General features: G+C 38.5%; 2 protein-coding genes across 2 annotated transcripts in view; one reads left to right on the top strand and one right to left on the bottom strand.

Annotated features, from left to right (window-relative positions):
• LOC139730795 (endoplasmic reticulum junction formation protein lunapark-B-like) overlaps nt 1-16,715 on the bottom strand; it is a 20,712-nt gene extending 3,997 nt beyond the window's left edge. The window contains exons 1-5 of the mRNA XM_071641663.1: nt 16,600-16,715; nt 4,693-4,922; nt 3,720-3,778; nt 3,166-3,206; nt 1,860-1,998 (exon numbers count right to left, since the gene is read on the bottom strand). Of these exons, the coding sequence (XP_071497764.1) occupies nt 1,860-1,998; nt 3,166-3,206; nt 3,720-3,778; nt 4,693-4,922; nt 16,600-16,626 (496 nt within the window). The 5' untranslated portion in view covers nt 16,627-16,715. The remainder of the gene's footprint in view (nt 1-1,859; nt 1,999-3,165; nt 3,207-3,719; nt 3,779-4,692; nt 4,923-16,599) is intronic.
• A 7,715-nt stretch (nt 16,716-24,430) lies between these two features.
• LOC139730838 (synaptic vesicle glycoprotein 2C-like) lies at nt 24,431-56,148 on the top strand. The gene is made up of 10 exons (XM_071641710.1): nt 24,431-24,524; nt 35,284-35,334; nt 36,553-36,714; nt 38,548-38,710; nt 41,119-41,404; nt 43,060-43,143; nt 46,974-47,152; nt 49,773-49,981; nt 55,350-55,509; nt 55,955-56,148. Exons 1-10 carry the CDS (start codon nt 24,431-24,433, stop codon nt 56,136-56,138), a joined length of 1,572 nt encoding a protein of 523 aa, XP_071497811.1. The 3' UTR covers nt 56,139-56,148.
• Nucleotides 56,149-72,089: the final 15,941 nt, after the last annotated feature.

Raw genomic sequence — 72,089 nt, 5'->3', positions numbered from 1 at the left:
ATGTCCCACAAAAATTACAATCAGATTTTCGCATTGATAACATCCAATATGATTATTTTTTTTTCAATGCTACTTCAGGGTCTTAAAATATAACATCTTAGCTCTATTTTGCAGAAATCCCCATTTGATTTGGTTAAGCGGTCACAGAGAAATGGGGATTGTAGTAAAGCATGTCATGAGTCTGATTCTTCCAAGTTTAGCACTTCGATGATTTTGTGTGTGAACAATAGACAGAACTTGGACAAAAGAGATTCCCGACATCCTCTACAAAATTCCTCATTTCTCTTTAACCACTGAAGCAAATCGAATGGGGTTTTCTGTAAGATGTGGGCAATGAGTTATAGTTTCATACCCTGAATTTGCATTTAGATTGATGCAATATTTTTAAAGATATCATTGCGTAGGGCCCCGTTGTAATTTTTTTTGGGACATACGGTACAGTATGTAATGCTATACTATGAGTATCTGGCTTTGCTATTTGTCTGACTCAATCAATGCCGTGCACAAATGAGAACAAATGTTGCTGTTTTTACATTGTTATTTTGTATTTCACACCAAAATATGTGCCAGTGGCATGTGGGGATGGCATCACAGTTAACAGGCTAATTTCACAGATTTCATCTACCATGACTGTATGCAAACAGTAAAACACTGATGCAGACTTCAGACACATTTTCTTTCTATGTGGTACACATCGGAATGGCACACGACACATTGACAGATGTACAACATGTTTTCACACTGATTCATTTCTGTTGATAGATTTACAGTCCCAGGTGTGCATATATTTATTGATTACATACCACCTGTTTGTTTCTACTCTTTTGTCATTTCCTTTCTTTCTTTCTATCTCTTTCTCTCTGATACCATTGCACAATCGACGATGAGAATGTTTTGTAATGATCCCTATTTCATGGCATCATAAGGGATAGAAATCCGACTCGGGTCATGTTTATAGGGTTTTTAATCTATACTTAAATTTTCATTAATTTAAACATGCTCATCAATCATAGACTGTATGTTTTCAAGACTCAGTGTTGTAAGAGCATTTAAAGTAAAACTGTTTGTCTAGGTAATGATTTCAATTTAGAAGGTTACAAGCTGGCTCCAGTATTGCATCATATTGATGTTATTTGCATTCTGCACATTCAGAACAGAAGGAAGTAAATCACTGTTAACAAATCAAATACAAATCTTGACCAATGAGTCCATGAATTGACCGTAAAAGCAATTTCATAATTGGTTAGAAATTGCATGTTGTGACTGATGCAGGTAATCATAGTTTACAGTTATGCTATAAGGGGTGGTCATGTCCCCTGTGTTGCTGGTGTCACGTCAGTCAAATATTAGGTGGGTTTGAGATCTCTTGCATGGGTGTGAGAGGAGGTATAAATGGTACTTTGAATCGAGTGTTACGGTGTTAATGCTTGTCCCATGAACAAAGTAGGGTGTAATGTGCCTGGTGTATATGATGTCAAACACATCTCTCTTGATGGAGACAGCTGACCTACGCCCAAGCCTACAAATTTTTTGTAGGACATGTCAGATTGGTTTATGTTGGGGTGTTAAGGGCACTGGGTGGTCAAAATTACGATGTATGTTTAACAGCCTATGACTTATGCAACATAGAGTGCTAATGTCCTTGGTGTGTATGATATTACCAAGGAGCTTCTTGATATTACACACCATTCATCTAGTGTAGGCAACTGCCTTATGCCTAGATTTGGAATCTTACAGACAGGTATGTGAGTGGTTTTGGTGTCATCAAAGTTGGTTGCTATGTGTAGAGTAAATGTCCATTATTTACACAAAACAGGGTGGTAATGTTCCTGGTGTAGATGAAATAACACATTTCTCACCTGGTGTAGGTAACTGCCTCAGAGTAGGGCTAGGTGTACGTTGGATTGGTGTCGGTGGGGGCATGACAGCGCTGGGGTCAAACTTCTCCAGGATCTCTTTTGCCTTCTTGTAGCTCTCATTTTCTTTGACATCTTCAAGCTGTATTAAGAAAGAAGAGGAAGAGGTAGGAGATTACAAGATGACCTACAATCCACCTCAGTTGTAGTTCAAATTGAAAACACTCATTCTCTCTCAGTTTTGGGACCTTTTCTTATTGTTTGTTGGGGAAGGAGGCATTAAAACACTCACAGTAATCAATCTATCTGACAGTATATTATCATAGTTTGAATGAGAAAACATAACACATTCTTAAAATCAGATTTCTTCAATCTGCATGTAGGTGAGAATCAATACATACTCATAATCACTAACTACTACAGCAATCAAGGTGAGATATATTTGTTGCAGATCTGTAGAAAATTGAGAAGCCACTCTTTCTTTCTCTCAAAACTTCACATGCTTCTAATGCCATCCATTTTTCTAGATTTTTGATTGAAAATGCATTTTTTTTCTATGAAAATTTATTTCTAAAGTGCTCTTTTTTTTTGGGGGGGGGGGGGCAGCAAATGGATGATGTTCAAGTGTAACTTCAACAATCATAATAATAACGTAATTTAGAATTACTTCTGTGCTTTTTTAAACATCAGTATTCCATTCTATGGCATCAAAATATGATTGATGGTTTTATTTTCTAGACAAAGCAAATAGACATCAAAGGTTAATTTCAAGTGCTGTATTCAAGCAGACAGGCATATATATGAAAAGACAGGGGTATGGGTATGGGGGGCATAGTTGTAATTCCCACAACAAATATGCAATAATGGCATTGCCATACAGATAGGAACAACTTTCTGCACTGTGAACCCACACAGCACTTCTCCTGTTTTGTTACCTAGACATGTAGGATGGCCCTCATAACTCATACTGTATGCTGAGAAAAATAGCACACTGTTGTGGACTAGTGATTTCATATTTCATCTCAAAGTATCTTGTGACTTACATTTATAAATCACTGTAATCAGTCAAAGACATAACATCAAACAAAATACAGGATTTTCAGCACAGTTGCTATGGCATTACCTGTTTACCTTTTTTTATATGTATAAGGGGATATAAAAAGTCAGACATTTCATAGGCAAGGAAAAAGCAACAATTCAATTTTTTTTTAAATTAATTGACTGTTTCATGAGGGAAAGGCCATAGAAAGAGGAGCTACTGTCAAATTATATGGGGGAAAGCTTTCGGAAATCAGAATCATCAACTCACCACATTCTTTTTCTGATTTCTTAACTCTTCAAGGGCAAGATCTTGAAAAGAAACAAAAGAACACACATCAAACAAACAGACATACATACTTGCATATACATACAATTGTTGTTGCAGCATCTTTTCACTGATCATATCACAGCAGTGCTGTCATGCCTTTCTCTCAGTTCTTGTTTACTTGCCTTGACAATATGGACAATGTGTTACTACACTTATCAATTAATTTCTAGGTTATACATCAACTAGCACACAGACTGTACATAGCTGTTTAGCATTTGTTATTTTCATATCATGCAAGGTTACACTGTTAAAATTTTCTCTTTTCATTCAAGGAAGAAACAAGGGGTAAATCAGCCGATATTTGGTCAAACAACTTACTCTACCGACCTATCCAAGACCCAGAAATCTAAGAAACCCTCAGAAGAGCAATATGGTCATTCACAACAAAATGTTTTTCAAAGACATTAAAACTTTTAGTATACTCGTAAGAAGAAAGAGTGGAACCAATAGTACTTCATGTAATTCATTGATTTCGCGTTGAATAACTTTCTCACCATTTCTGGCAATCCTCTTCACAAAGTACCAGTGTAGTGCTTTCCTCACAAACCAGATTCTGTGTAGGTGAGAAAATTCCATTAAACTCACACATTAATTAAAAAAACAACAACAACAGCAATGGAAGACTAATTTTGAACAGTGTTATGCATGATTCATGCTCTTTGCCACAGGCAAACCAATGGGGAAAATGACAAAAAATGCATTAGCCATGTCAACACAATTGCCTGACACTTCTATCACAATTGCACATGACAGTCTTGCCTTTGAGTACAATAGGGTTAAAAAAGTCTACTTGCATCAAAATAATGTTGTGGAGTAATTTCCTTCCATTACTTGTACATGAGCATAATCTCATCACTATGCATGTAGCACAAAATGATTCATCTTTGCTGATGAGCTGAATGTTAACATAACGTGATGTCCAGTGTCAAATGCCACAACACTGCAATTCATGCACAACACCAAACATAAATGTTAGTGTGAATACTAAATGATGCACAGCTATAGCTATGTTATAATACAAAACACTAGGTTATGCACGTGTCAACCTTGTGAATCTTGCATCACGAATACGATCATGTGCCATTTCAATATCAGTGGAAAAGTGGTTGTCGATGTTTTCTGCTTTGCACTTGTTTGATAATATGTAAACATCCCAAACATCCCAGGTTATATTCAATTCAATTCAGTTCAATTCAATTCAATTCAATTCAATTCAATCCAATTCACTTATTTTTTTAAATGTATTTCAATAAACTCATACAAGTAATATCCCATAAGTGTCTTTTTCTGTGATCGAAACCTGGAAATTGCAATGAGGATATGCCAAACTGGAGCATCTTTATCATATTCTGATCTATTCAACCAGTCTCGATGCATAACTACTTAGATTTCAATCTGTGTCAGAATTAGATTAGAAAGTCAATCTTTGGTCACTTGTCGACTGACTGCACTGTCTCGCAAACTTACAGGAAAGGAGAAAAAAGGAGTGGCAGAATCTGGACCAGTCTTTGCTGCCATGATGTAGCCTCATAGAGAAAGTAGAAGAAGAGCGCCATCACAAAGTAGCCAATGACCGAGTAGAGCATCAGTCGCCCCATGTAGTGTTTCTCCAGCTCGACATCCCGGCGTTTTAGTCTGACCAACCTCTCAATGTCCTTATCGATTCCCTCAAGGATCTCTACCGTGGTCTTGCGTTTCTGTGAGCAATGGAAAGATGCTTTGAGATTCACTGGTGGAATAATGCACTCAAAAAGTAGGTACAAACAGCACAGTTTATTACCTGCTGCAATCATCAAAATAGTCCAAGATTTTCTATATACTGTAAAACATGATGTATGCACAGCATGAAATTTTCGTGAATTGGAGCCGATGGCCTCCTTTGTGGCATGAAATTTTCACGAATTACCACTGGCATTCAATGCATATAGTGTAGACAAGAACTTTGGTATGCATTTTGATTTCGTGAATCCTGGCTCTCAGGAAATTCGCAAAATTAAAATGCTCGCAGACATTCCTTTTTTTACAGTACATACCTTCTCTTACTCTCTTTATGTCACTGTCTACCTGTCTGTCTGTCTGTCTGTCTACCTGTGTGTGTGAGTGTGTCACTCTCTCTCGCTCTCTAGTCAGTTAGAATAGCTATCAGTGTACAGAGTTCTCATGATGAAATCCCATCATCCCTCCCCACACTCACACACACACACACACACACACACACACACCATATTTACCATAGTTGCATCATGAAACATGAGATGTGAATAGTGGGCACTTATTCTGCAATTTCTGCATATCAAAATGTTATGATGTTGAGAAGTTGACCAAAGCACAGGACTATGTACATTGTACTGTATGCACAGACAGGAGTTCAACAACTTGGTGAAGTAGGTGTCCAGGTTTAGAAATAAGGAGAAAAAAAAATCAAGAGATTTCAAAGAAAATTGATGAGATACAGTCTGTCCTGACTACCACTACCATGTCATATGAAGTCCACAATTAAAACAACAACAGCCACTACACTGAGAAATGACTGTACCTGTGATAAACTATGCCATGTGTACCATTCCAGCTTGGCATCATCACACATGAACTGCTTTTCAGATTTGAGCAAGCAAGATAATATGAGTTATTCTTGTGCCTATCTGTATGGGGTGAAGTCAAAAGACACTTTGTTTAAAGGCATAAACTCTAGGTCTCTAGTCAAGATTTTTCTTTCTTTGTCTTCTCATTTCTCTTGATTGACCTCCTTTGCAAAGTAAATTGATTAAGTAAATACAATAAGCAACATTATTGTTATATTCAAACGAAGTAACATAGTGTACTGTGATACTAAGGCCAAGTAAAAAAAGAAGGTAGTTTCTTGTCTGGGTTTTTTGAGCAAGGCGATGAGGGAGGTCTTTACTATTTGATATCTTGCTATTTTTTTGAGGATTGTCAAAATGAAAGTAATATGTGTTTCTCATCCGGTAATTCTGAGAAAGGTAACGAGAGAGGGCTTTACTATTTTCTATATCCAATTTGGGAAATGAAATATCACTCTGGTAGCTGTGTTATGAGAGACCAGGTCCCAAGTGTATGTCTTGCCTGCACTCGGTGCATTTTCAAACAAATAGATATATGTACCATACTTGAAATGAAACTTCATGCATGCAGAAATACATTTGCTTTTTCTTTCCACTACAGATGTCGAAGGGAAAATGGCCATCTTAATACTGGTATTTAGTGTTGTAATGGCATTTCTGATACCAGTGTATTTGCAATTCTGATGTATTGTGCTATTAATGGAAACAGGTATAAAACATGTCTTTCAACAAATGTACGACTGAAATAAATTCCATGATATTCAAAACACTGCTTTATTTATCATTTGTGTTTGTGACTTTTTGTGTCCACACAGCTGGTATGTATCTGCATTTCTTCACAGTACAATTGTAGCACGTTCAACTGGAAACTGGCTTGTACAATAATTGCAGATGGATGTCAAAATGATACTAATATGGCATTATAGCATTAAACATTTAAAGATGTGTCTTCATGTTCTATCATCATTTGGATGACGAATGATTGTATACCAAAACTACATATGTTGTAAAACATGTACCTGTGAAGGTAAGTCACATTCTCCCTTCATTTCTTCCATGGCCATCATTACAGTTACAGTTACATTACACTTTTTTTTAACATAAAATATACACATTTATGCATCACTTGTTGAATCCAACCATCATCTCTGGAAATGCATAGCATTATTTTTGCCTTTCAACACAACACAAACTTACTGAGTTTGATCTTTTCTCATATGAAAACTTATTTGCTCAAGGATTTAAAATGCTGCAGACAGTACTGCCAATTGTCAACCCTGTGAAACGACCTCCTGATTTTCTTTTTACTGAAAGACAGAATACGAACCAGTTGAATACTATATTCACTATTTAAAATCGTTCGCTGTGCACACGTGCGCTTGAGATCGGTTTTCTCCATCACTCCACGATTTTTTTTTCCAGCTCCACAACGATGCTATATATGCTGGCTGGCTGGTCTCCTCTACTACAGTGAAACCCCGTTATAACAAGTTTGGTTATAACGAGGAACCGCTTATAGCGAGGTGATCGCGTCGGTCCCGTTTTCCTTTGCGTGTAATGGCAGAACGAATCTGTTATAACGTGTTCGGTTATAACGAGATTCCAGTTATAACGAGGACAATTTCGGTAAATCATGATAAAGAAAAACATAAGCAATTTGATCGGATATAATGAGGTTCCATTTCTTGACCAAATTGCCGCTTTCACACACGCGACAAATGAAACATTGGAAACCGCAATCTCGCTATCCACGTCTTTTCCCGTTTTGCAGAGAACCGTTCCTTCCATGTTTTCTTCTTAATCACGCGATAAGACATACGAACACCTTCCGATGTTCCTACTAAATTATTAAACATGATCATTCGATTTTCTTTTTCGCGAGAAACGCGTGCGTGATATGAGGTCAGACCACAGCGCAACGAGAAAAAAAATAGATAACGCATTCAAAAACATTTCATGTAGCGACAATAAAATTGTGACCAAAAATGGACAATTGGAATGCGTGTGCAACTCATCATTATATCCTTTCCAATTTTAGTTCCGACTTCCAGTTCTTTTGCTGGTTTTGAGCAAGTATGAGTTTGGATGATTAAAGCCGAAATAATAAAATCATCGCCCCGATCCCGCCGGGTGACAGTAGCGTTAAAATAGTTGAGTAACGCATGTTAACCTATACTTAATCGGTGTTCAGAAAAAGAAGCAAACACATTTACTAGTTTGAATAGATCTGGATTTGTTCATTATCATTTAACAAATGATAATTTGAATATGAGTGTGTATGATCAAAGCAGAAATAACAAGGAAAAGTAGAAATTACGCAGTGCGTAATATATGTCCCCGCCGGAAGTAGCATTTAGTAGCAAAATGTACAATATAGGTAAAAAATCAAGGTCAAAGGTCAAAGAAGTCAAAGGTCAAAATTCTGTGTAGAAGTTTTGAAGCCCTCACCTAGTGCCATCACATAAAGGAAACAGAATTGAAATCGGGTTAGAAATGGCGAAGGAGTAGCATTTTGTAGCCAATGTACAATATAGGTCAAAAATCAAGGTCAGAGGTCAAAGAAGTCAAAGGTCAAAATTCTGTGTACAAATTTTGAAGCCCTCACCTAGTGCCATCACATAAAGCAAACGGAAGTGAAATCGGGTTAGAAATGGCGAAGGAGTAGCATTTTGTAGCGAAATGAACAATACAGGTCAAAAATCAAGGTCAAAGGTCAAAGAAGTCAAAGTTCAAAATTCTGTGTAGAAGTTTTGAAGCCCTCACCTAGTGCCATCACATAAAGCAAACGGAATCGAAATCGGGTTAGAAATGGCGAAGGAGTAGCATTTTGTAGCAAAATGTACAATATAAGTAAAAAAATCAAGGTCAAAGGTCAAAGAAGTCAAAGGTCAAAATTCTGTGTAGAAGTTTTGAAGCCCTCACCTAGTGCCATCACATAAAGCAAACGGAATCGAAATCGGGTTAGAAATGGCGAAGGAGTAGCATTTTGTAGCAAAATGTACAATACAGGTCAAAAATCAAGGTCAAAGGTCAAAGAAGTCAAAGGTCAAAATTCTGTGTAGCAGTTTTGAAGCCCTCACCTAGTGCCATCACATAAAGCAAACGGAATCGAAATCGGGTTAGAAATGGCGAAGGAGTAGCATTTTGTAGCAAAATGTACAATATAGGTCAAAGGTCAAGGTCAAAGGTCACGACTGAAATTCTGTGTAGAAGTTTCAAAGCTCCCATGTAGTGCTATCATATAAAGCAAACAGAATCAAAATTGGCTCATAAATGACAGAGAAGTAGCAAATTGAAGATTTTGATCACACACGGACGCACACACGGACACACGGACGGACGGACGGATGGACACACGGACACACACACGTACGGAGCCCGTTTCATAGTCCCCTGCTCGAACTCGTTCGGCAGGGACAATTAGTGAAATCATCGCGATCCTGCCAGGTGACAGTAGAGTAAAAATAGTTGAATAACGCATGTTAACCTACTTAATCGGTGCTCGGAAAAAGAAACAAACGCATGTATAGTTTGAGATCTGGATTTGTTCATTATCATTTAACGAATGATAATTTAAATATATATGAGTGTGTATGATTAAAGCCGAAATAATCAATGAAATCACAGCGATCTCGCCGGGTGACAGTAGCATAAAAATTGTTGAATAACGCATGTTAACCTACTTAATCGGTGCTCGGAAATAGAAACAAACGCATTCAACAGTTCAAGAACGGATGTACAAAATGCGAAGAGATTTTCGGAAGAAAATAAAGATCGCATTTTTAATCCCTTCGAGCACAACGATCATACATTGTATAAAATTACAGCCAAATGATTCATGAAATTATCGAATTCCCGCTGGGCACCAACAGCGTAAAATACCTTGCGCCAGTGTGTTATACTGCCCTCTTACGGGCAGTGTTTGAGATGTATGTTATATTGTTGTTGTACAACCTTCGCCCCTTTCGGCCGGCAGTTTGTGTTGCGTGAGCATAATAAAGTTTGCTTAAACCTTAACTATTGTGACTGGTTATCCATCCCCGAACGATGTTCATTTAATGGCGTGGTGGCAGCTACATGGGATAAAGTACCCTGCTCTTCCCTCATTACCGATGGATTTTATGCATGATATGGCAGCCAGTTGGTCGGCAAAAGCGTGTCGTGATAGGTAGTTATGGTTTGCTCGCATCTGCTGTAGTCCCATACGTAGCCCTTGAATGGCTGTTCCCTGTCCCCTTTTGAGGCAACGACCTCGCACCCAGGCCCGAGAGAGAGGCCGCCCCTACCAGTATTGTAACCAGACGTACAATGTACCAGGTACCTTACCGTGTTCATGATTCTGAGCCAATTCAAATCAAAAGAAATGAAAGCAGAAATGAATGGATGACCGAAGATGATTATGTCGGTCTTGATTATGATGATTTCTGTGATGATTATGATTATGAAAGTTGTGACAGTTGTGATGAGCCCTTCGGGGACCCAAACCAACCTCGTTCCCATGATGATAGAGTATTGCATGCTACTCGGTATGATGCAGTCGGTCCCAGTACATGTAGCAGCACTAGTCATCCTGTTTCTATGTGTATGAGTAGTTTTAGTGTTAGTGAGTCCAGTCGTTCTACCGTTAGACATAAAGTTCACAGTTGCCCAATATGTCTCGTTGCCAATCGCCCGAACCAGCATCACATCAGTGATTGCTCATTCCTACCAGAGCATGAAAGAGATATCATTACATGTGCTCGCCAAGCGGCGTCCATCCTTGGCTACTCTGATTCCCTATGTCCATATGACAACTATCTGGATGATTATGATGAGCTAGAGTCAGAATGTGATTTCTCGGAAGTTGATGAATGTTTTGATGATCTTCATGACAGTGCTTTGGCTACAGATATCGTCTGCTTGTCTGCTAGGGTATGTGTTGCTGATTCAGACAGTACTAGTCTTGGAGATGCAAAGGATATGTCAGATTTAGACAGGTCAATAGGGTTTCAAGACAATTCTTACTGCTATGATCGTGGCTCATCGGAGTCGGATGAGCTCCACTTCCGGGTTGATCAGTCGCCACAGTCTCCAGTAGCTAGTCCCTCAGTGTTGCCTGAAAAGGCCTGTATGTCTCCCTACATTGATCTTGACCATGGCCAACAGAGTGTCCGGGTTACTCTTGTCAGCGGTTCTCCACAGAACTTGATTGGCTACTCAGTGTTTAAGAGTCTTGGAGGTGTTTTAACGGACTCTTCTGAGGCATATTCAGTTGACCATTCTTCACCGTATGCAATCATTGGAGGGACGTGCCTTACACTCACAAGAGATGGAAGGGCATTTCTCTTTGAAGGGTTAGTTGTTGACTCTCCGGATGTTATAATTGAGGCAGGCATTCCGTTCATAGTGTTGCACGACATTTCCATCCGTCCCGCAAAGCGCAGTATCACAATCGGTGATGGACCTTCGTACACCTATGGTCCTGATCCTACACCAGAGGTAGATATTCGTCTTTCCCGCACACCTCCGATGTCTCTCAGCCTTCCCCGATACAACCCGCCTTCCTCTATCTCTGATGATGTGACCGCACCTTCACCAGCCAGCAACGGTCACCACCAAGGCATCGGCCTACACCCTCATTCCCAGGATGCTGAGGCTGCACGTCAGTGTCTAGCTCAGTCGGAGCTAGCCATCATTCCCACCCCTGAGATGAATCGCACCATCCCTGATGTCACCGATGATTCCTCTGGTGCCCTAACCACACCTCGTCATCGCTCTGGCTTGCCAGCATGCCAGCCATCTTCAGATGTCAACCAGTGCCCCTCACCCACTGATGAGCTTCCTGTGGATGTTCTCAATATCAGTGTTAGTAGCATCAGCACTCCTCATCGACGCAGTGGCCCCCCAGACCATCCTCGCACTATCGAGATCAACGACCCTCCTGGGCGCCCCCCAGATGCATCCAGAGGACCCCGTGCCTTCACCAGTACCTCCACTCCTGGAGATACATCTCACGTTCCACGGCGTGAGAAGAGTACTGCTCCTCGTGTTCAGCTCTGCACATTTGTGATGTCTCCAACCTCAGACATTGCTCCTATTCCTCGACCAGGTCACTCCACGGGCTTGCATGTAGGACCCCCTCCTGGCCGTCCTCCAGACATTGACTGTATGTTCAGAAGCTCCCTGATAACTGATAACCCCCATTTTTGACCTCAGCTACCGGATGTTCCTGGACTCTGACTTGTGAATTGAATTGTGTGCCACATGCCTGCTTCATTTTTATGAGTTTGTTAAGCCAATATATTTGTGTATACATGTAATAGGATACATGGATGTCGTTGATTAACTAATGCAGGATCTTTAAGGTTATTGGTTATTTTTTTTAATTATGTATAATGTATATGTGAAATTAGTGCTTAGAAGTGAGACACAAAAAGTGCGATGTATAAGTTTGTGATCTGTTATGTTTTATTTGCAAGGTAATATTGTAAACTTTAGTTGTTAATTATGTTAGTTATATTGAAATGTTTTCTTATAATGGGTGAAGTTTGTGTGAATTGTGTATAATTCTGCCACTTTTGATATTTTGGCACTCTGAGATTTAAAACTCGGGTTCATTTTTTGTTTGTTTGTTTTTGTGATTGTATGAAATCTATGCACGGCATGCATTTTTTTTTTCTTTGAGCATACTATATTACAAAGTTGCTAATATTTTTGTTCTGGTCTAAAGTGTTTTGCATTTATTCTGATTCATGTAATGTACGGAGACAGTGCATGTGTATTGTTATTGGATGCAAGTACATGTTGTAGTATACATCATATAAGCAGCCAGTTGACTTGCACATAGCAAGTTGTGCAAATCTGAATAACATGTTTACCGTTTTATGTATGTAGCATACACATGATGGTTTTTGCCAGCAACTCAAGTATAAGTCAGCATTTTTATGTTTGTGTTTTTGCCTTTCAGTTTGCCCAGTGTGTATGATTCTTTGAGTCATTTCCTCTGTCTTATGTCAAATACATATTGCACACATTTAGGAGAGGTGAAATTTTTACATACGTATGTATGATGCTCGTTTGATTTTTTTTGTTGTTGCGTATGCAAGGGTAGAATATCAGTAACAGGTTTACTGCTAAAGAAAAGATAAATGTACGTATGATGATAATTTGTCATTATATGAAGTTTATATGATATGTATGGTAACACATTGTACATGGCATATACAATGTAGTTTTGATGGACCTCATGTAGTTCACTCTTCCCCTTTTTGATATGTAAGAATCATGTGTCAGGTCATATTGTATGGAGTGACGTCAATGTCGGAGTCCGTTTTTGATACACTTGAAGGACAAAATATGTTTCCGAAGTTTGAGTATGTTTTTAAAAGTATAATACACCGTACAGGTGTATTTGATCTCTGCGTTTTTCTGATACAAATGTATATTGTAATTTGTTTTTATATACAGTACATCTTTTATTGGATGTATCATTGTCGGTTGTTTCGTTTGGTATTATATGCCGAAGGGTTGTAGTTATAACTCACATGATCAGTTAATGATGACATTAAGGTTTTGATATTGCTACATCAGATGGGTGGCTATTCTCAGCGGCTTTCATTCACATGCGTGTCTTACTCATACCGATTTGAATACATGTATCAGGCATTATTATGAACACACCACATTGTTGTTTTCAATGCCATGTTGCTTTCATTTGATTTATCTAGGGATTTTTGTCTCTGCGCTTTTCGAGCCTATGTTGATGTCTATTTGGTTCTAATGTAACAACATTGTGTGTGGTGTGTATGTGCTTTAAGACTGTAGAGGAAAGACAGCTATAGTGTAGTGTTTATGTACACTCGTCCCAAATCCCAGCATATGTAGAAGAAAAGGGATTACAGCTGTATGTGCTGTGTTTAACAGTGTTGTAACAAAAGAGTGAATGCGAGTGGGGAGACCATGGTACTTACGTAGGCCTACAGTAGTAGTGTTTCATATTGTGAGAAAAGGTAGAAAGTGAGGTAGCTACACGTGTTTGTATGATATTTGATAGTTGACATTGTGAAATATTTTCTGTTTCATTTACACCGTAAAGTAGTTTGTTTTATTAAGTGTTTTATGATTGGTAGAAGACGTTGTACAGGGTATGTATGAGGTTATACATGTATAGCATAGGTTATTGGTATTTTTGTATGAGCATGATTCTGATTGGTGATCCATTGAGTAAGTACTGTATGATAGCAGTGCTTATCATAGTGTAATGTTGGTGTGTCATATTAGTTGGTTGTCAGTCCATACAAGTTTCTAGAGACTGTGTCTATATGGGGATAATGTTTGTATTAATGTTATCAAATCATTGAGTGTTCGTAATGTGGTCTAGCTATCCACATCATTAGTCAGAAGTTTGATTGGTTTAATTCCACACACATTCTTGGCATATTGAATGTGCATGATTATTCCATAGCCAAGGGTTTTCCATTGTGTTGTGTAGAAGAAGACAGAAAGAAGAAAGTGATCGCGCCAGTGTGTTATACTGCCCTCTTACGGGCAGTGTTTGAGATGTATGTTATATTGTTGTTGTACAACCTTCGCCCCTTTCGGCCGGCAGTTTGTGTTGCGTGAGCATAATAAAGTTTGCTTAAACCTTAACTATTGTGACTGGTTATCCATCCCCGAACGATGTTCATTTAATGGCGTTGCAAGTTAGCGGTAAACAACGCACGTATGTTTCTCTGAAATCATCGCGATCTCGACAGGTGACAGTAGTGTTAAAAAAAAGTTGAATGACGCATGTTAACCTAAATCAGAAAAAGAAACAAACCCATTTATTAGTTTGAATAGATCCTGTACAGATTTGCGTAAACAGGATGACAACCTCCCACATTCAATTCTGTCACATATTTTCAAGAACGGTCGTACAAAACGCGAAGAGATTTTCAGAAGAAAATAAAGAACGCATTTTTAATCCATTTGAGCAAACGATCATACATTGTACCGAAGTGTGTACAAGATTACAGCCGAAATGATTTATGAAATCATCGCATTCCCGCTGGGCACCAACAGCGTAAAAATACCTAGCAAGTTACGGCAAACAAGGCCTGTATGTTACTCTATATATTTGCCCCCATATTTGCGCTGGTGTTTAGAAAAAGCTTAACAAACAAGAATAGCAATAAAGAATTAACTTATCATTTCAGCCTCTATTTCTTCGTCTAACTCACAAATAATCTCTCTTTATTCTCTCAATAATAACGCTCAATTCTTGTGCAACAACAATGCAAAGGATATGTTTAAGTTTCATTGATGGGTATATGACGTCATGCTTATGTTTTTCTTTGTTTTTGATGAGTATGGTTATAACGAGGTAATATCGCCGGTCCAACGGACCTCGTTATCACGGGGTTTGTGGTTACATTGCGCAATCAATCTAGCAGCACATGAAGCGGGCAACAGCACGAGAGAAATGTACAGAAGGTGCTCAACGTCCTGTCTGCATCACGACGTACCGAGTGCGCTGTACATCACAGCCCAGGCCCGCCCATCCAACTACAGTTCAACTGCTTTGTTGGTCATTCCTTCTTGCCGAGCTCCCAGTGTGAAATGCATGCGTTATTACATACGCACTATGTCACAGATGAAGCTACAGTAACTTACTGCTGTACTACAGCTATAAGTAGAGGATGCAAGGCGTAATTAGAAATATTTTAGACATCACGATTGGTAGGTGAATTGTCGATTTTTTTTTTCGGCGGCCGAAAAAATAGTAAATATCAAAAAAGTCGATGAGGCAACTGAAAATCGATGCGGGCGGGGAGCGGGCTGGGACGAGAATTATGAATTTCTTGGTATTTTCAGTGCCATTTTGAAAATAGTAAATAGTAAAAAAATCGATGCAGCGGCCAAAATCGATGCGCGCGAGGACGAGAAACTGGCCTGGTTTCTTTTTATACTTGGCCTAATAGAGGGAAAATTAGATAAAAATATAAATGTTCAGGATCAAGGGTGAGTGGATGCCCTGTCCCATGATCTGGTGATGTAGGGCAATATCTGATATTTGTGGCAAGAGGTCAGGATTTCTTTCTCTGGTTTACAAAGGGGATGAAATCACTTTGATATCACCTCATCTACATTTGACTTTTTTGGAGAATTGTACATAATTTTTTTTTTTGGTCAAATCGATGAAATTGTTAGTCATTAATAGACAAATCAATTAAATTTACTACAAGAAATCTTTCCGTTCTAATCTAGACTAGACCTAGAGAGGTTAAATATTACAGCATCTACATCTGCAGCCATCTGCAGCCATTTTTAAAGTTTCTCTTGATTTTCTGAGGTCAGACTCATAACCAGAGTCATAAATTTGACTCCGAGATTTTTGTTACATTAATTAGATGATCTAAACGTCAATAAATTTAATTAGAGTCTAAATTACCGATCAAGAAGGAAAACTATGAAGCATGAGACAATGATAAGATTTTTAGAACCTAGTAAAATATGTTAGAGTACTTTAGCACGCCATAGGCCCTATACTTACGCCCATGACGGTATATTAATATTATTTAGTGTCTCTGTAGCCCGATCAGATGCCGTGTACGTACAGCGACGACAGGGCTGAATGTGTACAGGTGTATACTGGAGTAGTTTAATAGTGTCTCTGCAGCTACCTGCACACAATATTATCAGCATTTAACTAACACGTAAGTGAGTGTATGGGACTTGATACAGACGAAATTGCACCAAATTATTTTCGAACAATGAGCAAAAAATGGAGAAAAATAACTGTCACTTAAAGTAAAACTATGCAGCAACTTACGCGAAACTTGTTTAGTATAGCACCCATTGTTGCAAAGCTTGAGTCTCAACTTGTACGACCATCAGAAAATGTGATGTTTACGTGCAGCCTCGACTCAATCTGACAACTTCCTGTACGTGTACAAGCGCAAGATTCGCTTCATCGATCATACATGCAAGATTTTTATCCGCGCGGTCTATTGATTTGTACTGTACTGTGTGTACCGTACCGCGGCATTTGAAGTTTAACCCAACAATACCATGAACCCGCTGGTACCGAAGTCTATCGAGTGAAAATTAATTCACAAAATGCACATTATAACTTTACTTATGGAATCTATTGTTTTCATGTGAAGCATTTGATTTGATCAGCATCAAGGAGCAAATATTCAAACTTAATTGACGGACCTCTACCAAACTCCAATCTAAGTTGATTTTGATTAACAAATTCCTCAGAAACATAAAAACAGTTGCATCAAAAATCAGACAAACTCGGGCAAAAAAAACTTCTAGAATATATAAGTTTCACACGTTTTCTCGGAACTGCTGATGACGGCCTCACGGTCCTGATTATAAGCAACGTGGATGAGAGGAAGAGGTGATGACATTGAGTCGCCTATTTGCTTCACAAATCTTTATTAATTACCTTTACTACGTACATTCAAGAAGAAGAAATCATATTCCCTTAACACTGATTTACACAATATAGAGTTTGCTTGTTTGTTTGTTTGTTTGTTCGTTCGTTCGTTCGTTCCTTTGTTTATCCATTTATTTTGTTTCATTTTCCATCTGAGAAGATGGCTGGATAGTCAATATTCAGCTGGACAGAGTTGATCTTCCATGGGACCCAGTTGTAACGATCTTATAGCAATAGTGATTTATGTATAAAGGGGAGAAGGTTTATGATTGGTCAGTTGTTGACAAGAAGAGATATTTTCCTGTCTGTAAGGACCATCGGGAAAATTATAGGTCGGTGGCATCTTTGCCGGTATCAAGGCCCTATGTGTATCCAGGACCAAGCACTGATTCACAAAAACACATTTTACATGCAAAATTTTAAAATTCCGTAGCTGTTTAGAATGTGTTCTCCAAGTTTGGATGAAACTTTTACTGTTCTGTTTTATTGGACTTTACCTTTCTCTTTCTCTTTCTTCTTTAAAACAACAACAACAACAACAACAACAACAACTTTACCTTGACTTATTTTAAAGTCATCATAAAAACAGGGTGGATTCGAGTTTCTTCGATCACAACAATAGGATAAACATGACAATGAAGTAGAAACTTATCAGCTGGTACAAAAGATTGAATACTTCATTGTGTGTATAAAAATTTAGTGATTCTGTATCACAATATTACATCGGTAAATACGTCAATTGCAGGAGTCATATACGTGCAGGTTATACACCAAGGTCATGACAACCATTTCCCTACAGACTTTCACGATCTTATCAGTTGTCAGTTCATTTTTTTTTTCGTTGCTGACTTCATCAAGGTTTGACTCATTCACTTTCCTGACAAAGCGTAAAATGGATACATTTACTATTTGCGTATTTATAGATAAATATACACTGCGCACTATAGACGGAAGAGGGCACTGTTCTGTCAGCACTCTGTAATCTATTTAGTTTCAGGGAGCCATTATAAACTCGTTACATCAATAACCTCTTTGAAGGGAGTGTATACTGTACGTATATGGAAGATATCGACATTATGAGATGTGCGACATGTGAAGAGTTGAATCACAAAATGACTTAACTGCATTCTTGTTGATGTTAAAAATTTGCGATTAAAGTTGCTAAAAAGACAATGAAAATTATAAGAAAATATTGGACATTCTTAATTATAAGTTTAAGAATATTCTTGTTATATAACGAGTGAGGTATCACAAAGGTTTTATTTTGCTCAGCTGATAATGGACATACTTTTAATGTGTAAATATGGCTCTTAACCTATTTTGCAACCAAATTCTTCATATTGACAATATTCACCCCCTCCCCCTCTCGAATATACTGTTTTTATGTATAATTATATATAATTATGATAACATAATTATAAACTGTATTTGTATAGCGCATATCACCAAAAAAAAATAGATTAATGTCTCTATGTACATTGAGGGAACTAATAGAAATTGGGAAATTGGACATAAGAGAGAGAGAGAGAGAGAGAGGGAGGGGGGGGGGGGGGGGGGGGGAGGAGACAAAACAATCCGAAATGTGACAGAGCTGCGAAAGCAGTGTTAAGCCTAGTCCACGGATATGTTAAAAAGATGTGTTTTTGAATAACGCTTGAAATCATCTACCCGTTGTCAGTTTGCTTGAGATACATGGGTATTTTGTTCCATATACTCTGCTGCCAGTTGAAAAGATCTTGCACCGTAAAACCATGTTGATATTGGGGTGTTCAACAGAAGTATTTGGACTGAGAGCGAAGATTTCTTGCTGGACGATATTTTGTTATCAGCTGTTGCAGGCAAGTAGGACCTCGTTTTTGCAAACACATAAATGCCATCTTGAAATCAGTCCGTTGCTTTACTGGTAGCCAATGTATAGTTGTCTTAAGATTGGACTTGTATACATGTTCATGGAGTCGAACACGAGTAACCAATCTAGCGGCAGAGTTTTGTATTCTCTGCAACTTTTGTATAGTTATATCTGATATCAATAGGGACTCCTAAATGAAAGTTTCTAAGAAGCTAAATCAAATAGGTGGTCTTGTGCATTTGCAGAATCGAATAGATTAACATGCTACAACCGTGGTACTTTCATACGGCGAATTTTGTACTTTCTTTCAGTGAATATTGGAGAGCAATGCTTGTAATTTTAACCGAGTATAATATTACATCACTTAGGCCTATCTCACGCCTCGGTGAGAGTAATGCACTTGAGAATACTTCACGACGCAAAAGATTTTTTTTTTTTTTTTTTTTTTTGCATGCTGTGGAATGATCTTGCAAATACCACTCCAGAAGATGCGCTATTATAACAGCGAGAATGTTATTTCACTTTCACTCAGTGGGGAGACCAATGGAACATTCGACTATATAAGGGAACTCGATCTGTATACATCATCATCCGATAGAATACGTTGATGATGAGGGGTGCAACCTTTAAAGGGATGGTATATAAAGTATTGGTGGAGATGAGAATTTGGCTTTTAACTTTTTGCGAGATACCAAGAAAACATTTATGATGTAGTACAGAGCATGCCATTTTAAGAGGAATTTGAGTCAAAGCCGATTACATTGTATTTGATGAAAATAGGGTTTGGAATGACTGAAACATCCAAAAACAAAGTAAAACAAAGCGATCGTATGAATGAAGTGTGGGTCCCACACTTTATTAGAATGGCTCTTTTTTTTGGGGGGGGGGGATATCTCAGCCATTTCAATTCCAATTTTCATCAAATAAACGTTGAATTCCCCATAGAATTTCATGCTCTTTCATATTTCGTAAGAGGTTTCTCATTATTTCACCAAAAAATGTTAGAAAACCTGAAATTAGGTCCCATAACCAAAACTGTACGATCCCTTTAACAGAGGCATGTGCCGAAACGTGCAAAAGAGCAAATTTCCCTTTCATCTCATCATGATTTCCCCCTGACACCCCGTCCTTTTCCCCCTCACCCCCGTCTCGTTTATTCTCTTGTCTTCAGGAAGAAAAGTGCTTTGGGGGTTTCGATGCTGTTTGTTTTTGGTTTGTTTGCTTCCACATTCCAGGAGGGACTCTATTTATGCATTCTCAGTAAAAAATGATAAGTGATGTTTTACAAAATTTTGCAGCATTTAAAGTTTATGAGACAACTTTAATGTACAGGTACAGAAATGACAAACAATAACTCATAACAAATATAGACTTGAACTGATTTTGCATTATGAGAGGAAAATAGGTCGATTGGTTGGGTTCACTTTTTTGTTTATTTGTTTGGGCTTTTTTTCCCCCCTATAATTATACATTACAGGGAGCCGATCCCGCATGCATCAAGATCATGCCCAACGAAAAATGACATGATATTGTGAACTATGCTATGCATGCCTTTTGCTACATCATGATAAGATATATTGTACTGTCAATATAGGCCTAAATCTACAATCATTTCAAACATACTACACATACTATTATGATATCATGAAATGCAAAGACTGCTTCGAGGTGCACGGTTAACTAATTCAGTGCTCATTTTCTCAATTGTGCTGTAAATGCTAGACAAAGTCGAGGGGCATGTTAGGCCTAGCTCGTGTTGGTATGTTGAGAAATTTATCAAGAAATCTGTTGAGATCTTGGATCTCGTATATATATATTCCCTCTCCTTTGAATATGAGTCGAATTTTATTGTCTTCTATACCTCGATCGCTGGTATCAGCGCTTGCTTGCAAGCTTCCTTAAAAAGCTGACGTGTAATCTATGCGTGCATATTTTTGGCAATTAGTCTGAAAATTATGTCCGTTTATATTTATATATATAATTAGGTTCGTTTATATACCGCAGATAATCGTGACCTGTGTGCCTCGCGCATTGTGCACTCGCTGAATCATGTATTTCTGAGACAAGCATACCCATGCAAGCAAGGAGGAATTTCCTTGGTACTAGGCAAAGCTTTGCCGAGTACCTTCTTGGGTATACCACGCCATGCCAAGTCGCCGCTATGTGTGATAATGGTTGTTGTGTTCTGCGGTAAAAAGGGAGTCACGCTCATCCAGCCATGCAGGGAGACGTATAATACTGTTTTCAGAGTACTGAATACATAAATGTACTGTAGTCGCAGTCATGCTCATCCAGGTCAGGGATGTGAGCTCACCTGCTGCGCTCATCTAACCCCGTTGTGCTACCAGTGGAAGTAGGTAAACATAACGTACGCATGAGAGGAGTACTAGTATCGTATACTCAGTACACTGGAATGTTTCGGAATGTTGTGACGTTTACCATAACACTCAGAGAATCGGAGATAGACTGGCTGGTGATAATGTCAACGATGTGCATCTCGGAAGAATGAGTCGATGTCACGCTCCGTGGACTCATCTCATGGTTCGAATCTTTGACGAAAGGTATAACAAGTAAATTTATGTGATGCGACTTTTACATGACTTATAGTAAAATGTTTCTTTGTGGGTTAAAATTGAGCGTGCGAAGAATTGCGACGTTGATGTAGGGAGTCAGTCAGGCGGTTTATAGGCCATTTAGGGTATTGGGGGAATCGTAAGGGTTAGCCTCGCTCCTGCCCGGCCGCGGGATCGCGGGATCGCGGGAAGCACATCCAGGAGCGGGGAGCGAGCGTTGACTACCATTGCATCGCATCGGGTATACAAATGTACTACCATTGCATTGCATTGCAGTGCTAAAGAGCAGTTTGGGTAATTTTAGAGTGGAAATATCGAAGGTGTTAGCACTAGATTTAATGTCTCCCTTCTGGAGGCACTGGCTTACAGGAGCTCTGGGCCGGTATAAATAAGATATGATATATTTATATGTATGCTGTATATATTGTTATTTATAAAAAGCTTGAATATACATAGTATCGCCAAAAAGAGTAACAAACTCCCCATGCATTTTCAGAATTGGAGATTTAACATAAATTATGAACACAGATATTGCTATCAACCACATGAAATCTATATTTATTATTATTTTTTCTCAATCTGGCTTTCACCAATAAAAAGTACTTATGAAAGAAAAGTTTTTTGGGTTATACCCTCTTCATATAATTCTACTTTATGGGGTTATTTATGTTAGACCAAAAAAAGACAGAAAAGATTGTCTTTTCATTGTTTTTCTTTTTTTATTTCAATTTGGAATCCTGTACATGTATGTTCGATTAGAGTTGATAACATGCTGTTTTGTATTACCCGTTAGTATTCTCTATATACATATATTTTTATTGTACTCTGAATTGCATGTAATGCGTAAGAGGCTGACTCCCATTCAGTATGGAGCGTTGATGTTTTGAATCTCCGCTCTGGGGTTTCGGATGGGTTCCTGTGATTGGCCGTCGGTGGCCCCTTGTGCGTGTTTGTTGGGTGGCTGATTTTTCTGTGTCATACTGGGCCGGTGGGCATGTTGGATTCTGTTTATGTAAAAATACACGTAAAATAGTGTACATGGGGGGAGTGGTACGGGCGTGTCGTAGATTATGCAGTGTGCTTCTTTATAAATTTCTCACAATGCCTGCACTGCACATTCTCGTATAATACAATTACATGTATAAATGATTATAACAGAATCTGTCTCGGTGGTGGCAGGTGCGGGGCTGATTGGTCGGCCGCCCACCCGACTCGTTCTTGGGGTAGTTGGCGGTGGGTTATAGGGTCCTCCCCGATCTCCTCTATTACTCTCTTACCATGTGATCGGGCTGCAGTCCAGTTGTTGGTATTTTATTTATGCTGCATGACAGTATTTGTATCTTCTGTACCTTAATATGCTGTTTTTATTCATTTATTTATCTATTTTTGTTGCTTGTAGTTGTACTACGATTCTGTGAATAAAACATACAAAAAAAGATGATACAGCCATATAGGATAAAGCATTTGTTCCTCAATGACCTCTGAACTTGAGTGACGTCCTGTGCAACTTGCCCCATTAGTAGGAGTATACGGGTGTGGGGTGGGACTTTATGCTTGTCTTGCATCTGCACTCGTGGTCTAGATGTAGATTGGACCTTTCCATGAAATAAGTTTCCCAAATATAGAGTCATATATATATATATATATATATATATCGAGTAGCAATTTTAGTAGAGTACATCAGTGAAAGTTTGAGTAAAATTGGACAATCCATTCAAAAGTTAAGAATTTTTAAAGTTTTACTTGCACTAAATGTAGAAATAAAGCAAATTGTAAATTCACCTTCAAGTGGGCATGATGTTTTTTTTTTTTTTTTGTAAATAAACATGATTGTGTTTGCATTAAACATAGTACACTATGTTTTGTGTGAATTTGACAACTTTAACAAGATTGAGAGTACAATACCACCCTCAATAAGGGGAAACCTGTACAGCCAGGGATGATTATGAATACATGGATGGTTTAACAAGGTTTTTGTGAATACTCAAGGTTGGAATTATGCCTACTGGAGGGTATAGAGACCCTTTAAGTGATGTCCAGAAAGGGACTTTAATCTGCCTTAGAAGTTTGTGTGGTCTATGTTTGTGTTATGCAAACAATTGAGCAATGGTACCCTGTGGTCAGGTGAGTGGTTTTAAGGTTCCAAAGGTCTGACATAAGAGAGAAAGCTATTGAATAAGCCTGACTGTATTGATTCCTCCTACACTTCCTGTAGGCCTATAATGTGGAGGTCGGAATATCTCGTGACGGTATATACAGTGGGGTTGAAATAATGCCATTATTGTTCTACAACCTTATGGGAAATGTTCGCTAACAGCTATTTGGGCATGAATTTGTGGGAGCAGTAGCACTGAAAATTTATGGTACAGGTGAGTGGCCACTCCAATATCTGTGTAGCTACAATATACATTTAATAGCAAGAGATTCTTTGTGTCATTAATGCATTTTTTAGGAATTTCTTATTCCTCTCGTTGTAATGGTGGTGCAGAAAATGGTCGATCAATAAGTTCTGTAACTTTTTAGCTGATATTGGCTTGTCATCAACCAATGATTACAGCATCCATACAAGAAGCAAGAGAAATTACATAGGTTAGAAAACCATGATCCTATATAGTTGAGTGATTATTTGATAAATGTGAATGAATTCCTTCACTTTTGCAATTAGGTTGAACATGGGTGCAGAATACATGCTCTTTTTTCAATGCCACCATTCAGTTTTGCTTACTTCAGTCTTTCAGATAGTCGCCCACGCTTTACACCTTCTTTTCCACCTACCTGAGGATCAGCACACAAGATGACGCACCGGAACTCTACGGCTGTGTCGTACACGCCGCTCTACGACGAGAACGACAACTCAGAAGATGAGAAATCAGACGTGCCGGTCAGAGGTGAGACACAGAAACTTTTCCTTGTTGGGATTATAGACTCCAGACCTCGAAGCCTGAATGAACCAACGTAGTGACACCTCTAGGCTGGAATGTATTTTAATGAAATTGTAGGAAAATATCCTCGATTTTACATACATTTGGGTAAATCGGTCACGAATAAGCTGGTTTAGCAATGTATGCAAATTTCTGTGTTGTTTTCCTCTGAAGATCTTTAGAACCTGTACAAATTCAATTTACTTCAGTTCATTAAATCCGGCCAGTGCATGTGCATCACTGTGTATCAGGGCAATTACTCCCCCTGCCCCCCCCCCCCAAAAAAAAAAAAAAAAATACTTGTTAGTGATAGGGTCAAAGTAACAATTTGGGTTAGGGTTAGGATTGGGGTTAGGGGAAGGGTCTGGGGTAACTGCCCTGGGGGTAATTACCCCAGACCCGCATCACTGTATATGCCATATATTTAGCAAGTCTGTAAATTCTTTGCAAATCAGGACTTTCCCATCAGTTTCACGAGTGGTTATATATAAGTTCGCAATCATGGAATACAGTGATGAATGGAAAAATGTGTACACCTGCACGTTGCATTCACGTTGGGATCAGAGTGGATATGTTTGCACATTAATAGTACCAGACTCTTGAAAATTCGAGAAAATAAAACCTTCACGAAATATATGGCATATGCAGTGGTTGTTGATATGTCAGACTGGTCTCAGGCAAATTTTCTTGTTGTCGGAACAATCTTCATTGTAAAGGTATGCATACAATAGCAGGATACATGTTTGTAAAGTAGCCTATTGAGATGTGTAGAGACTGAAGTCATCTGCAAATTTTCCGACCTCTCATGCACTTATTTTGACAGTTGCTGTACCAGGTTACTATAAGCCATGTCAAAATGTATGGAATGTCAGAAATCTTGTACCGGTACTTGTACATATCACGTGCAGATTGATGACATGGCTGCATACAAAAATAACTGAGGTTGGATTTTATTTGATAGTCTTGTGGGGATGACTCGACAAAATGTAAAAGCCGTCATGCTCGGTGGAGCATGAAGGAACTGATGAGACTCAACAGATAAGATGCAAATTAGGTCCCTTGTACTTAAAGGTCGAGACCTCTGGATGATTTTCAGACTTTCACATTTGAATAAAGTTCTGTAAATTGGCCATACTGGGTACAGAGATTCAGAATTTATAGTGATTGGGATGAGGAATTAGAATGTTTTCAAAATTTATGACCAAGTCATAATGAACAAGGATGGTGATATGGTAGCTTCACCATATAGGCATGCATGAGTGGGGGCTCAAGGAAGCTGAACAAAAGAACAAAGCATGTAATAATTCTTCAAGAGTGAACATGTTAAACAAGCTGTATTGTGATGGCAATACATTTCTGAAATATGTATGTCTTCTTGTTTGTCATCATCCTTGTTCAGTGTAATTTGCAAGGGGTTTTCAGAGTACCGGTATTGAATTCTCATAAACTAGAACCACAATGAATTCCACAAATCTATGCATGGAGCTGTCAATTTATGTCCCACATGATGTGAAATTATGAAAATCATTTGGACTTCACCTATAAAGTCCCCTAGCTGCAGTGATCATCCCCATTGGCAATTAAGGCCCTTCATCCTTATACAAATTGTTCAGAGGGACGAAGATACCATCTGTACATTGTCAGTTACATTGTATCTTTCCCATTTTTCTTCGTGTGCTTGCAGGCATTATTTGCTCCCGCAACAGGCTTGTGAAAACATAATTGTTATAAATTATGCCATACAGTGCAATGTACAAGTATTGATGAATTTAGCACAGCTGGAAGGAGGAAATTTTGATTTGACTGGTCCAAAGGTTATCCACATACCAGCATATCTTGCCTTGCAAAAATTGTGCATTTTGAGTAAGATTGACAGTGGGTAGAAGGGTATCATGTTTACCGTTCCATCCTGCATGTTGCTGAGTCATTCTATGTCTGTGTCTAAATCCGTACCACAAATATAAAATGCGCTCAACAGGTAATGCAGTTTGGTATGTTGGGCACAATACTATCACAACCTTAACAAACATTAGCGTGACCAGTTGGATTTTATGGCAGTTGAAGCACTCAAACTCGAGTGTAATGAGATGTATATATCTCTCTGGCATTTGAGAGTCCATAAAAGGAATTATATTTTCTTAGACTCAAACTGATTTGATAATGTTTGTTTATTTGTTTGTGGGAGGGGGGGGGGGGGGGGGAGGGGGGGAGGGGGGGAAGGGGGGAGGGGGACAGGGTAAGGAAATTTACTGTTAAGTCATTACAAGAGCTCTGTAATTCAGGCAGGGTTTCATGCTTTTGTATACAGTTAACATACCCTTGCAGGGTATAAAATTAGGTCAGTAGCACAGATGATTTTGCATGAGTACCCTTCATGTTACAGTTGATGGTATTGGTAGTATATTAGCCCATCCAGACGCCATGTGAAGTGTGACACTTGAGACAGCAACAGGGCTGTGTGTAGTTAATGGTAGCAATGAGACAGTGGATCATCATGAAATAACTAACATTGGTAGACTATGTACCCCAGTCTTTTTGATCAGATAAGCCCAAAATTTCTTTTATATGATTTCATGGTTTTTTTTTAAGTCAGTAAAAATGATGTTCAGATGATTGTTCAGATGATGATCATGCTTATTATTCTGTTTTATTAGTGGAAACCTTTTTCCACTAATAAATATTATTCATTTCTGGTTAGTTGTTCTGTTGGCGTTTGTTTATTAGATACTGTTTTGACATAATCGGCATACAGTTAATGCACACAGTTTACATCAGTTTACATCATACCTCCAAACATACACATGCACTTTCACACTCCATGCTTGCCAACATTTTCATTTGAGAAAGCAGTAGAATGCAGGATGCCTATGCGAGCAGTACTAGCTTGAATGCTAATGAAATCTTTCAAAAGCGGTAGTCTACCGCCAAATGCGGTAGAGTTGGCAAGTATGACACTCACAGGAATAAACAATCATATGAGTATTTACTCACAAATGCATGTTGCCTGAACCTGCCAAATCAGTCTGTTAAAATATGAATTCTATTGATTCCATTATTTGTTTTCAAATATATTGTCTACATGCGTATGATTTCTGTGCAGCTACAGGTTTACTGACTGGAAATAAACAAGATGGCTTGCTCCTTATTTCCATCAAAAGTGGCCCTGGCATGTATCTGTTTTGTTATGTTTTGTTTCGTTTGGGGTTTTCTTCTTTTAACATTACACCTCATTCACACTGATAAGATAAGAGCACTCATCCGGAGATATTTATAAGAATATGGTTTTATCATGGAACTTTATCTATCTTCACCCTTTCTGGTTGTCTTAGCACTCATGTCTTCACACGGTATGAAATGGTGCAGGGTGTTCAGACGCAAACAATTTATACTAGAACGGTATAGCTATACGATGAATGTATGTGTCTGAACGCTGACTAACGAAACAACGTATAACCATTACAAAAAGTGCAGTGACATCCTCCATAGGAAACGAGCGTTTTTTAATGCACCACGCAGAGCGCACAATCAGGTATAGGACATTTACACGGACTCTTGACTTTACGAACTCATACCTCCCAGAAGATGTCTTTTTGCTTAAATGCACCTGGTTATTATGAAAACCTAGATTTCAAGCGTGTGCTCTATATACCTCATCAGTAGAGTTTTGTGAAAATTTTACATCGGTACCTTTCGAGTTGAAAATTAGGTGTCATTTCTCACTCAAGCGCAATCAGCTCTACGACAACACGCAATTTTACATTGACGGCGCGGTGTGCGAACTGTGAGCCTGAAGGCCATTTTTGGAGGGTTATTTTACTGCCATACCTGTTGTATTTGTACAATGCACCTGCCTAGTAAGTTGCAGCAAATACTCACGTGTATTCATACTGAGTTTGGAGGAATTTCGTGAAACTTCGCCATCGGTACCTTGTCAATATTCATAAACGGTCAAAACCATGTCAGTTTAGCCCCGAGTGAATAACCCACCAATATCTTCATACACTAAAGCAATTGCATGCTTCTCACTTGAATACGCTACGCTGATTGGCTAAATGTCATTGGCTTTACGAGGTCGCATCGGGTCAACGCTAGATCGTGACTTAGCGCGTATGCAAATTCATGATGTGACAATAGGTGCGTGTGTCTTTATTACTATTTAGATTTCATTAATACATTAGCTCAACGTAGCATTTGCGGCGCATGATTGCATCATGAATATGTATTATTCTTTAACGCTCAACGCACTGTGATAGGTTGTATGCAAATGACGTATCTACGTCATAGCTCATTATCTGTTTGTCACCGTTCGCATGTAGACTTTTTGTAAAACGACGTATGATGAAATGACGGTCAGAGCATCGTTTCGAACTAGAGCTCAATAACAAATCAGCATTCCATCGTGTCCATTGTGCGTCTGATGGTATGGCGACCATAGAACGATATTACTGGGCAGGGCTTAATGAGAGTGTGTACGAAAGGTGGCCCCATAGCTGTCACTCATGACCATAACAGCATGCGCAGTGGAAAACTGCACATCTATACAACGTTTTTCAGAACGGTCGAGATAAGCGTTTTGAACGGTCTGTCGGTTATGTGATGATTCTTTATACGGTGTTTCTTTATCGAGTTTTATCCGAGCAGGGGGTAAGCGTCATCACAGAAATGCACCTCATGCACCCAGAGGCCCATTTCAGAAAGAAAGTTGCCATCGTTGTAAAGTTGGGATTAGTTGCAGTAACTGTGAGCAGCAGCCAGGAAACAACCAATCAGCATTGAGCATTCAGGTTGTTGCTGTGGTAACTGCAATGAATTGCAACTCATGCCGATTAATAGTAAATGGCTTGATAAATAGGCTTCTGGTGACCTTCTCCAAGGGGTACAAAGGTGCACTTTGGGTGGAATACTCTATTATGGACCCAGTCATCTTTGCACCCTTGGCTTTGCAAAGGGCAAGTATGGCTCTTAATTGCTATTAACTCTTGTGTGTGAATGGGTTCCCGAATTGATGGAATGGATACACATTAAAGCTACCATTTATTGGGAGCAGTGATTAAATCAAAAAAAAAATGTTTGAATTATCATGTGTGATGCATATTTACTGTAAAACATATGATATATTCTCAGCATGACGTTTTCCCAAATTTCTACTGGCATTCAATGCATGTAGTGTAGACAAGAACTTTTGTGTGCATTTTAAGTTTGCGAATCTTGGCTCTTGCAAAATTAAAATGCTCGCGAACATTCCTCGTTTTACCGTACAGTAGTTCAGTTGTATCACAAAACACCCTACTGTACAAAATTTTGCAATAGAGCCACAAATATGGGGAGATATCACTAATTTTCTCAATGAACCGTCATGGTGACGGTGTATTCTAGAAACAATTTCTAATAGAACTGTCAAACTATAGCAATTATTCCTACAATTAATTTTTTAACTGCACCTCGCTGTAAATATGTGCACCGAGAGCCCATCTGTGCTCATCACAGTTTGATAGATGAGCGCGCACCACTCTGCAGTGTGATTAATCTTCAGACCCTGAAGGATATACCACATATGGAAGAAGAAGAGGAAGAAGAAGAAGAAGAATAAAAGTATTATTCGCATTTTGTGTATTTAACAACACTGAACATTGATAATACTGATTAACATTTTCTTGTTGGTTATTTTCTATCCCTAACTCACATTTTAGAACTATTTTGAGGCACTATCAAAGCTGGTTTTTTTTTTTAATCTTCAGATGTTAGCAGGATCCTTTAATCCTTTGCAGTTTTAACCAGATTTCAGAGTATACAAATCACATTGCACTCTAAATTACGTTGATCACACCCTTTCCATGGAGTCCTGCAAGGAATCTAAACTTTTTGCTTTCTCACCATTGTGGATTTTAGTCTTTTCATAGTCTTATCGTATTAAGGGCTCATCAAATTGCTTTGATAAATTTAGGTCTGACAATAAGGTAGTCAAAAGAATGCCTCCTCCCCCCCCCCCCCCCCCCCCCCACCGCCTTTTCAGTGTTGGTTGTTTTGCATTAATAGACACAGACGGCTTATCTTGAGATTGTTTTTTGTGATGTTGATTGAAAATCCTTGTAGCTGAAAGACGTGAGGTCTTATGATTATCTGTGGTCATTCTGCGTGCGTGTATTATTCACATGAGAGCAACAGCGTATCGTCCCTTAGATGACAAAAGTTTGCATCTCAAATTTTGGTGAAAATTATACCACTTTTTGTCATTAATTGTCAGATAATCTGTTGAGTAATGTCTTATCCAAATCCGTGCTGTCTTACCCCAAAAATGAAGCCACCATGGCATGTCATAGGAACTTTGCCTTTCCTTGGCTGCCATGTTTTTCCCTCTCCTGAGCATTTGACTTTTTTTTTTTAGATACAAGGTTTTGTCTCTCCAACAGCACAATGAGGCCAACACACAAAAATATAGTCTTTTTGTGTGGGAACAATCCGCCTATATCTATAGTAAGCCGTGAAGAGAGATTTTTCTTCTCTATTATTTGTGCTTACAAAACTTTCATTAGAAATCTCTCTATACAGGCGCATTCAAACCTACCTGAAAAAAAAAAAGAACTGAACAGGTTTTTGTTTTTGTTTTTGTTTTGTTTTTTGCATGGAAAGCCAGGAAACTAATTAATTTCAGTATGTTAAAGGGTCTTGTATCTCCACCTCAGTATATTTCCAGAAATGCTTGAATTAACCATGAATGCTGTTTTGGGTCACATATGATGTGTGTGTCATCATATACAGACTCAGAATTACATCATTGTCCAGTTGATTTACATTTTATTTCCCCAAATCAGCCAGTTAAGAAGAGTTTCTATGAATACCTGTTGATTGACAGTAGTTACAGTCATGTACCAAGCACATTCTCAACCAGCAGGAAAGACACAAGCTAGGTGAGGTATTGATAGCTGTGGTCTGTTTTGGATGGCAGGACGCTTGGTCCTTGGGTGAACTTTGGAACTGAGTGTGTGTTTTCTTTTTTGAAAATCAAGGGAGCACGACAGATACGTGACAAAGATAGTCACTGATATTGAAGGGTTTCAGACTTACAAAAGAATTTGTTGGTTGCATGTTTAGAAACAGGTCATCTGAAATGCTAATCGTGTTATTTTCAAATGTTAAGGTCTGGTGGAGAAGTGTTTGTAATCCAAAGGGTTTGACAATTAATTAGAGCTTAGCGTTACAATCTATTCACTTCCATCCCTATGCATGTTTAGGATATTTGTACTCAGGCTCTTACTTTTAAAAGTCTGGAAAGTACAGTTGTATCTCATTTGATAGACAGGCCATTGAGATTGTGACATAAGTGTCATATCGTCACTGGAATGACAAGACCTTGTATCTCAAATTTTGGTGAAAATGATGTTTTCTTAATCAATTATCAAATAATCAGTAAGTGATGTCCTGTCCAAATTCTTGCTGTCTTACCCCCCAAAAATGAAGCCACCATGGCATGTCAAAGGAAAGGCTATCCCATTTGATATAATGCTTTGGATGCCATGTTTTTTTGCTCTCCTGAATATTTGACATTTTGTAGGTTTTGTTGCCCCAGCGACGATATGTAATGTTGTTTGCAGTTCAGTGATCCAGGAGAGGACTCATTTCTATGGCTTAATGGCTGGTATGACTAGACACGATGGAAACTCAGTGGCGGATTCAGAGGGAGGCGCACCAGGCGTGCACCCCCTCTTTATTTCTTGTTAAAACAAGAAAAAGAAAAAGAAAAAATGGGGGGCGGGTGCGCCTCCCCTTTATGGAATTTCTGGATCCACCCCTGAAACTGGATTACAACTGATTTTTTTTTTTTTTAGTTTGAAATCCCTTTTGATCATATTATGTGTCATGTGAGCTACTGGGTTTGATTCCTGCATTCATACAGATATGGTTTTCACTTTCATGTGAATTCAAATGCTAGTAACCGCAAAATTCAAAGTGAAATACCCCTCTGTGTTAAGTAAACTTTAAGATCAAAGTAATTGACTGATTGTGGTTTCATTAGTGCAGAAAGTCAAATAAGAAAGGAATATTGGAATATAGAAGTTACATAGTGTTTTCATTAAGCAGCAATGTTAATAAACATGAGCAGTTCTTCAATGTATTCATGTTTTCATTATAGTAGAGTTGGAGCTCATCTCTGTTGGAAATTCATCTGAAATTGGTGTTAGACTTTTTGATCTCAATACAAAATATTTACCTCCAAAATTGTCAGATGTCAATGCTACAGATATTCTATAGTACACATGTATTGACCCTCACATGATCAAGGAGATGATACACGCAGGTCATTCCGCTGATCAAGGCTGTAGGGTTGACAGCTGAAAAATTTGGAGGTTAATATCTTGTATTGAGATCAAAAGTTTTACACCAGTTGCAAATGGTTTCATAATGTTTTATCAATTACGTATCTCAAACTAATGTGTCATATTATGCTCCATGTTAAGTTTGTCTATTAACCCATTGAGGATGGGCTGATTTTGCTAAAACACACATTTCCCATAGACACCTGCCAGAGTATACAAACTGTACTTGGGACTAGTCTTCAACGGGTTAAAACTTTCATAGAAATACTTGTATGATGATGACACTTCATGGAGAGACTTTTCTGATATCATTTTGTCTCTTTAATTTTTTTTGTGCCTTGAATTACACTGTAATTATGACTTTCCTCAGTGCAAAATGAGTGCAAGTCAGTTCAGTCACCTGACACCACTATCATATTACATATTATTATAGCTACTAACAGCTGTGACGACTGCTTTTACTACAATATCTTGTTATCACTACTGGTGCTACTATTGCTGCTTTGCCAGTAATCATTCTCAGAGATCTCACTCACATAATGGAAATAGCTCTGCCAACTTTCATTTGAAGTGTCAAAACTATCCTCTTTTTTTCATAATCTCGGACGAATGTCTAAAAATCATTTGTCCGCTATCTGCACATGCACAACAGTTGATGGTTTTTCTGTGTCTCTGCGTATTGCTGTGTGTGTATACAGCCTTTTGACAAGACCTTTGAATTACTGTAGTTTATATTCCATGCCACGCAAACCAGCATACTGGAAACTCCGCTTCAGTTGAAGCGTCAAAACTATCCTCCTTTTTTTATCTCGGGTGAATGTCTAAAAATCACTTGTCCACTAACTGCACATGTACTACAGGTGATTGGTTTTTCTGTGTGTCTGCGTATTGCTCTGTGTGTAGTCTCTTAACAAGACCTTCTGATTTATACTGTATATGGTTTATTTTACTTGCCATGCAAACCAGCATACTGGAAACTCAGCTTGAAGTGGGAAGGAAATATGAGGCAGTGGTGAATGCTCAACATTTAGTAAAAACTGGTGTTAAGTGGTCTGGGCTAAGCCTTGTGGTATCGCTTGATGTCATTAGTGGTGGCCTGACCTTGAGCCACTAAAAATTGGTGTTGGGCCACCAATATCTTTTGGTGGCCTAATTGGGCAAATAAGATTCAAAATGGATACCAGGTAATTTGCTTTTATTTTGAGCCACTACATATCTTTTTCGGACCACCAAAATTTCAAGTCTAAAGATTTTAGTGGCCCAGTATCGAGACCTGTATTTATATATGCACAGACATAAAGGCCTTGTCAAAAAGGCTGCATAAATCCAAGCACACTCAGTGGAAACTGCCTTTCATTCTAGCCAAATGATGCCTGCTGAGAAATTATCCAAAATATGGTCCTGTATTCCTGAAACATTGCAATTGATTGGGAGTCTGTGACAAAGGATACCCTTGATAGCATTTTAAATATAATTTTAGCCTTACAATTGACTACAAAGTCTGTTATAAAATGCAAATTGCAAGGGTCAGTAAGATATATTGAAGGTATCATGCAAGTGTTGATACAGTGCTAAGTAAATGCAACCCTCCCCTGTAAATGCAACCCTCCCCTGTAAACTTTTGTGATGTTCTTTAATTTCTTCTATGCGACTGCATAAATGGTACCAAAATAGCACGCTCCTCTGAATAAAAGGGATGGTAGAAGTTTCCTTGTGGTGGGGATTCAGATTTTGACTTTTTCGCAAGATAATTAGAAACCATTTATATGAAATATTAAAGAACATACAATTTTAAGAGGAATTCAAAGTTAATTTGATGAAAATCGGTTTTTAAGTGACTGAGATATCCAAAATCAAAGTAAAACTAAGTGGTCCTAATAAAAGATAGGACTTCCCTTTTATCAGAGCATCTGTCTTTTACTTAGTTGTTGTGAGATGATTAGGAACCACTGATATGAAATACAATACCATTAAAGAGAAATTAAATTTTTTTAATGAAAATTGCTTTTAACATTTCATGTAAGTGGTTTCTAATTACGGTCAAAACATGAATCCTCATCTCAACTAAAATTACACCATCCCTTTAAAGCTGCCAGGGTGCACATGTTCACTGTTTTGCCCTAGTGCTCATTCTGGATCAGATGTAGATGATATTTCAGGTTTGTTGGGTTTCTTTGCTTTCTTTTTTGGTCTTCATTTTTGTTTTAAATGAAACCTTGAGGTTAATTTCTAAATTCCTCATGCTTAGTTGAGCATGAAAACAAAAATCATCTTGAACATACCTGGTAATATTTCCTTAAATAGTAGTCAAAGGTTATCTGCATGACCATTATTACCGTAAATTGTTTTCGTTCATTGTTTTGAGTGCTTGACATGATTTCTTTGTTTCTTTTCTTTATCTCCCTTCACAGGAAGTACAAACACAAAAGAGCACTCCTACAGTGAAGCTGTGAATGCACTTGGTATGTAGCATCTTACAGTATTAAGGACAGATACGTTTATCTACTACCATTTTCTAAGTGTTACTCCTGATTGGCAATGGCTAATTTCCTCATATCATTACCATACAAGATATGATTAGTTGTATTAAGTTCTTAATCTTAAAGGGATGGTATAGTTTTGATTGAGATGGGGGATTCAAATATTAGCTTTTTGTGAGATAATTAGAAACCACTTATGAAATATTAAAGAGCATACAATATTCTAGGAGGTATTCAAAGTTTATTTGAGGAAAATTGGATTTGAAATGGTTGAGATATCAAAAAACACACTAAAACATAGTGCTCCTAACAAAAGGTGGGTCCCACCTTTTATGAGGACCACTTCTTTTCTGGATATCTCAGCCATTTCAAGACCAATTTTCATCAAATAAAAACTTTGAATTCCTCTTAGAATTGTATGCTCTGCACTATTACATGAGAGGTTTCTCATTATCTCTCACACACACACACACACACACACACACACAAATGGAAACCTGAAGCCCCATCTCAACCAAAACTGTACCATCCCTTTAAGCTTGACTTACTAGTAATATGTCAAGGGAAAAACACAATCATGTGTCATTTGAGATCTTAAAACATTTGATGACAAGACTGAGATTTGTGGGACATAATATTATCAAAGTATATTTATTGTTGTGCCACGGACTCAAATTGCAGGCTACCCACAGTTTCATACTCATCTGTTACCTCTGACAGCTTTATGTTTGAAATTTGCCCCAAGTGGTAAATTTGGATGTGGAGGTTGATGAATAAGATTGTGCAGCATGGTGTTTGCACAGTGGTTTGTGTGGAATTTCTTTCTGAACTGTTTTAACCCTAACCAGGCCGGGGGGGGGGGGTCCTCCGAGGCCCCCTCCCTCGACGTTCCGCGCGATGCATCGCTAACGCGAAAAGCTATTGCTGCGACGTTTCATGACTTTTTTCTTTCGAGTCTCCCGCATCTTTTGACACCAAATTTGCAATGCCCATGACGGCCCCCCCCCAACACAAAATCATCGTTTGTATTTGTTTCAGTTTGAAAACGATAGTCATCAAACGAAATTCTAATAAAAAAAAAAATCATTAAAAAAGTGTGTGTGTTTGTGTGTGTGTGTGTGTGTGTGTGTGTGTGTGAGTGTGTGAGATGAGTTTTGCACAGACACTATCTCATGAATTGCCCATTATTTTGTTCTCTAGGTTGTGGACGTTTTCATGCAGTACTGCTCATCGTGTGTGGCTGGGCCAACATCAGTGACAGCGCAGAAATCCTCAGCGTATCCTTCCTTCTCCCACAGGCCTCCAAGACCATGGGCATCACCTCCTTTGAGAAAGGCCTCCTAACATCAGTGGTCTTCGTTGGTAAGGACAGGAGGAAGAGAGATGGGGGAGGAGGGGAAGAGGAACATGGAGTTGGGGAAGGGGGAGGGGAGGGGAGAGAGAGGGAATGGAGGCATGATAAAAAGGGAAAAGAGGGAGAAGGGGGTAGCACAGATGCTAACTGTTGTCTTTTTTTGGCAGTATTTTGTTTGTGTGTTTGTGGGGTGTTTTTTTTTGTGCCAAGAATAGTGCAGGTTTCATGGAAGATACTGTTTTCCCCAAATTGTATTACTACACATGGTCTATTGCAGGAGTGGTAAAAATACTGTTTTTTAACAAAAATACAGTCACCTTTTCAGCCCTCAAAATGCTGCAATGCTGAATGGGAAGATGGGGGTGGGGGGGGGGGAGGAGGAGAGAACAGAAAGATGATGGAGGGTGGGGAAGGGTGAAGGGAGGAAGGATGGATGAGGAGAAAGAGGGAGGATTGGGGAGGGATGAGTTAAAGAAAGACTAAAAAGAAGAAAAATGAGAGGAGGGAGGGAATGGGGAGAGGAAGGGGAGGAGAAGGAGAAGAAGGAGAGAAGGGGAGGCGAGGTTGGTGGGAGAGAAGGGGGTAGCAGAATTAGGGAAGGGGGAATGATGGAGGAGGAGGAGGATTTAAGGATTAAAGTGAAAACCAAGTTCTGGTAAGGGCTTGAGAACCTGTCTGGCACCATTTCATATTTGCAATACGGTATATCGAAAGAGTCTACAGAGAAACTTACCTGGCTGACGCGGTTTGCCGGAATGATGAGTCGTTCTGGAGTATTTTGAGAAAAATAATAAAAGTTGGAAAACCGACTTTTATTCCAAAAGGCTCCAGACTAACTCGGTCTCAGGGAAAACTCGACCCTATTTCAGACAATTTACACGCAGTTCGTGATCGCCATATACTGTATGATACCAAACGAGGCCTAACTGAACAGACAGGAAAGTGCGTGCTAATCCTGTACAAAACAAATGGACAGCGCGCGGCCTCAAGCCTATACGCACATCACCTCAGTTGCTGAGACGCGCGGTCTTTAAAGTTTTTGTTGTTGTTTATCAAGCGTGTTTGATTGTTTTTAGAGGTGCTTGATAGGCGTACACTAAGTTTGCATGCGCGCCTAAGAGGTTTTTGATGCGCGCGTTGTAACAACTCGGACCATTACTGCGAGTAAGCAGCCAGAACGCGAAGCGCTACAATGTAGTTTATACAGGCCGCTCCCATAGTACAACACTGTACAATCCAGAGGGACAACCAAGACAACTCAGCCTGCCGTCAAAGCGAGGCCGAGTTATCCCCGAGTCCGAGTTTAGCCTGACCCTGTTCGGGTAAGTTCTGAGACTGAACTTTTTTGCTTAATATTTCGCATTTTCGTCGTTACCCATCGAATATCTTGTTATTACAGCGTTATTCCGCACATTTCCTAGGCATACGTTCACATTTGGGAGCAAAATTTGACAACTTTTACAGGCGTACGAGAACTATGTTTTGGCTTTAACCCTTTATGTGCCAAGGAGTCAAATGTGCACAAATCTCACATACAAACCTATGGACAGGAAAGTGATGTGGTATGCAGAGGGTTAAAGGGGCTGGAAAAAGGAAACTAGCAACCCACTGTATGTGAATCTGCCATCAGATACAAAAATACTATATTTATGACAGAACGTGTGGAGATGGTGAATCAAATTAATGCAGAGAAAAACTTATATCTGCATTGTTTGTTAAAGAGATAAACTGGTAAATATATGAAATGGTTAAAAATATGTAGATATAATATATGCTTGTATTGAACATTTTGGACTTGTATCCCAGGCATTTGACTTGATTTTATCTTCTCCTTTGTGCAGGAATGCTGGTGGGAGGGTTTGTCTGGGGTTCGCTGGCCGACGTCCAGGGGAGGCGACAGACCCTGGTGGTTTCCCTGGGATGCAATGCCATCTTTGGCCTCCTCTCAAGTCTCTGCCAAAATTTCTGGCTCTTCCTGGCCATGCGGTTCATGAGTGGACTTGGGTGAGGATCATTAAGAAAATCAGCTTTATAGGAAACCAATATCCAGAGAGAAATGAGGATTGAGTGAAAGCAGGTAATATTAGTAGAACACATCAGTGAAAGTTTGAGGAAAATTGGACAATCGCAAAAGTTATGAATTTTTTGGTGTTGGAACCGCTGGATGAGGAGACTACTAGAGGTTATGACATATGTGTAGACAACAATATAAATGAAATATAAAGGGAATTCCACAAAAATTCATTTTTCATGAAAATTGCACATCCCATCAACTTGATACTGACGTATGTTAAGGGTAACAATTATTGCTCTTGCTTTCTTAAAGCGGTTTGTCAAGTGCTCTTTCATTATGCTAGAAAATTTTTGTGGAATTCCCTTTATATTTTCTTGGGTGGTTGGTTTTTAGCTTAGCCAATGGAAATGTGTAGTATACTCAATATGTGTGTGAGGAACAGCACTCTGTAGATTAAACATTAGCTCCTCAATCATTCCTTATGCCATAACTTACATTTTCTCTTGAATTGGTGTGTATATGTTGGCAACAATGTTTGAATGTGTGTTAATTTCTCTGCCTGGTTTCATCTCCAAAGATACACCCTCAATTTTTCTGAATCCTATGGCAAACATATTGTGGAATATACTAAGTTACGTCCTTCAGCGATTAGAAGTTAGTATTGCAAGAAAGCTAAAGGTAGTCAAGGATCGTCACTAAATTGTCATCAAGTTAACTTGTATAAAAAATTACTAAATGGATGATAATGATAGAAATGACAGTAACTACCACTCCTGTTATGATGATGAGAATGATTGCAAAAATAATGTGGATATGAATATACATTCGTGTCTCATCATGTCTTATCTTTGTTATTGTTGTTCTCTTCATTACCATTATCAGTTGCATTGTCCTCAACATCATCTTCATCATCATCATCATCATCAACATCATTGTCATTGACATCATCGTCTTCATCATCAAGAACTTACTTTTGTTATTTTGTATATGCATATAGTTCTTATTAAAGTTATTTTGATTATGGTTTATTGTCCCCGCCGAACGAGTTTGAGCAGGGGACTATGAAACAGGCTCCGTACGTGTGTGTGTCCGTGTGTCCGTCCGTCTGTCTGTGCTAACGAGAGTATGCTTGTGTGGCTAGGAGAACAATAGTGCACAATAGATGGCCTTTATTCCGTCAGGCTTGTGTGGCTAAAATTTTTGCTTGTGTGTCTATTTTAACAAAAGGGAGAACAAAGGGGTAGACACACAAGTATATCACCGTGAGGTCGTCCGTCCGTCCGTCCGTTCGTCTGTGCGTCCGTGTGTGATCAAAATGTTTAATTTGTTACTTCTCTGTCATTTATGAGCCAATTTTGATTCTGTTTGCTTTATATGATAGCACTACATGGGAGCTTTGAAACTTGTACACAGAATTTCAGTTGTGACCTTTGACCTTGACCTTTGACCTATATTGTACATTTTGCTTCAAAATGCTACTCCTTCGCCATTTCTAACCCGATTTCGATTCCGTTTGCTTTGTGTGACGGCACTAGGTGAGGGCTTCAAAACTTCTACACAGAATTTTAACCTTTCTCTTCTTTGACCTTTGACCTTGATTTTTTGACCTATATTGTACATTGGCTACAAAATGCTACTCCTTCGCCATTTCTAACCCGATTTTGATTCCGTTTGCTTTATGTGATGGCACTAGGTGAGGGCTTCAAAACTTCTACGCAGAATTTTGACCTTTGACTTCTTTGACCTTTGACCTTGATTTTTGACCTGTATTGTACATTTTGCTACAAAATGCTACTCCTTCGCCATTTCTAACCCAATTTCACTTCCGTCTGCTTTATGTGATGGCACTAGGTGAGGGCTTCAAAACTTCTACACAGAATTTTGACCTTTGACTTCTTTGACCTTTGACCTTGATTTTTTACCTATATTGTACATTTTGCTACTAAATGCTACTTCCGGCGGGGACATATATTACGCACCGCGTAATTTCTACTTTTCCTTGTTATTTAGTAAACTAGAGCAACCTTTCATCACATTATGGTGGCAACATCTGGCCCACAAAGACCATACCGGTATATAAAAGATATTGAATGTCATTATAACTATCACCATCAACTACATTAGTGTCATCATTATTATTTTCATCATCATTATCATTAGCATCAACATCATCATCACCATTAACATCACCATTTCTACCTCATCATTATCGTAATGTAATCATCCACATGATCGCTATACCCATACAAAAAATTGGAGCTTGCGGCAAGCATTCACTAGCTTGTAACAAGCTTGTGGTCATGTTAACAAACTTACAAGCACAAGTTTTAGATTGCAATACTGTTATGTAACATGATGTTTATATTGTTCACTTAACCTTGGTCTGTTACTTTCCCAGTGTCGGAGGTTCCATGCCCGTTATCTTCACCTACTTCAGCGAGTTTCAGATGGACAAGAACCGGGGCGCCATGGTGAGCGCTCTCTCCACCTTCTGGATGCTGGGCAACATCCTGACTGCTGCCCTCGCCTGGGCCGTCATACCCAGGGAGCACCTGGGCTACCATAACCCTCACGGCTTCAGCTATGAGAGCTGGCGGATCTTTGTGGCTCTCTGTTGCATCCCTGCTGCGACCTCAATGGTGACCTTCCTGTTTTTACCAAAGAGTCCAATGTACCTACTCGAGGTAATTGATTGGCTTTTATTTCTGTGAGCTTCATATAGGGACTCTACTTTCCTTCACTTTATTGCTTTCCTAACTAAAGATGTGCTTGTTGATGAAGTTTATTACTGTAAGTTGCAAAATCTATACCATTGTATTAGATTCAATTCGTTGTAAAAGAGGTTCAGGAATCAACAGAGGCTGCTTAAAAGTTACTTCTTGTGATTTAGGCAAGTTTTGCATAGATTAGAACAGTGAACCTAAACTGACATTACTCTGTATGCTGACCCAATCTTCACGGGGCTTCTTCCTCACTGGATATAAAGAATACAACTAGTTAAGTCCCAAATCATTCTAGTGTTATTAAACAATGAGATAATGTGACTTAGCCTTGAATGATTTATGCACCACATTCCAGGAGACACCTAGCAATCAACTTTTATGAATCTGTGATATTACTCTGAAGGAACCCTAACATACATACACCATGTGGGGTTTCTAGGAGGTGTTACCAAAACATTTTCCACTTTTGATCCTTAATAGTTCAAAAACTATGTATCACATAACACTGACATTGATATGAGCAATAGCTGCATAGTGTGCAATTTCATCGGAGGTAATTTAAAAATGAAAGTAGCGATCACTTTCATAGAATTCAAGATATATTTTTAAGTTAGGTTTCAGATTTTGCTCTATTTTCAGCCCTCTGTACAAAACTTTAATTTTGCACAGGGGTCAATTGGTGTGTATGGGAGTGGGTGGTTAACACTCAGACAGTGGTCCTGAACAATGGCCAGGGTTTGATGCCCTATTTCATATTCATGAGAAATTCCACTATCACGGCTAGTCTTTATCAATCCTGAAATGTAGTGTGTGTGAGCACATGAAAACAGGTGCTTACTTTTTTCATGTGCATGCATTTTACCCTTTGCCATGGATTAAGACTAGCAGTGCCCAGGGCAATCCATCATGAATTATTGATAAAAGCATTCATGTGCCTTGGAGCAAGAGACCAGAAACCTAGTCAGCAGAGCTCTGAAAAGGTGGTATTCGTGGTATTCATGTCTTTTGTTCAGGGTCATTGTAAGCACACACTCACATACATATCATTTGTTCCTATGTAAAGTTAAATTTTGTACAGCGGGTTAAAATTTGACCAAAATCTGGAATTTAACTTTAAAACTAATCAACGAATGGATTTGATGAAACAGATTCATGTTCTCGTATTTGAATCACCCCTAACTAAATTGTACACTATTCAGCTATTACTCATATCAATGGCAGTATCTGATGTATAGTTTTTGAAATATTAAGGATCAAAAGTGGGAAATGTTTTTTTTTGTAACACCCAGTATATTTGTGAATTTTGCCAGTTGGTCGTTATTCACAAATTTAAGAACATGTGAAAAATATTAGCTCTGATCCTGATGTGACTGTGATGTGCAAGTTTACATGCACAACTGTACTATTTTGAATACATTGTATATGAGTAATGTGTGTGATGATAATGTACTGGTACTACACCATATTAATTGCGAATCAATTACTCACTTGCAAACTTGTTGGAAATTTCCGATTCGTGAAAAATTAGACTCACTAAATATATGGTGTGTACAGTATTTGCTAAGATTCACACTTGATTTTCAAAGTTTACTTTATTTTACTGGTTTGCTTGACAGAAAGGGGAGAATCAGAAGGTGCTGGAGGTTTTGAGGAAGATTTACTGCTGGAATAACAGGGGAGTTTCACCGGAAGACTATCCAGTGAGTATGATTTCGAGATGAGATGCTCATGTGTAGAAAAGAGGACTCTTGTGATCATTGAGGGAAGCACCAGGGTTGCTAAGGTAGCGAAGAACTATCAAAGTCTCCCTGAACCCAAATATATATTTTCACAGAGAAATGCAGAAATATTAGTAGAACACATCGGTGAAGTCTGAGAAAAATCAGGCAATATGTTCAAAGATGATAGATTTTCAAAGTTTCAGTATTGCTTTTTGCTGAATAAGAAGACTACAACAGTTTGTGATGTTAAAGGTGGACAATGATTTAAAGAAAATTTAAAGAGAATTCCACATATATTCATTTTTTTTCTTTAATGAAAAGTACACATTCTGTCTACTTGTTACTGACATATGTTGAGAAGTGTTATTCCAAATGCCTTCTGAAAGAGGTAAGTCAAGTGCTCTTCCCTTATACTCTGAAAATAAAGATATGTTGAATTCCCTGTATATTTAGTTTTTATCATCTAATTGTGATATCATGAATTGCTATGGTCACTTTATTCAGCGATGGCAGTATCACAACTAAAGGAAGTTCATAACTTTTGAACGGATTGTCCGATTTCCTCCAAATTTCACTGATGTGTTCTACCAACATTTCTACATTCACTCAATCCACTTATGTATTTGTGTTTCATATTCCTTAAACTATTTTCTTCATGTCCGGGCAAGAGAATGTTTATATAACTTTATCTGATTTTGGGGTCTTTTTTGCCTACTTAGATGCATGTAAGGCACAATGATTTTCCTAATTACGGGTTGGAATCTCCTTGATTTTGAAGTGTAAATGTGGGCAGCTGTGCTAGGAAAGAGTCATTGACTTTGCATTATTACCTCTGCCAAGGAAGGAGGTTAGGTTTTCATCGACGATGGTTTGTTTGGGTGCGTTCGAGCGCTCTCCTAAAGCGAACTGTACCGTACCGTACCCGCGCCAGAGGAGCGTTCGAACGCTCCTAAAGTGTTCCGTACCGTACTGTACCGAGCCAAAAGTGGACCACTTCCCGATGTGCTCCAAAAGCGTACCAAAGCATACCAAAAGTTCGTTGTAAAGCATGCGCGTATCAAGTGCATACGTCACAATGCAAAAATATCATTCTCTTTGTTCGGGACAGCTGTAAGTAGTTCAAGCGAGAGGTGAATGACATTTTTGCTGTAAACAAGCGTGACCTTTTCTAAAAATAACTCGTGAGGTACGCTTTCTCCACAGAGCGCTCGAACGCACCAAAATTGGCATGGTACGGTACGGTACGCTTTAGTTCAGTTCGCTTTGGTTCGCTTTAGAGCGCTCGAACGCACCCTTTGTCTGTTAGTTAGTGAGTTAGTTTGTTTGTTTGTTTTTCTGTGTGCAAAATGACTCAAAAAATTGAGGACAGATTTGGATGAAACTCACAGGAAAAGTTGATAATGACACAATGAACAGATGATTAAATTTTGGTAATGATCCTTGAATTTTATGGATTTTTGAAGGATTTTTTATGTTTTTGCAGATAGGGTCCATGAACTTGGGAGTTCAAGCTAGCATATTTGAGGTTTGCACATGCACTCTAAAGCATGTGCTCTGCTAAGGCGAGGCGCCGTGCAGCTGGAAGCAGATGACACAAACAAAAGTCTTCTATATTGGGAAATTAGTCAATATTTAGCATGTGTGTATGGGTGGAAATTAGCTGCTTGGTGAGGTCTGTGCTCTCAGAGTGCTTTTCTGGTGATTTCTTTGTTTTTTGTTATTTTGTCTTTGTTGGTTTGTTTGGGTTTTTTTTTTTTTGTCCTTGGCCAATTTCAGTAAACTTCAACCTTTTTGTAGACTTTTATTGTAGACTTTGCAGTTATCTTTTGACAAACTTTACTATCTCCAAAGACATTTACTTGTTCTAAATTTGCCTTAGTTATATTGTCACGGGGTCTCTCTCCGGAACATAGTCGTATGTGGCGTAGTTATTAGGAGATTGTGAGTGTGATGTACTGGGTCGGAGAAGTGTGAGAAGACATGTATTGTTCCTTTGAGATTCCGTGATAGATGAGGTTGGTAGCGGGCCTCACGGACTGTAGAGTGGATGTTGAAGCATGACAGACTGCACTAAGACTCGAGATTCCGGTTCACAATGACTTTATTAAGGCGACATGACACTCGCCTGCTCCACATGACGTTCAATACATGTACACGGTATAACATTGCCATTCTTGTGATCTGCCGAAGTCTGACACTTATCCCAGAGTAATCTTATCCCAATCTCAATGTAATCTGCCTAACGAAGAGAAACCCTGCTCTATTTATAGTGGACATGACAGTGACCGTCAGTGTGGCTAGCTGTCAATCACGTTTACAAAGCAGACAGTCAAATTAAGCACACCAGACCCAGCGTAAACAAGAAACAAAGAACAAGAAGGGAGAGGAGGAGAGAGAGAGAGAGACTAGACGGGGAACAAAGAACAACATAGGAGAGGGGAAGAGAGAGAGGCTGGACGAGAACAAAGGACAACATAAGCGAGAGTACTGTAAAAGTGGATATTTTCGCGTGACTAATTTTTTGCGCTTTGCCGGGTAAGAAGAGTTTCGCGTGCTTTTAATTCCGCGGAATCATGACATCACGCACAGGAGCATATGGCAAGCAAAAATATTCACGTGCTTTTATTTTCGCGCTAGTTTCTGGTTGCGCGAAATGCGCGAAAATTTCAACACCGCGAAAATTTCCACTTTTACAGTAATGCATTCCAAATTTGGGTCTCAGCAATGAAATCAGTCATTTGTACAGTTGCTCTCAATGCGACCATCTCCAGTATGCTCCTGTAGACAACAGAACGAGGGGGGAGGGGGGAGGGGGGGGGGGGGGGCGGGGGCAGATTAGGAGGACAGATGATACAGATGACAGCATTCTAACTATGGAAAATTCCATCGGGGCAGTTCCGGTCACTATCATTTTGTGATATGACTCTTTATTGCATGACTGCTGCCATTTTGGTTGTGTACTGCTTTACCAATAGTCTTTGTGAATTGTATGTGAGAAGATGGTATACAAGAAAATTGTTTGCAGATAATAGTATGCAAGAAGAGGAGGGTTTGCTTGAAAGGACACTTACCCTGCCCCCAAATCCTCGCCCATTGTTGATGGAGCAAACAGTTTATTGGATTTGTCCTGGACACGTACTAGTATTCCCCGCCCCTACATCAATAGGGTCGTATTCAGGATAAAAAAATGTCCACCAAATTGTCTAGTTTGTGGCCATTGTTTACTTGTCTGACACTCATTCTGATGGGGAGAACAAATGAGAAAGAGTATTTCCAACTTCAAAATGCATAATTATATTTTAGATAGTTCCATTATCTCAGTGGGCAGAGGTAAGCAGATATGGAGCAAAACATTTCACATCACCAGTGTTAACGTGGGGAATAGGGTCTCTCCATTTTATTGGAGGATGTGATATACTTCTGATAGACTGTGCTGAGATACCACGTGAAAATCAGTTTATATTGTTCACACTTTATCAAATCTCCCAACCATTCTGAATTTTGAGGAAAGAATCTGAAGTTTGACCATCCCCAGGTCTTGTTTCAGTAGGAGTTTCATCTTTTCCTTGATAATCTTACTACACACTACTATGGGAACTCCTCTTTAATCTCATAATCCTGCTTTTGAGCCAAATCGTCCCTATTTTTCAGTCAGAAAGGTTGTAATGTCTGCTTTGTAGTCAGCATAATATTGTATTCATACACCTTGTGTTTATTTTCTATATTCATTTATGTTCCGCAAAAAAAAAAAAAATGAATAATTTCACCGTGAAAAGTGCATTTCCTCTGATGTCTTTCTTACATCTCAGGTCCAACATGTGGTTCCAAACAATGCAGAGAGAAAGGGGCTCATCAGAGATGACATCGAGAGAGGCGGAGTCTTGGCAAAGGTGAAGTCCATCGCCCAGGCAACCATAAAGCTCTTCAAGAGTCCACTGACCAGAGTAACGCTTGCCCTGCTTGCCATTTACCTCTGTCTCTCCTATGGGTAGGTGTAAAGAATGGTGCAAGTGCCAGCCTGACTTTTGGTCAGTCAATCAGATCCTTGAAATTTTATTTATTTATGTATTTGTTTATATATATATTTTGTAGAAATTGTCATTTGATCTTCATCATCAAATTGGCACTTCTATATTCTCCTGCATATGTAATATTTGAAGAAAGGTTAGCTAGAACTTCATCAAATCTGCCCAAGATACAATTTGAGAAAAAGATGTGGAGCTTCAGTTTTCGGAATTGCATTGCCAATTTGAGTATCAGCTAATTGTTCAGCAGTTTAGAGGCTTTTCAATACTCTGCAACTGACACAATGAAGGGCTCAAATGAGAATTTTGTAGCACTGAAAATATTGTGATATTTACCATCGAAAATATTGCACTGAACAACAAAAATGAGATCTTTGAGCTGTCAATGATGTCAGAGGCAATGTGAATATGGTATGACATTGCAATTTATTCAATGAAGTCAAAGTAGATATATTTCAGCAATTTATCATATATATCCCCTATATGTGTCTCTTGTTACAATGCACTGGACACTAGTCATTTCTATGCTTCTATAACCTGTTCCATACTGAATTCTGAAATGCCCATAGACTTAATACACAGGCCACCAGGTTCCCATAGGGAACAGGTTAATATACTGCATGAAATCTTCTTCTTTTTGTAACATGTATATAAGGCAAGATTTTGACACCCCCCCCCCAAAAAAAAAAAAAGAAAAGAAAAGAAAAGAAAAGAAAAGAAAAGAGAAGAAAGAGGATTGACATTGTAATTATGCAAGATCTTTGTAATAACTGCTCTTCGTATATACATGATCTTCACCAAGTTTCTTATTGGTTGAACTTTGGCTGTTTCAGGTAATCTGTTTTATGTTCAAGTTTGCAAAATCATCATTTTAGGAAAAAAGTTAATTTTCATGAAATGCTCTTTACATGCTTATGATAAATGAAACCTGTGTGGCAGCTTAACACTGACTTTTCTCTCTGGCGGCCCATTAACTCTTAACGTGCCATGGTCGCCGAACGGCGACCTTAGTCCTGACGTGCCATGGTCGCCGATCGGCGACCAAGAAGAGCGCAAAAAACATTGGTCATTTAAGTTCTTGTGGTACCAAAACGCGTTACAACAATAAACTGCCATTTACATGTACTGGTAACTGATTAGCATATCCATCGTTTCCACTAAAAATATGAGTATGCGTACATTGAAAAATTTTGAGTAAATGCGTGATTTTTCAGCTAGATCTATTTTTTCGCGTCGGGAAAATCCGCAGAGAGCGCACCCTCTGCGAGATGTGTGTAGATCAAATGTCTCATTGATAAATCACACGTGTGTATGCTACTGAATCTGCGTGTGTTGTCTATGTGTTTCCACTCGCATTGTTCTGCTTGGGCGCTCTCCTGCGGGAGCGGCTTTCATTTTGTCCCTAAAAGATGGTAAAGCTTTCGTTCGTCGGTCAAGTCTTTCATCCTTTTGTCTTGGACAGTGAACTTCACTAATCGTCCCCTCGCTAGCTTATACAAAAGAAGAACACGCTTTTGTTCTTGTCTATGTACATGTACAGTGGACGGAAAGTAGACCTGTAAACCAAGGAATTGCACGAGCACAAACTCCTCACGTACAAAGCTAAGGCCTGCCGATTTCAATAGAGTACGCCCGGCCGTAGTAGAGACAAAAGAAGGATTAGTGGGTGCTTCCTTCTCAAGTGGACAAAAGACACTCTTCCAGGACTCGACGCGGGATTTACTTGAGTTTCAAATACAGGATCTGGGACTAAATGACACAGATTTGGGAATGAATTACCGAGGCAGAAAATGAAATTGAAAAGACAAATTGAACTGCCAATATCTTTGGAATTATACAACGCTAGAAGACAAATTTGTTATCATTTGAAAGAGGAAATGTAGCTCTAAAACTTTCTCACAGAGTCAAGGGAGCATTCTATTGAAGAAAAATCATGCCTCACTCTTTCTTTCCATACTACACAAAAAAATGTAATAATTTTTTTAATGATATCGATTATTTCTTCAATATTTCAGGTTCAGATAAATATTACAGCTAACTGGCTACATGACACGAAAGAACAATTATTTCTTGATATTTGTTGTGAAGAACCCAATTCAAAACAGACAATAGTTTCAAAGATATGGCAGTTTTAAATTACATTGTCAATCCAGTTCGCAAACTTTCTGGCGTTGGGTAAAAACGTCTGGCACGTTAGGGGTTTTGGGTCTGGCACATTAAGAGTTAAGGCCATCCTTCAAATCTTCAAATCTGAAATTTTGGTAGCCCCTCAAAAACCAATGTAGTGGTCTGAGGTAAAAGGAAACATAACAGTCCACTTCAAATCTTAGTCACCCTATCAAGCTGCCAGTAGATAACCTTTTCGGAAGTTTGGTAGCCTGACATAATTTTTTAGTGGCCCAAGGCCACTGGGCCACTGCTTATATCGAGGCCTGGCTGCTCTTTTAAAGGAAGAACTGAACATACCTGTACAGCCTTCCAAACGTACAAAGTCTACACTACACATCGGCCAATGTCGTTTCTGCTTGTTATTAAAGTGATAAAAGGAATGATTTTGTTTTCCTCCTCACTGTCACATTCTAGATACTACGGTCTGTGGATGTGGTTTCCTGAGCTATTCACGAGGGTTGAGAATGGTGGATCGGCGTGCGGCGATGTCAATGTGACGATGTCGAACGACACCGACAACCCTCACATATACGAGGACGGCTTCTACACCGCGCTGTCAAACCTTCCAGGAAACCTTCTGGCCATCATATTCATCGACCGACTCGGCCGGAAGTTTATGCTAAGTAAGTTTGTGCCTGTGTGGCTTAGGTTGTTTACCTTGGTTGTTGTGTATGCAAAACATTCACTTTCAGATGTGAATGTTAAGAAGCATGTTCTAGCATATCTTGTACCATTTTTCATGAACCAAAATTATTGTGCATTCCCACATTACCATACAGGGGCGTCACCAGCTTTTTTTCAAGGGGGGTGCGTTTTGACACTAAATGTTTACGTGATTTTTTGGACAGACATTTGGAATATAGGAAGCTCTCAATCCCTAGACTTTTACTGTTTTTTGAGGGAAACCAAGCGGGGAAAGGGCACCGGCGTAGCTAGGATTTCATCTTGGGGGGGGGGGGGGGGGTAGTATGCGAGGGAGCGAGCAAGGGTGGGGGGAGGGTGTGGAAGTGCCGGAGGGGGTTGCACCTCCTATAAATGGACTATGAAATGACGGTGTGAAACGACAAATTCCTGGCAGCGGTATCAGGAGAATGGCATAACGACTACATGCGAGCGAGGGGAGCGAGCTTGAAAATTTTGACATTTTACAGTCCAAAAACTGCCGTTTGTAGCCATATTTCTTTGCTTTGTAAATCAAGGGAGGGGGCGCAACTGCTGGCAGTTACTGGCAGCAACATCAGGTGAATGGCATAATATTAAATGCGTGCGAGCAAAGAGAGCGAGCTTGGAAATTTTGACATTTTACAGTCCCAAAACTGCCGTTTGTAGCCATATTTATTTGCTTTGGAAATTAAGGGGGGCGCACCGGGCGCAACTGCTGGCAAGTACTGGCAGCAACATCAGGTGAATGGCATAGCAATTAAATGCGAGCGAGCGAAGAGAGCGAGCTTGAAAATTTTGACATTTTACTGTCCAAAAACTGCCATTTGGAGCCATATTTTTTCGCTTTGGAAATAAAGGAGGGGTGGGGGCGCAACGGGCGAAACTGCCGGTAATTACTGGCAGCAACGTCAGGAGAATTGCATAACAATTAAATGCGAGCGAGCTTGAAAATTTTGACATTTTACAGTCCCAAAACTGCCATTTGTAGCCAAATTTTTTTTTGCTTTGGAAATTAAGGGGGGGGGGGGCGCACCGGGCGCAACTGCCGGCAATTACTGGCAGCAACATCAGGTGAATGGCATAGCAATTAAATGCGAGCGAGCGAAGAGAGCGAGCTTGAAAATTTTGACATTTTACAGTCCCAAAACTGCCATTTTGAGCCATATTTTTTGCTTTGGAAATAAAGGAGGGGTGGGGGCGCAACGGGCGCAACTGCCAGTAATTACTGGCAGCAACATCAGGAGAATTGCATAACAATTAAATGCGAGCGAGCGAGCGAGCGAGCTTGAAAATTTTACGTTTTACAGTCCAAAAACTGCCGTTCTTAGCCATATTTTTTCGCTTTGGAAATTAAAGGGGGAGGGGCACCGGGCGGAACTGCTGGCAATTACTGGCAGCAACATCAGGTGAATGGCATAGCAATTAAATGCGAGCGAGCGAAGAGAGCGAGCTTGAAAATTTTGACATTTTACAGTCCAAAAACTGCCATTTGGAGCCATATTTTTTCGCTTTGGAAATAAAGGAGGGGTGGGGGGCGCAACGGGCGAAACTGCCAGTAATTACTGGCAGCAGCGTCAGGAGAATTGCATAACAATTAAATGCGAGCGAGAGAGCGAGCGAGCGAGCTTGAAAATTTTGACATTTTACAGTCCCAAAACTGTCATTTGTAGCCATATTTTTTCTTTGCTTTGGAAATTAAGGGGGGGGGGGGGCGCACCGGGCGCAACTGCCGGCAATTACTGGCATTTTACAGTCCCAAAACTGCCATTTTGAGCCATATTTTTTGCTTTGGAAATAAAGGAGGGGTGGGGGCGCAACGGGCGCAACTGCCAGTAATTACTGGCAGCAACATCAGGAGAATTGCATAACAATTAAATGCGAGCGAGCGAGCGAGCGAGCTTGAAAATTTTACATTTTACAGTCCAAAAACTGCCGTTCTTAGCCATATTTTTTCGCTTTGGAAATTAAAAGGGGAGGGGCACCGGGCGGAACTGCTGGCAATTACTGGCAGCAACATTAGGTGAATTGCATAACAATTAAATGCGAGCGAGCGAAGAGAGCGAGCTTGAAAATTTTACATTTTACAGTCCCAAAACTGCCGTTCTTAGCCATATTTTTTTCGCTTTGGAAATTAAGGGGGGGGGGGGGGGCGCACCGGGCGCAACTGCAGGCAATTACTGGCAGCAACATCAGAAGAATGGCATAAAGATTAAATGCGAGCAAACGGAGCGAGCGAGCTTGAAAATTTTGACATTTTACAGACCCCAAACTGCCGTTTGTAGCTATATTTTTTCGCTTTGGAAATTAAGGGGGGGGGGGCGCACCAACTGGCAGCAACTTCAGGAGAATGGCATTACGACTAAATGCGAGGGAGAGAGCCGAGCGAGCTTGAAAATTTTGACATTTTACTGTCCAAAAACTGCCGTTTGCAGCTATTTTTTTTTTTCGCTTTGGAAATTAAAGGGGGAGGGGGGGGGGGACGCCCGGTGCGCCCCTCCCCTGGATCCGCCACTGGTAGTCAAGGGTGTGGGTTTATGTTCATGACCGGGGGAGGTATGACCAGCGAGGTGGCGTCGAAGTGACCAAGCGGGGAAAGGATGTCCAAAATCTGCACTTTAGAGCATCCCCTAAACTAATTGTGCGTGTTTGTTTGTGTGTGTGTATTATATACATGGAAAAGTTAGGAATTAGCCCAGGTCAAGTCATTTTATTGGCAATGCAAGACATTTTTATATAGCCTAGACTAGTATGTAAAGCAACACTGCAAAATCAATGATCTAGCTTTGATATAACGAAGCGTAAGGTACAAAAGTGTACATTCTACGTCACATTGCGCAACATTGTAGCGACTCTTCGTTCGGATGTACTGAGTACACTACGCACATTCTGCTTATATGCAGAATGCCAACCAGGAATCACAATCTTTTGTCGGCCAGGGGGCCAGGCTTTTTGAACAATGTTTCACACTATATACCTATTTAGTTATGGTTAAAAGAAATCATAGAAAAATATCTTATTTCTGGATCACCCTTTCATTCAAAAGCAGTTTACTAACACTTGAACTACTATTTCGGTAATTTTTTTTTTTTTTAAACCAGCGGATTGGGAGGGGGGCGCACCCCCCCCCCCCCTCCGTAGTTACGCCACTACTTTTGGGTGAAATAATTGGACAGATATCTTGAATTCTAACAAAAATGCAAGAAAATCTTTTCATCGCGGGAAATTATGATTATGTGGGGTGGGGCAAATAGTGCGCTTGCCTTCCAATGTTTTTAAGGGGGCAACATTTTTGTTTTCTTTCAAAAGCAAGAAAATCTTCTAATTTCGGGAATTATTAATTATGGGGGGGGCATAACTAAAATATGCTTGCCCCTTCATTTTTTTTTTTTTTTAATGAGGCTATGACAAAGGCTCGCTCTTGGGCTGGCAATATGGATTGGTCAGAAGTAACGTACATAGACCCTACATTCACGTACTTGTAAGTAGCACACGTACATGTATGCAAACGTGTATAAGTGCTCCGTATGGTACGGATGTACAGTACGGTCGATAAATAGTAAACACTGTAGAATACTAATAGATATGTATAAAATCAGTGCTGCCAGAACCAGGGGTGCAATTTGTGTGTGTGTGTGTGTGTGTGTGTGTGTGTGTGTGTGTGTGTCCCTGGTGCAAAATATAAAAAAAAAAATAGAAAAGAATAATTATTTAGCGTCCGGCGTTGAGGTCGCTCGCAGACTGATTTTTTTTTTTTTTTTTTTTTTTTTTTTTTTTTTTTTTTTTTAAGGATCTGAAGGGGGTGCGTTCGCACCCAACGCACCCCCCCTGGTGACGCCCATGCCATACATGTGCTGATCTTTGTATATGCCAACACTGTCTTCTATAATGGTTCTGTTTATAATGTGTTTTCAAAAATTTGATTCTATATTAGCTCTTTCACATGATGTCTTCTCCAATTCCTTATTTTTCATGTTTTCTCCCTTCTAAAAGCTGCAGGTACCCACATTATTTTCGATTTAATGCTGTCTTTATGACAGTCTTGCCTTTGCTCCTCTCTCTCATTCATTTCTATCTGTCGTGTGTTAGTGTGTGCATGGACCTACTACACATGGACGTTCATCGCTTGTTAATTAATTCATGCACCTCTTTCTGTCAAAAGTGGCACAAAAGCATTTTAAACATGCTTTCTTGTTTTGATCTTATCACAATCGCCGACAGCCAGCCTGGATAAAAACAGTACGACGCTTTGAGAAATCTAACAATTACATGTGCAGAAGATAGTAATTCTCTTTTATCAAGAAAAATGCATGTGCAGTTGAAGTGTGCATTGGGAAATTATTGCGCAAGTAATTTCATTTGCGAAGCGCGTGTACTTTACTAGAGAAAGCAATTATTTTGGTACTTTGGTTGTGATTTGTAATCTAATTTTTCTCATTTTCGCACATTATTCCAGAGTAAACATGAACAGTAACCGTAGATGACATGTCCACAAGTGTCCACTTCAGTAATTTTCCATATTGTGACAGGAAAACTGTCATGTTTTTGGGTTTGCTGCTCCCTTTCATCAGTGTTTATTCAAAAGCAGTTAAGTCAGAAAAGGTACCTCAGCAAAATAAGACCGCAATGACGGAAGTGGTTCTTTTGTCAGTGACGATTCACAATTGCACAATCGTCATTGTCCAAGCACCTGAATGTACTCATTAAGATGCACATAATCAGGTGGCGGCGGTGATGACGGGATCAAATAAAGACCTTCATTACTAGTCCACGTGTGTAGAGGTCCGTGGTGTGTGCAGGCATGCTCGTCTAGGTTTACTTGCCTTTGTGGAATGTGCATGTGAACCTCTTTTCTGGGGACATACCCCAACAACTATTTGCTTTTTACTAGGTTCCCCAACACATTTACTTAATTTTCAACTATGAAATGGGCATACCCTTGCTGATTTAAGTGTATTCTTCATCTTCAATTATAATGTAAACTTAACCCCTTTAAGCAACATTTTCACATCTATGTTATATTATTGTGTATTACATTTATGTCTGATGTGTAAATGTATGTTAAAAATGTTATATTTTGTCTCAGTGTAGACATCGCTGTGGGGTCACGAGAGTATTGATGCAACGAAAAATGTTCATTTGAGGAAAACTTATTGAATGGAATGAAATGAAATGAAATGAAATGAAATGATAAAGAATATGGAGAGATGTGTCTCGTCAAACATTTGTGACAAAACATAGCCAATTTATCTTAAATAAATTGAAGTCTTCATTGAAGTAGAAGATATCGACGCTTGAAACAAATGAATCCATCTCTCCTTTGGCACGCAGCTACCAGTCTTATTCTGTCCGGCGTCAGCGTCTTCTTCATCTGGTTCCTCCACACGAGAATCCAGGTGCTCATCATGTCCATTGTGTTTGGCGCCATCTCTGTTGTAGCGTGGGACACCCTCAACGTGCTCGGAGTAGAGCTCTATCCGACAACATGCAGGTGAGTCATATGTGAAGCGTCTTTGTGTCAGTCACTCCTATTTGTCACTTTGGAGCTGTATAATGATATCAATTTTTTTTTTTATTTGATAGTATTACTATATATTTATTTCATTGTCATGATTATCCATGTATGAGAGTCCAAAAAGTGTGAATATCACAGGAATGGTTTGGTATTTTGGATTTTTTTGATTTTGATATTTTTTTGTGTGTGTGTGAATATTATCCCTGCAATAAAGGAAAATCTGTGTTACTGAATGTTCAGTGTGCATGAATTTTTGTCCAAGGGCCTTGTCATCCTCCAATAAATGTTACAGACAAAGCACAGAAGAATGTGTAAAGATGTGCCAAACAATCTATATCAAAACTAGAAAATAGTCTTAGTGCATTTTCATTTTGTTTCATTACTGTAATTTCGTTTTTATTTTGTGTTTCATTTTCTGCAGGAGCACTGCCATGGGTGTACAGGCAGGAATGAATCGAATAGGGGCCATCCTGGGCAATCTCATATTTGGCCTCTTTATCGATGCCCACTGCGCTGTGCCCATGATCGTCATCGCTGTCATGCTGGCAATCGGGGGCTTCACCACGTTGACCCTGCCCAACACCACCAAGATAGCCCTGAAATAGCCTCCAGAACCCTCACTTCATGTGTCTCTTTATGATTGTAGCTGGCAAAAATTCTGCCTATCGCATATACATGTAAACATTTCGTCGCCAGCTATTGGATCTGTATACTTTGCTGTGCACTACATGCAAGTGAATGAGTTGATCTTACGCACCCCTGCGCAACGGGCAGAGGTCAAGCGGAGTCACACTTTCATGCACTTCCATTGATGCGGAGTTACCGTGCGTCAGGCAAGAGCAGAGCATGTATGCCATAATTCCATCCATTTTTTTCTCCTTTTTATAATGACCAAACTATTGGCTCTACCAATAGCATTATCAGAGCCTATGACATGATATTTCTTTAACCAACATGTAACATTGCTGTGAAAATCTACAAAAATGTGATAGTTTGGAGAAAGAGATTGTGCTCCTTGTTTTTTGTGTGTAAAATCATGTGAGCTCGCCGCCTTTTGACTTTTTACTGTTATAAGTGATGGGGAGAACACTATGGCAGCAGCAGCAACAGTGGGCCAGGCAACAAACAAGCATCTTTCAGCTTTAAATGGTTGCCATGGTTACCGCAATCATTGTAACTATGTGATAATGTCGCACCTCTTTACCAAACAGGGCCTAGGTGTAAATTTTAGATGCACAAACTACAAACATTCCTTCTGACAAAGGGATCCCAACAAGGTCAAATTTGTAAATATTTCAGTGCTGGGCCAGGTTTTCTTTTTTCATCTTTTGAAGGAGAAATCTTTTTTTTTTTACTTGTACAAGGTATTCTTTCAAATTACTTTTTTTGTTTTTTTTTCACTGGTATTGCTTCATCATCGTCCACAGGACTCTTTTCTGATCCTAGGGGATATCTATTATGTATATACTTTTGCAGATTTTTAAACTGAAAAAGGAGATGCTGCATTTTTTAACCAGTATATGTAGGAGAAACTGAGAGTGATGCTTGTTATTGAAGCAGCTATGAAGCCTGGAGAAGTTAATCTCTCTGGAGGGGGTAACAGAGATTTTGTTTGTGTGAGGGCTGCTTTGTGTGTATCAGAGAAGAGAGAGAGAGGGAGAGAGAGGGAGAGAATTTAGTGAATCGATTATGTGTGAGACATGGGATTAATTTCTTGCCATTCCTTAACCAAATTCAGTGAGAAAAAATTGATTGTGAGACTCATCTTAGCACAGATGTGTCTGTGTATTGTGTGCGTGTTTTTTTTTTTGTGTGTATGTACGTTTGTGTTCAAATGATTGGTGATTGTGCTTGAATTTTAATGTGCAAGATTTATGTATGCATACAAGTGAATGCTTATGACCGATGCAATAATTATTAAATGAATGAAATCAAAATAATGAAGATTACTGAAAAAGGAGATATGATGCATGTAAAGCAGAAACAGATGCAAGAAGGGAAGACCAAGGCAACAGAAGTCCGCTCTTTGTATGACAATATATACATATGAGTTCAGAGCATGCATATTATATGCCCATTCCTTCATTCTATCCATACTGAAAAGTGATGCTGTTGCATCAGGTGCTTATCATGAAAGGGTTCATAACGAGATGGATTGCAGCATCTGCTAAGAAGTATCCTCAGAGAGTGGAGAGGGTGCACATTATGATGGATGTTCAAACAGGATTTATCTTCAGTTACCAGGGTTACAGTGGAAAACCTTGCTGAGCATTAATTGGGATATTGCCATTCTATGAGCAACATCATTACATCACATTCAGTGTAGTTAGAATGGATTGACTTTGCTTCAGGGTAGCTTTTATTAAAAGTCAAATGCATGATGCATCTTGATTATTAAGAATTTTGAATCCAGAAGCATGTTCATCCTAAAAAAGAAAAGAAAAATGGATGACCCATGTAAAGTGGCATCAGAGGTCTGAGGCTTGGTAGATTGCATGGAATAATCTTTTGAATGCAACTAAGCTGAGACAACTTCAGATGAACTTAATACATAATCATTTCTGAAGGATATTTTTTTTGTTCAATTTCTTGTGCATTTTCCAGTTATTTCAATACACTGGGGGTAAGAGCTGTCACCATCTAAACACACACACACACACACACACACACACACCAAAAACAACAATGCACACACAGTTGAGACAAACAAACAAACAAACAATCTGGAGAATGTTCTCATTACAGATATCATTTTGTCAAATTATTCATGAAATACGCATTCCCCTGTGCTGTTTTTCTAGATATACACAATGCATCGTGACAGATGTACTGATAAAACAGATGTGCTAGGGCTTATCAGTCTTTGGCCACCAAAATGAAGAACTATATCAACATATTGTCTTCTGCTCAGGATGTTTCCTGTGCCATTAATAGATTATTAGGTGTGTTTTTTTTCATTTTCACATAATATTTGTTTTCATGTTTTTCCTTTTCCTCATATTGAGGATGAAGTATAATTATGGAGCTTTTAGTTTACCGCTTTTGAAGATTTATAGAAATTGCATTTGTGTGAGAAATATTGCAAATGGTAATACATGTATTCTTTATATTTTATATGGTATAGTAGTTGATGTTATGAAATCAAAGGAGTCTCTATGACAAAGAATATTTGTGTGTATTTGGTCAAACCACGAAAGAACACATTTATACAGGACATAACTTGCCCGAATCTTGTGAGGGCATTTACACAATATGAAAGTAATTATATACCATACACATTTTTAGCTTATTGTAAAAACTGCTGTGGTGCAATATATTAGTATCTACTTTAGATAACTATAAATGTGTTAGCAATTGAGTACTATTTGTTCCTCTTTTGCTGCCTCAATCTGGGAAATTTACACGGAAAAAAAAATGTAAGTGGGAGGTGAATGCCAAGTTTGTATCGTCTATTATCTATGAATTTGTACCATGGATACAAACACTTTCATTTTTTAATCTTTCAAAGCATAAATACTTTTTAAAACTTAAAACCATGTGCGTCCATATGTTGTATTTGACTTCCACGATGTTAGCTGACAAACGACGCTCGTCCGTCCTTGAAGTTGCCTTCATTATATCAATTTGTCATTTTATGTATACCTTGGTACTTGATATGTTGTATGAGATAATATTATGTCATGCTAGAATTTAGTCTGGCTTTCAGACCCTCTGCTCATACTATTTCACTATTCAGGATTTTGACGCCTTCAGCGTCGAAAACTGGTATAGTTTAAGGTGTTTTTTTGTTTGTTTGGTGAAGTTGGCGACTTCATCGCGGGGCGGTGACTTCATCGCCGTGGAGTCCAGTTGGCAAAGGGTCTGGAAACCAGACTAGCCAGAATTGAGCATGGAGCTGTTCGATGATTGCTATTTAGAGCTGCAATTAAATCAACAGTAATGTAAAGCATCTTATGGAAATTATTTGTCAGAGATTGAAAGGGCGCAAAGACGGTTTGGGGAACCTCTTTAAAAACGAGCTGCTTCGGATTACTGAAATTTCCTCATATCGAATATTTCGTTATAATTATCAGGGAAAGAAATAAACGAATATAAAAGGAATGTGACCTGCAAGATGACCTTGTTATATCAGGTATCTCACTATATCCGACCTCCGTGTAAAGAGGTCCACTGTGCTAAGTCTGCCACGCCAATGTCCCATGTCTCTTAAACTGACAGTTATGTGCTTGATTAACTAGATAAGGAATGCATTTTTGCTGTTGGAAACTGAAATTTTACGATTTGATCACAGAGAAACGTAATGCAGTACTGAAGTATATACATATGGGTCGTGACATGAGAAAAGTGGTAGGATTTGAACAAAGCATTCTTTTTGAAACGTCACAAGTGGGGCATTTAGGAGTGGAATTTCAGAAAACAGTTTGCATATCTAAATACGTCAAGAGTTCATTCTACAATGTGGCAATGAAAAGTCATTTTTCGTATAAATTTTATGCCCTAAGGGCCCTTTTCTCGCGTCACGGCCCAATTTTGTCTTCTTCATTCCTTTCTTCATCTTTCTCCTTTCCTTCTTGTCTCTCTGCTCCTCTCTCATCTCTCTCTCATCTCTCTCTCATCTCTCTCTCTCTCTCTCTCATCTCTCTCTCTCTCTCTCTTTCTCTTCTTCTTCCTCTCTATTTGTCAGTTTGTCTCTTCCCATTATGTCACCTGCTCTTTCTATTGTATCACATAATATTGAGACACATGTCCGTGTCTTTCTAATGTAAACTTTGATCATGTGAGGATTAATTTTGCTCTACCATTAAGTGCATGGAGAGTTCAGTTTGTGTACACGCACAATATATCGACAGAGGTACTCAAAAATTTGTATGAGAGAATGAAATTATTTTCATGCATATTATATATTTTGAGAATTTGTATATTTGAAAATATATTATGTGACAATAATAAGTCATTGTTAGTAAAATTGTTAATGTGCTTTGCCAAAGTGCGCATGGATGATTGCTCCTGATTCCTTTCATAGAGATTTCATGTTGGTCAAACATAGTCAACTATTGATCAGTCGGTGTTTTAGTTGCTCATTCAGGGTTAGTTCATGCATTTTTGCCTTTCCTCACCACGCTTTTCATGATTCAGACAGGAATTTTTACTTTGAGTTGCTTTTACTGATTTTTTATTGTAGAAAAAAACCCCGTAAAAACAAGGAATGAATTACTTTGAAGACAAATACAATTTTGAATGACTAATATCATAAGCGCATCTTTGATCGAAAGATCAAGTTGACCCATTGATATGTCCAGTAATTTTGACTTCACCAAATGTCATGTATACTATACATTATATCCAGCAAGCTTTGAAACATGAGTACTTTGAAACTTATTTTATCGTGACTGACGCATTTCAACATTTTCAGAAGAGCTAGGTTAGCTAAATTTCTTTGGTACCCTTATGGGGCTAGCCAAAGCCACTATAAAAACCCTGTTCTAGCTTTGATTTTATTACAGGATCTAAAAATAATGTACTACAGTATGTAGTAATTCTCATAACATTTCAGGTGGGGAAAGCATAAAAGATGTGTGCATGTGTTGTAACTTGTGAGTGTATATGTGTGTGTGTGTGTGTTCGTGCATGTGTGTGTGTGTGTGAGTGTGTGTGTGTGTGCTTCCCTGGCAGTATCAGCTCTGTAACTTTGTGATTTAAGTATTTGAGTGAGTGAGAATGTGAGCTGGTTCCCTGGACATGGGATTCTGTTTGAAGTGTTTACCTTTTCTTTATCCCCCTTTCTTATATACAAAATTCTTTCTTTTTCATTCGTAATATTTTCAATGTGGAATTTATTTTGTCATAATGAAATTTGTATTATTTTGCAATTAACTAATTTGTATATTATTGTTCATTATGAAAAAGAAACTAAAAGATTGGTAAGTGTGTGTGTGTGTGTGTGTGTTTGTGTGTGTGTGTGTGTTTATGCGTGTACATGGCATGTCAAAGTGTGCGTGAAATCGTCTGTTAGTTTGGTCAGGTGGTATGTAGAAACACAAAGGTCAGTCATAAGTGCGTTAAAATATGAACAGTTTATATGCCTCTATGGCCTTGAACCGACACGTCTCTTTTGCCAAAATAGGAGCGACAAAAGATTACAAACATCTGATTTAGGACAGCGACCCGACCCCATGTACTGTCTAAGTTACTGGTTACACTAAAGATAAAACGCTACATGAAGTGTATTTATGTATACATATATATTGCTCGTTATTTTCTACGTTGAACGTTCATACCAAAGCGCAGTACACGTCTCACACATGTGAAACATTGACTTCAAATTATTAAAGAGAGACTAGGGGTTGAACAGTGCGTGTCAACATACCATCGCAACGACATTCCTTTAATTTGGCAGGTAAAATTTTTGCTTGTTTGCTCGTTGAGTTGGACGGGCTCTATGGCTCTCTGTTAAGTAAAAATAATCTACAAAATCTGCCATTCTGAAATGGAAACAAAGGCTTTGGTTAATTTTGAAATAGAAGGCAACAGAACTGTCTCCTATCTCCTCACGTTACTGAAAACTAAGGATACAAACCACGTTGCAAACAATAACTTTGAATAGAATACCAATAGGTGCACATCAGCTTCATAAAGAGATTGTCAATGAAAGACTTGAGCGTCGCTCGAGGCACCCCACCTGGATGATCGAGATGTGACCACAGAACTCGAAAAGACGATATTTGCGAGTTCTGTGGATGTGACTCTATTGGTTACAGTTCGTTATTCCGAAGATTCGTTATTCCGAAGGTTCATTAATCCGAAAATGTGATAAGGTTTGTTATTCCGAAGGTTCATTAATCCGAAAATGAAATAAGGTTCGTTATTCCGAAGGTTCGTTAATCCGAAAATGAAACAAAGCCCGATATTCCGAAGGTTCGTTACGGACCCTATTTCATTTCGGATCAACGAACCTTCGGAATAACGAACCCTTTTTCATTTTCGGATTAACGAACCTTCGGACTAACGAACCGTATTTCATTTTCGGATAAACGAGCCTTCGGAATAGCGAACCCTATTTCATTTTCGGATTAACGAACCTTCGGAATAACGTACCTTCGGAATAACGCCACAAATGTTCGGATTAAGGAACCCTTTTTCATTTTCGGATTAACGAACCTCTAGGTATAGGGAATTTGTGTATTTCTGATTAACGAACCCTCGGAATAACGAACTTTCGGAATAACGAACCTTCGGAATAACGAACAGCACCCGATCGCGACCCTACCTGCGGTGCCCATCATCATACCGCTTCTCAATATCAATGGCATGTAGTATCGGAACAGTCAGCAGCCAAGAGCGAAGCCATGGGGGCTTGGAATACTATGGTCAGGGTCAAGGGTTGTCACTCAGGTACTCGGAGTATCCGCCAAAAATTTGAGACGCAAATAATCCTGCTTCTTAGGGGTTATAATACTCGTAATTCTCCCCTTTACTGCTGTTACTATATAATACTACCAGCATGTTATTTCTCCTTCTACTGTTTCTTCTATTACCATTGCTATATATCACAACTATTACTTACAGCGCCCCTACAAATCTTTGCACTATACTGCTGATAAAGATATTATCGCAAACACTATCACCACCTTTTCTACCTTTACTGCTGTTGCAACTACTCTTACTGCTACTTATACTTGCCACCATAACTATCACAACAACAACAACAACAACTACTACTACTACTACTACTACTGCTGCTGCTGCTGCTGCTGCTGCTGCTACTGCTGCCGCTACTACTACTACTACTACTACCACTACTACTACTACTACTACTACTACTACTCCTATACTACATATACAATACTATACATTATACTACCATTTGATTTGATTTGATTTGATTTGATTTATTGGTTTCTGTATCATCATTGTACATATACACATTCATGTACAAACATAAATATCACAATATATATAAGTATTTTCTTGTCCATTGCCTGTGTACAATGTACAGCAAAAGTACAAAAAAACATACTACAATGAATAATACAGAGGGGCTACAGCATAAGCGTAGCTTGATTTGCGTGCAGCCCCCGTAGCATAACATAATATATAATTTACATCGGAAGGAGAATAGGAGGGAGGGATGACTTGCATAGAGATAGGATAGTTGAAAGGAGAAAAGGAAGGGAGAGGCTTGTCTGCTTTCACTAAAGGTTTATACAAAATAAAATCACCTGTATCACTGATTTAGCAAGACATGACAAAATATTTCTTCAACGAGGTACAGGTGGACAGTTGATACAGGTCATGGTCGGTTACATAATCATTATTACATAATAGATTAATTGTGTCGATATTTGTACGAAAGAATTTCGTGTATATAACAATAACAATGGAATTACTGATATTCAGATAACAACATCGTTTTTACAGCCTTCCTAAAAGAATACGTGGACTTTAAACTTCGAATTTCAGAAGGAAGAGAATTCCAAACATCGGGTCCGGTATGTCTGACAGATTTCAGAGCCATCACTGTTTTGGGATTGTACAAGTGAAACTTATCAGATTGTCTTGTTGGATAAGAATGTATTTCCTTATTTAATTGAAATAATGAGTAAAAAGAAGATGGCAACTGACCATTATGTAAGCGAAACATAAAGAGTGAGTTTTGCAAAAAGTTAATGTCATTTACCTTAAGTGTTCTTAATTCTGCGAATAAAGGATCTGAATGGTCTCGATAACCTGAGTTGGTGCATATACGTATTGCTTTCTTTTGCAAAAGTAATATACTTTGATAATAATATAATTTGATGTTGCCCATACAATGTTGCAATAAGAAATATGCGATAATATCAGTGAATTATATAACATAAATAAAATATTCTGAGGGACATAATACTTTAACTTTTGAAGTATACCAACATTACGAGATACTTTATCAGAGATATATTGTACATGAACATTCCATTTCATATTTTCATTTATATATATTCCGAGGAATTTAATACTCTGTTTTTGTTCCAATAATACACCATCCACTATAATATTTAAATGTTGCATTTCATTGTTGTGCTTCTTGTTATAGAAATACATAAAATTTGTCTTTTTCAGATTAAGTGATAATCTATTACTCTTAAACCACATAGATAATTTCGGTAATTCAGTGTTAAGAGTTCTTAGTAGCGAATGAAAATCAGAATTGGAACAAAATACATTGGTGTCATCAGCAAACATAATATATTGCAGTGACTTAGATGAGTTTGAAATATCATTTACATACACTAGAAATAATAACGGTCCCAATATGGATCCTTGTGGGACTCCACATTGTATAGGTAATACTTCAGAGTTAACAGATTCATAGTACACATATTGCTTTCTATTTAACAAGTAGTCTTTAAACCATTCAAGTGGAATGCCACGAACACCATAAGACTGCAATTTACGTATGAGGATAGTGTGGTCAAGAGTGTCGAATGCCTTGCTTAGGTCCATGAAAACACCGATGACATGTTTTTGTTCAGCTAAGGCAGTCGACACTCTATCGTATAATTCGGCTAGTGCCATATCTGTTGAATGAAATTTCCTGAAACCATACTGGTCTTGGTTAAATATATCATATTGTGTCAAAAAAATCATACAATCTGTTATATACAAGCCTTTCTATTACCTTAGATATACTAGGAAGAATAGAAATAGGACGATAATTTGATACAAAAGAAGAGTCATCTTTTTTATATATTGGAATAACTTTAGCAATTTTACATGCATTCGGAAATATGCCAGTTGAGAGTGACTACCATTATTACGACTACTCCAAATACTATCATCGCTATACTTTTACTACCACACAATATCTCACTACTACTTCTACTACTGTTACTAATACTTCTCCTCCTCCTGCTACTAATGTTATCACTGTTATTTCTGCTCGAATCACTGGTACTTTGTATTTGAATCTCTTTTCCTTAGGGAATCAACGTAACAAGAATGCACAAACGACAATCAACAGTAATAATGGAACTTCAAATTCATGACAAAGATACGCAGTAGGCCCTACACTCTGCTCTAAAGAGATAAGAACCCGTACAGCAAAACTGGCTGCCGGATGGAAACGACGTCTATCTATAGTAATCTGGGATCGTTGGGTTGAGTCGACCAACCTGAGTATTATACGCCCATGATTTTTTTTTTTAATTATGACTACTACTAGTATACAAAAACACTGATAAATCGGTGCTTATCTAAGTTGATGAAAGGCAATTTATCAATCAGTTGCAAGAAAGATGAATAGTTTGTGTAGACACACCAACTCATGTCAATGCCACAACAAAAATGTTTTTAAATATGCACGCCTTGGCGGGGTTCTCTTTTGCTATGCAAAGTGGATTGTCGCATACACACATCTTTGTATACTATAGCAGTGTCTAATGTCATCGTATCTGATAAAGTACACTACAAGATTGATTAGTTTATGGATTATTATCCATTATAGGTCAAGATCAAAGTTCAAAGTGCAAATTTACAATACATACATGCGTTTGGGCATATCTCTTTAATATAAAACTGTTGTATACTCGTAGTTTACCTGCGCCTGAAATCAAATTAATCCGATTAATACTGCTATGTCCGTAAATGGTGGAATTTTAAACACAACAAAATACCTCGCAGATGTTTACCATGTTACACTTTGATAATCCAATAGAGCAGCAAGAAAGAAAAGTTATTTTAACGTATGATAATAATAATGATCACGTACTGCACATCGCAAAATGAGGCTTTACTCTGTACTTAATCATGCAGAGCAGTTGAACTGTCATGACATAAATGTATCAGAGAGTTATACAGATTGAAACTGAACACCTGCACTTACAGGGTGTGTTGCATCCCATAGCCTGATTATCGAAATGCCAAAGTGATCTTATTACTGGACCATGTCGTACTGTATAGAAAAAATTAGAGAGCAAGTAAAATCTTGAGAGTACTGTGGTTTTTATACAGTTAAACGTCAGAGTTTGAAATGCATACAGTAAAAAAAAAAAGATCAGACAACCCCCCTCCAAAAAAAATGGAATATGTATAGTTGAACACGCTGCTAAAGGTTCACTAGAAAGATAAATTGTCTCTTTTATTCGCTGTAAAAAGCAACAACAACAGATGAGACCAAAAGAAGAAAGTAAATGAACCGAGTCTAAATCAACGAATATACAGAAAAGAAGTCAAACACAGAGTTCACTTGAAGTAGATGCTGAATTCGACAACTGTGTCATTTTCGCACGTACACTCACTTTGTTGTCCCTATCATGTTTGACGTGGTGTTGAATCATGCAATGTAATCCTAACTATAGAAACAAGAGAAACCTGCATGACATCTTTATCATATACAAGAAGAAATGATGAGATACTTCGAGACAAATGAAAATGTTCTGCTGGTAACTCATTTCATTGCATTCTTCTCGTTATGCCCTCACAAATACAAATACAAATACAAATACAAAGTCGACAAATATTAATCATAATAAATCATGTACTTCATTTAATTTTGTTATATTTGATGTATTTTTTCATCGAGAAATATGAAAAAATAAATAGAAATCGAAAAAAATCGAAATACAAAGAAGAGAGAGAAAATTAACCTATAGCCGATATCAAAGGGAAGTGCGCCACATCATTCTGAGCGTGTGCGATATTAGGGCGGACTCACACTGTGCGATTTTTACTGCGATTTACCCTTTGCGATGTCGCACGACGAGAAATCGCACAGTGTGAGGATGTCTGCGATACGACAACCGGCGATTTGGGGGCTATCGCAGCCATCGCAGCCCCATCGCAGAACTTTGAACATGTTCAAAATTCTGCGACAATCGCTTGCGACGATGATCGAAAACTTTCAGTGAAGCAAGGTGGTAGAAGAAGTACTAATCAAGATTTGGCTGGATATGCTTCCTTTATTCCACAATTGCTTACTGATCTATCTCAACATGATGACGAAGATGAGATGGGGAGGGAGTTTTACAACGACTTAGAGTGCAATCGTGAGTAATTCTACCATGAATATGGGCTTCTCGCGTCCATTGCAGCCGTTTTGTCCATACGTAGTCCCATGTATAGAGTTTGAACGAGGGCAGATTAAACAGTCTGTGGGTTGGTTAAAATTTTGTTTGCGTACCGCCGGACCGGTAACTGTATGCATAGCCTTGGACTAACTTGTTAAGTGTAATAGATCTGATGTTTAAATTATACTAAGCCTAGGCCCTACTGAGTACTAGTATGCTATAAACTAGACCCTAGGCCATATCTAGCTAGGCCTAAATACGTGTGTGGGCCTAGAAGTGGTTCTAGGCCTAGTCTGCCCTAACTACACGCAGCCGCTGTCGCGAAGCGACAGCGGTCTGGTCAGGCTATAGTCTGCCCTAGATCTAGGCCTACATTGTACATACGTGTTCCAGTCGAATTTTATAAATTAAATCGACATAGACCTAGGCCTACACGTTGTATAAACTAATAGGGCTAGGCCCCTGGTCTGGACAAGGCCCTAGATCTAAGTCTAGACCACAATGGCTTAGTATTGCACTGCTACTGGATCGACTGACGTGGACGTGAACAGTAACAGTAAACACATAACGTTAGGGCCTAACGTTAGACGTGGTTTCTGTCTAACGACATAACGTTGAAAAAGAGTAACCTAACCAACAGTTAGAGATCTAGTCTAGTCTAGAGGCTTTAAATGTGAAACATTCTTCCTGCCCTGCACACACGACCATACTAACACACAGTTACAAAACGTTGGTGGAGTACAGTTAATTCTGAGTAGACCTCTATACCGACGGAACCAGAACAGAAACAGAAACAGATCCAGATAATTTTTTTTACACGTTGATAGGAAAGGATATTGATAATTGAAAGTCTAGCCCATCAAGATGTAACTGATATTATTAGTGATAAGATCTCTAGAAATCTACATTCTTATTAAAGTCTTATGGGCATTTCCACGGTAACTAACGTTACATTTTGAACTCAAAATTAAGTTGTTGAGATTAATATCCTTAAAACCTAATTAGTGATATGAGTTACTATATGTGGGCATTTTCACAGTAATGGGGTCCATTTCAAAGACACTAGGTAATCTTATGTTTCCAATGTGAATAACCCACCAAACACTTTAGCACTGTATAAAGCTCGCCTAGGAGAGATAACTTTGTCCAGATTTTGCTCCAAGCAGGCTATCTATAAAAATTTATTTCAAAAAACATAAAAATAGTGAACGTATGTAACAGGTGGACAGACATTTGTGTACTAATGCATGACAGTCAAATTAAATACCTTCTATGGTAAATGAGCTTTTCTTTGCTAAAACAACTGATATGGATAAGAAGATACAATATCACCCCCAAAATTTAAATTAACTGTGCACTATAGTACACTTGTAGAAAAAACGAACGTATGTAACATGTGGACAGACGTGGACGTTACATTTTTGTCCGTCCATGTTACATACGTTCAGCCTAAACTCTAGAAATGTACCTTAATGCACAGGTAATTTGATTTCTTTGGATGATGTTATCTCTTATCATCCATATCAGTTCATTTAGTAAAGAAAGGATCATTTTCCATGGAAGATACTTAATTTGACCGTCATACATTAGTACACCAATGTCTGTCCACCTACGTTCACATGAAATTTTCATCTTCAATTTGCAGAAATAAAAAAATATATAAGTGACTCATTTAAAGAAAAAAATATTATTCAGGAATCACTTAAAGCCATTGTATTTCATTTAGAATGTAAAGCACTGTGGATATGTCCGAAACACCAAATGTAACGTTGGGGGGTCCCATTACCTTGAAAATGCCCATGTGAATGAGTATCATGCACCTCCATCCTACCTCACAGCAACATTACATCCACAGACTCTTATGAGAACTATGAGAAAAAACACTACAAATGTCGGTAACTCACGTTACATAATTTGGACATGCAAAAATTTGGCATGTCTTATATTCAAAAGTTTCCTCAAACAAGAAACAGAGAGACTTTAGGGTCTATTGTGTCAAAGTCATGGACTAACAACATACATCACCGAGTATGGTAAAAATTCAAATTGTCTTACATTCTCCAGGTATCGTCATGTGAAGCGGTAACTCACGTTACAGTTTGTCCACATGATCACAAGTTGATTTTTTGTCTTAATAATCCAAAGAAAACTTACCAAGACAACTTTTTTTCACAAACAAACTCCATAAATAAAGAATCTAAATTGATTTGAACATTGATCTGACAGTAATTAATCCCATTTTATCCATGAGATTACCAAAAGGCAGGAAACTTTACATTTAGAATACCAACTTGAAGATAAATTTCATTTTTAATTGAGTCGTTTTCCAAGTTTTCATTTGTATTGAGACAAAAATTGTATTCAACAAAATGATATGAAACAGAGTCTATTTCATTAAATTACACTCTTTTCCAGTTAACAAATGCATCAGATATTGAGGATTTAATTGAGAATTTGATTTGATTGTTTTTTTTATTTTACTAGATTTAAATGGATTTCAGGCTATCTAGATAAAACAAGTCATCCATAAACTATTCCATTTAATACACCGAGTCACGAGACTAGAGACCTGTACATGTAGTCTGTGGAGAGTTTAAAGGTTCAGAAATGAAATATTTCAATAAATCTTTTAACTTTTAAACAATGCAATTTATATTCCAATTATTTGATAATTGTTTGAATTACTAAATAATCAATTGTTTGTATGTTTGATTTGTTTACAAATTCTTATACGACACTGGTACAGAAATTAGACTTGAATTACAAAAACTGCAGATAAATTTTAGTTATCTGCTACCAGTATTGATCAGTTTAATAAAACTTGTTCATAAATGTTTTAGCCTTAAAAAACAATGGCTTTGGTCTATGAAATGTCAAGTACTGGTAGCCATTATTTAAATTGTACATACATGTAAAAAGTATATACCAGTATTTTCTAGAGTAATCAAGCAGACTGAAGCAGTAAATCCCAATGAAAAACATGAATAGTAAATATTTTGTGATCAGGAGGCTAACTATTAATATCACAAAATGTTGATAGTTTGCTTTAAGGTACATGACTGTCCAGCTCTTAAAGAAAATGTCTGATAATTAATGAGGTTCACATTCAACAAGTTTTTGGTAATAGATCAGCATGTAAAGTAAATTAAAGTAAACATGGAAAAGTTTCATTGTTAGGATTTTGCAACAATATAGCTAAAACCTCAGAGTAGAATAGTATAAAACACATAAGCGTGTCAAAGTCACAATGTTCAGTTCTCAAAAATCTCAGAAAAAACAGCAGGAAGCGAGCTCCAATCTTAAAATTCTGTTCATACATGTAAATGTTTCAGCCTCATAAACAATGGCTTTGGTCTATACAGGTAGGTATAAACTATGAAATGTCAAATAGTAATCACTTGAATTACAAAAACAAGAACTTTTCAAGAGTAATCATGCAGTGATTATCCCAATCAGGAGGCTATTAATAGTTATCACAAAATTTTGATAATTTGCTGGAACAAGGTTCATGCAGCTTTAGAAGAAATGTCTTTTAACAACTTTCGTAACAGATCAGTAACATGCACTGTAATATTAAATAGTAAATATGGAACAGTTTCTTTCAGAAGTTAACATGTGATGAACATGTGTAATTGATACATTGTACATGTAGACCAGTTGGTTTGGTGATAGAGAGAGACCAAGAGAATGACAATCTACTGGAAATAGAATCTTAATACAAGAGTTCAGTAATCATGTACTCATTGGTTACTTGCAATCACAACCTTCATATCATTTCTTGGTATTAAAGAAAAATCATGTTGGTAACTCACGTTACATTGTGGTAACTCACGTTACATGGTAACTCACGTTACAATTTTAAGACCTCTGTTATGAGAACTTGAAGCAAAGACTATAAGTCCCATCATATTTCTTGGATGTGTGCTGCATAGTTATTTGATAATCCAAAATACCACGTCTCAGTTGGGCATAGTAAAATTGCTAGGTTAAAAAGTTCATGTTTCGGTAACTCACGTTACAGCAGCTTCTCGAGCTATGTAAGAGCACGCTGGTGTCCGAAGTACATATCTTATATAGAGGTCTCCACTTTATTTTCTGCTACATTAATATATTTTTGATTTGTAAAACCAAACAAAGTTTGATTTGAGCCTCAAATATAAAAAATAATCAGAAAGAGCAACAAAAATGCATTTTTAGGGATTTTTAGGTCAAAAAATGCTTTCTGGCTTCAAAAGGTATAAAAATGCACAAAAGGGAACTTTTCTTACAGGTAAAGTTGGTTTCAGACACTTCAAACTATGGCTAACAAAGTAAGATTATCATTTGTCCTGAAATATGCGGGTAAAATTTTGGTGGTCATGTCGCACAACTCACGGAAATGCCCCTTATATAGATTAACTAGTCTGTCTAGACCCAAAGCACTAGATCTAACAGTTAATAGTCTAGCACTAGCAGTCGTAGCATGCACTAACGTTAGCACTACTCGCTGTCAGCAGGCTTCTTCTTAGTTTTAGA

This window comes from Diadema antillarum, unplaced genomic scaffold, assembly GCF_040938485.1.
Source record: "Diadema antillarum isolate AM-2024a unplaced genomic scaffold, OU_Dant_1.0 seq00000338_RagTag, whole genome shotgun sequence".
Classification (NCBI taxonomy): Eukaryota; Metazoa; Echinodermata; class Echinoidea; order Diadematoida; family Diadematidae; genus Diadema; species Diadema antillarum.
Note: the sequence above shows the minus strand (reverse complement) of the source record. Positions and strands in the feature narration are given on the sequence as shown.

Coding starts and splice junctions, on each gene's coding strand:
- LOC139730838 (XM_071641710.1), top strand. CDS start 24,431: ATGACGCACCGGAACTCTACGGCTGTGTCGTACACGCCGCTCTACGAC. Junction 47,153..49,772: donor TACCTCTGTCTCTCCTATGG/GTAGGTGTAAAG, acceptor GTCACATTCTAG/ATACTACGGTCTGTGGATGT. Junction 49,982..55,349: donor CGGCCGGAAGTTTATGCTAA/GTAAGTTTGTGC, acceptor TTTGGCACGCAG/CTACCAGTCTTATTCTGTCC.